General features: G+C 39.0%; 6 protein-coding genes across 6 annotated transcripts in view; 2 read left to right on the top strand and 4 right to left on the bottom strand.

The window, feature by feature from the left end:
- The window catches only part of LOC310933352 (nucleotide triphosphate diphosphatase NUDT15-like), a gene marked incomplete at both ends in the record, with an annotated part of 1407 nt that extends 320 nt beyond the window's left edge, over nt 1-1087 (bottom strand). Inside the window, 2 exons of the mRNA XM_083896823.1 lie at nt 1-83; nt 939-1087. The exon at nt 1-83 is cut by the window's left edge and continues 114 nt beyond it. Coding sequence (XP_083752949.1) covers nt 1-83; nt 939-1087 — 232 coding nt within the window. The remainder of the gene's footprint in view (nt 84-938) is intronic.
- A 2600-nt stretch (nt 1088-3687) lies between these two features.
- Nucleotides 3688-8375, top strand: cpo (carboxypeptidase O; the record flags this gene model as incomplete). Its single annotated transcript, XM_083896701.1, has 9 exons — nt 3688-3755; nt 4004-4043; nt 4127-4228; nt 4337-4447; nt 4544-4660; nt 4893-4986; nt 5315-5517; nt 5946-6030; nt 8110-8375. 9 exons carry the CDS (start codon nt 3688-3690, stop codon nt 8373-8375), a joined length of 1086 nt encoding a protein of 361 aa, XP_083752827.1.
- A 2552-nt stretch (nt 8376-10927) lies between these two features.
- On the bottom strand, nt 10928-13079 carry LOC310932913 (nucleotide triphosphate diphosphatase NUDT15-like). The gene is made up of 3 exons (XM_083896315.1): nt 12852-13079; nt 11683-11879; nt 10928-11604 (listed from the first exon to the last, which is right to left on the bottom strand). The coding sequence occupies exons 1-3, from the start codon at nt 12998-13000 to the stop codon at nt 11477-11479; spliced, it is 474 nt and encodes a 157-aa protein (XP_083752441.1). The 5' UTR covers nt 13001-13079; the 3' UTR covers nt 10928-11476.
- Nucleotides 13080-21873: 8794 nt separating this feature from the next.
- On the bottom strand, nt 21874-29087 carry gpr180 (G protein-coupled receptor 180; the record flags this gene model as incomplete). The annotated part of the gene is made up of 10 exons (XM_083893677.1): nt 21874-22029; nt 23244-23321; nt 23405-23602; nt 23725-23882; nt 23986-24035; nt 24734-24914; nt 25287-25392; nt 27466-27560; nt 27671-27814; nt 28952-29087. 10 exons carry the CDS (start codon nt 29085-29087, stop codon nt 21874-21876), a joined length of 1302 nt encoding a protein of 433 aa, XP_083749803.1.
- A 930-nt stretch (nt 29088-30017) lies between these two features.
- On the top strand, nt 30018-35794 carry tgds (TDP-glucose 4,6-dehydratase; the record flags this gene model as incomplete). The annotated part of the gene is made up of 13 exons (XM_083892225.1): nt 30018-30064; nt 30414-30480; nt 30575-30643; nt 30714-30804; nt 30894-31042; nt 33279-33377; nt 33867-33926; nt 34030-34073; nt 34166-34331; nt 34406-34455; nt 35388-35485; nt 35571-35663; nt 35760-35794. 12 exons carry the CDS (start codon nt 30018-30020, stop codon nt 35621-35623), a joined length of 993 nt encoding a protein of 330 aa, XP_083748351.1. The 3' UTR covers nt 35624-35663; nt 35760-35794.
- Nucleotides 35795-47346: 11552 nt separating this feature from the next.
- Nucleotides 47347-63349, bottom strand: LOC310936851 (ATP-dependent RNA helicase DDX3X-like; the record flags this gene model as incomplete). The annotated part of the gene is made up of 13 exons (XM_083901006.1): nt 63258-63349; nt 61249-61348; nt 60764-60899; nt 60555-60652; nt 59713-59799; nt 59461-59621; nt 59200-59344; nt 57897-58041; nt 52175-52360; nt 51930-52043; nt 51490-51643; nt 47590-47735; nt 47347-47426 (listed from the first exon to the last, which is right to left on the bottom strand). The coding sequence occupies exons 3-13, from the start codon at nt 60882-60884 to the stop codon at nt 47347-47349; spliced, it is 1437 nt and encodes a 478-aa protein (XP_083757132.1). The 5' UTR covers nt 60885-60899; nt 61249-61348; nt 63258-63349.
- Nucleotides 63350-72089: the final 8740 nt, after the last annotated feature.

Genomic DNA, 72089 nt, shown 5'->3' with positions numbered 1-72089 from the left:
CCACTGATGCAAAGCGGAGGTTCACCAAATGCACCCCAGCTTTTTCCAGGGCCTCCCTTTGAGCACATTCCTCCCAAGTCTCTCTATGGAAGACAGAGAATCATTCCGTTTCCAAAAATGTTTTGTTTTGTCCACAAACCAAATACTCAGTTTACTGTCATAGAGGATCATAGAAACATCCATCCATCCATTATCTACCACTTTATCCTCCACCAGAGGGTCACGGGGGAAGCTATGCCGCTTATTTGGCAGACAAGAAGCACCCCCCTTAATAGCAGTGGATGGATGTTACTTAAAGGTGCATTATGTAATAAATCTAAAGCAACTGGCCATAAAATCCTCCTAATATGTCACAGAGACTCAGAAATAATGTTCATATAACAAACTGAACTCACCAACAACAACAGCTAAAATATTTGCATTAAAAAATATATTTTGCAGACTGATAATCATGTTTTGGCATGTGGCGCCACCTACCGCCGTCTACCAATCATTGCAGTCAGTAGAGTCTCAGCTGCAGAGCAACCACGGGTTGAACAGTTACGTCAGAAAACGAAACCTAAAAGACTTCGTTATTTTGAATTTGAATGTAGTAACCGTTTTTGGCCACATTCATATGGCACGAATGCCTGAATTTTCCTTGAGGCGCACTGACAACATAACGTAAGACGTGTGATGGGTTCAATGACAACTGGAAACTCGGTATATGAATTTGCACAACTGTTTTGGGTTGTTTTGAACACATCATATAAAAGAAAATGAAAATACTACGGCTTGACGCCACCTATTTGCGCCGGGACTGCAGCGTGGAGCTACATATAAAACATGGTGGGCCTAGTTAGGCAACTTACAGTAAAATGTTCATGTCCTGAAAATGCACAACTCGCACCCTGCTTGTAATAGTGTGATATCACAACACTTTCCTCTTAACTATTTACCCAAACTCCAAATGACCACCGGGGAGCTGATATGTCCCTTTGCCCATGGCACTCTTCCGTTTCCCAAGGAGAACACATCCTGGGTGGAGCGAGTCTGTTACCAGAACTGCGACACCCACCCCGGGACGTTTGACAACTTTATCTGACATTTTGTACAAAGCGGGAAGCGTCCAGTAAATGTTAGCAAAGAAAGGAAATCCGAGTTAGCACAACAAACTTAGCTACACAGTTGAGAGGATTGCCCTCTGTTTACTTCCGCATTCGCCAGTCCTCCTTTCTTATTAATTGCGGGTTACAGCTTTTGTTTGCGTATACCGCCACCTACTGTACAGGAGTGTGTAAGGGGGCTGGATGTGATAGACTTGATCTCTTCTCTTTCTCAATGTTCTTGACAGCTTCACCTTATAGTAACCTTAAATTTCTGAATTTGCCTCCTTTTGTTTCTCACAGCCTCCATATGCAGCATTATGTTGACCTCCACAATTGCAACATTTCACTACATCATCTGTCCCACACTACCATACTCATGTTCTCCTCCATTTGCAGAGTTTTTATAGATTCAACAACCATTAGCCTTTACAATGCATTCAAACGTTGCAAGGCCTAAAAAATTAAGATGATTCTGCAAACATTTCCAAGCAAAGATATATTATCCTGTGATCATGATGAATTGCAAGAATGAAATCAGTGCATTTAGAGCAGCTGCACATGCCAAAGATTCTTAGTTATTCACAGGAAATGGGTGTGCAAAAAGGACAGATACGGTGGCCCGAGAATTCTACCATTGAACCACCAATGCTGCACAGAGCACAAAAATAGGTGCAGAAAGAAGTCTTTTGACATTCAGAATTAAGAACACGTATCAAATATTCTGTTTTACCTTGTAACATGAACCAATTTGAATTTATGAAACAGTCATGATGCAATGAAATTGTGTTTGTGAGATTGATGGAGTAAATATAATTTGCAAACTGTATCATTGATGATCATGTCATTTCAAGAAAAATGACATAAGTTGGATGGAAAGTGAATAATTGAATGGCGAAAATGAATAAGGAAGACGCCCAACGTGGGGCTCGAACCCACGACCCTGAGATTAAGAGTCTCATGCTCTACCGACTGAGCTAGCCGGGCCACGTGAGCTGAAAAATACAAATTAAAATATATCGTCAGTTAAGTACTTTTAGGTCATACAAATAGCATTCAAAATAGTGTGCGACTGACGTACAATAAATGACAGCGACCAGGTTATTTTCACTACAGTTAAATTCCCGGTTCGGGCCGGGGGAGACAGAAAGAGGACAGAGGCGACATGTAAAACATTGACGCAGACAACAATTGACAATGATGTCTTTGATCTATGAAAAAAAAAGTGTGGGAGGTTAGCAAAATATTTCAAAGAAAGTTAGCAAAAATGATTTCTGCTTCCTACAGCTCACGAAACTACCCTGGGAAGGGCGACCAGAACAAGTACGGCGGACAAGGTGAGTGTCTTTAAGAGGTTTTACTCTACACACAAACAGCATACAGCTTCTGATGATCAGTTACAGATGAAAAACACGAACGTACACATGCTCCATACCTGCCGGAAAGTTCTACACAACTAGCAAAACAACCAGAGTACATTAGCTTCTAAGCTACGGTAGCGTGACTTTAACCTGAGTTTAATTACGCTGTTGCTCTCAAACATTGTTTTTTTTAACATTGTTATGCATAGTAATAATTACTTAATTCATGTTAGCTTGTTACCTGATTCCAAAAATGAACATAACGTTAACGATATGTAGTGAGCATGGCAAATTATTGCTTCTTTTATCATTTGCTCGTTCCAGTCGCTCCTCTGATGTCTTGCAACCAAAGACGTCTCCGGTTAGCCTTGAAAGGAGTGCAACTCGGTATCCGGTAAAACTTCAGGCTTTTGTCTTGTTTGTTAAAACGATTAGTGCAACTGACAGCACAACAATGTTGTTGTGTTGCTCACAATAGCGCTTTCTGCACCCGGCAAGCGCAGTAGTGAGGTGGCGCGCGCGTGACGTAGGCTGCCAAGGATATCTGATGAGGAGAAAGGTGAGGTTAATGTTTAGACTAAACTGTGCAACATTATACAGAGAAGAGAAATCATACAGTTCACACAATGAGGAGCAAACACTTGTGATAAACATTCTACAATCTTTGAATTAACTTGACTTTGAAGTTGCATAGGCCAGGAATCGAACCCATCCGCCGATAGCTATAGAGGATTTTTGCATTATTTAGAGGAGCTCCAACCTTGCAGCTCAAATCCCACTTCACCCAAAAGAAGATTACATCCAGCATTTAAAATGAATCAGTGCTGCAAAAATTAATAAAACTACCTTTACATGCTGGGTTTGGCAAAGATTGAACTGAACCATATACTACAATGAAAAAGTTATTTCTGTCACATATTTCATGAATGAAGTAACACAATGTGCTAAGCCGGCAATCAAGAAAACAGGATGACATAGTTCAATATACAAATTAAATAGATAGTTTCCAAATATTATAATCTAGTTTAATTTATGATGGGCCTATATTAAGGCACAAACGTTTTTTTGTAGATATGTGTAAGTGTACATGTGTAAGTGTAATGTTGGCAAGGTACCTTATACATAAAATACATAAAAATTATAATTAATATTCTACACTACATGTTGTCAGTAACATGTAACTGTGGTCAGTTATATTTGCAGTCGTGACGAGGGAGTGGATTATCACAAACGAAGAAGCAATGCTTTACTGTGCGGCTCTGAGCTTTGTGGCGCTGCTCTGCGCAGTGGAAGCAGCGACAATAGAGAGGTGAGTTTTGTTTTGAAAATTGACACACATATGTGGCATCAGTTTCCTTTGGATAAACGTTTAGATGACAGATTTAAATACAAGTAGAAAAAAATAATCACCAAAATAGTTTTTTTTTTTATTTGATTTGTCTTTATATGGTATTCACATGTCATGTCTGGGTCTCTGTAGTATGTTGAACAAACACTTATAAACCCGTGCATCTCACATGTCTTTATTTATCCACTGTGTGTGTTTGTGTGCAACAGAGTGGAGTATGACTACTACAAATACCATCCAATGTCAGAGGTGAGAAAGCTTTAAACTTGTCAAACACTTTTTTACATGCTCTCGCACACATGTTCATTGTAATGTATACATCTGCTTCACAGATCACCAAATGGATGACTCAGATTGCAGAGAATTACTCTGATATTGCAAGCATAGTGGATTATGGAAAAACCTACGAGAAGAGGACAATCAGCTTACTCAAGGTAATCAATATCTTTAAGGGGTTATTCCAGAAATAAAAGGAAACTGGGGTGTGTTGACTTTCGATGAGTGTCCGTGCAAAGTAAAAGTAAGACGCTATAAAATTTCAGATTGGTCTGAAAGCTGATCAAAACCAGACAAAGAAAGCCATTTGGATGGACTGTGGTATACACGCCAGGGAATGGATCGCTCCGGCCTTCTGTCAGTACTTTGTCAGTCAGGTAGGGTTTGCAGGGTTACTTTACTCAGATTCAGGTCAGGATCAAACCAATTAACCCCTCGGTCCCTGAAGCTTTTCTTTGGTTTGTTTGAAACAGATTCTGCAAACATACAAAACAGATGCAAAAATGGAAGAGATGATGAAGAACATGGATTTCTACGTCACACCAGTGCTCAACATGGACGGCTACATCTTTTCCTGGAAATACAACACAGTCAGTCCCTGTATTTTGTGATATTTATGTCAGTACTGCTCTCTGGTACAAGCTCACAAACCACAGATTAATGTGATACGATAAGATGATTCAATTAGTACTATTATTGACAAAATTCAAAGGAGATCGCCATAAATGCCCCACGTGCATTAGATCGAACTTTCAAAGTATGACAAGTGAAGAGGTAATGTTGAATTTAACTCCAGCCAAATTCCTATTTGACACATTCCAGACTCGACTATGGAGGAAGAACAGAACTCCAGGACCTTCAGGCTGCGACTGTTACGGCACTGATCTCAACCGCAACTTTGATGCCAATTGGGGCAGTGAGTGTTGTCGCTCTCTCAGTTGCATCTGATCCATACAGCTCTTTAAATGCAATAGATCACAACCACACCATTTATTTTCAACATGACTTTGGCATTGGAATTAAGAACTGCAAATACATGTGCAAACTGCTGCAAAAAGACAGATATTGCCTCCAGTATGAAAAAATCTTAAGAACAGTTAATACTTAAATGGTATGATCGGGTATGTACTGCCATGATACCATGGCTGGGAAAAAGCCTAACTAGGTCAATGTAGGAGCCCTCAGGCTAAATAAACCTGAAGGTCCTTGATTTTATAATTGTATTCCTTTGGCTGCCTGCACAGGTGTTGGGGTGTCAAGAAACTGCTGCGAAAACATCTACTGCGGCAAAAACGCTGCATCTGAGCCTGAGGCTCAGGCTGTGGCTGAATATCTTGGAAGCCGGAAAAATGACTTCCTGTGTTTCCTCACCATTCACTCCTACGGTCAGCTGCTCCTGATTCCCTACGGCCATCCAAACATCTCTGCCCCCAACTATGACGAGCTGGTACTTACATCAACTGAGACTCAGCAATGCATGTGCCACACATTTCTCACAGGGAGCACACACACACCATTTTCTCCCATGATATCACATAATAATTCAGACTAAACATTGCAATGACTGTGATCATCACTGCATGAGTCTCCATTAATGAGAACTAATACAAATTAACTCATAACCATAAAAACTTTGTGACACGTTACAGAAATGTCACATTAGAGTAACTGGAAGTAACTGGAAATCTGGGCCTCAGTTTGTTCACCAGAGAATATACACAAGTTATGTAAGCAAAAATTATCCCAAAATTATAATTTTCAACAAAGCAAATGCAAATTAATTTAAAAATAAAAGGGCAACATCGGCATTAGGGTTTTCTCAGTTTCTCATTGGATTTTTCAACTCTGACTGCACAAACGTATCCTGTTTTTCAGATGGAGGTGGGTTTGGCTGCAGCAGACGCCATTAAGGAGGTGCACGGGATGGAATACGCTGTGGGAACCTCCCCGGCTATATTGTGTAAGTATACAAATACACTTTTTAAAGGTTAAAGGTTAAAGGTTAAAGGGACAATATGTAGTATTTATGGGTTTATATAACCCAAAATCCACTTTTTTATACATATTATGTGCTCCTGCATTGTCTAGTCGCTGCATAATAGTTTTTGTTTCATAGTGTTTCAAAAAGTCATGTTAAATAACATGACCGCGGACCGCGGTTGCATAGCCACTGTGAGCAGCGAGACGCCATGTTTCTACCGGAGCCTGTAAGGACAAACGCGAGAGAACAAATCAAGCGTCTCTTTACTTGTATCGGAAGTCCCGCCTCCACTCTCTCCGCTTCGTCTGCTACGGCCTCGGTAGCTCGCCCTCTCCCTCGCCTCACGAACCTCATCTGCTGACACGGAGAAAGACGACGAGGACGACATTTGACCGGCTGCGGATACCGTAGCGCTCAGGGAAGGGAGGGGGTGAGCAGAGCAGCAGGTCTTTGTTGTAAATTTCAGCCTCTCCTCTAGATGTCACTATAAACTACTTACTTCATCTTTAACTAGACGTTTGCCAGAGGAAGACTTAAGAGTCAATATTCATTACTCTGTCCCTATATGCTCGAGGGATACATTTATTATTTCAATTTAAGACAAGCGGTTCTCAAACTGTGGTACATGTACCACCAGTGGTACGTGAGCTTCCTCTGGTGGTACTTAAATCACTCACGAAACCAGGTGTGATTGGAGTGGAGCTGAGGAATTTTGACCTGAGAGTGTAGAACATGAAACAAATAACAACAAAAAATAATATATAATAATAATCTTAATCTAATTTCACTATACCAGTGTGTGAAGCATATGTGAGGAAGAGAAGGATGATGAGAAAATGATCTTATTGGGAATAACTCTGCCTCCTGTGAAAAGTCCGTAGCTGACTTTGCTCAACTTAATTGCACCACTGTATTTTAACGTTGGGGATAATGATGCTACTTCGAGAGTTCAATATTTTCTCAGATGGTACTTGGTATTAAACATTTAAGAACCACTGTTCTAAGGTATTTAACAATAACCCGAAATCAAGCAGAAAATAAGCATATACTGACACTAGGGGGTGACTCTGCTGCTTGCAAAAAAAAGAAGAAGAAGAAAGAATACATACTCTTTAGAGGAAAATAGATGATAAAGCATTGGCTCATGAGAGTGCGCTCCAGTGACTGACAGCTGGTATCGTCTAATAGGGGCTGGTTGTAGGCAACACCTGTGAACTTCGGATGCAAAGTGCCAACATGGCACCATCCAATTTGTGACTCTCAAAGTGTTCACCACTGGACATATTGATTTAAAGCTCCCTTAGAGTGGTCCTATCGCACATATGTGAGTTATGGAGGTCTACTTACATACATTAACTTGTTTTTATGGTCAAAAACCTCCTAGTTGCTGTAAATGAGCCGATAGAAATCTCTCCTCACTGAAGCTCTCGTCAGCTGCGCTGTTTCAGACTGAAATCTCACCCCCAGAAGACAGACAGTGTTGTGATTGGCCAGCCAACAAGAGCTTTTGTGATTGGCCAATAGAAGTGACGTAATTAGCACACCAGCTCTCAGAAGCGCAGCTCCCTCCTCTGTAACGGTGGATGCACTGCTACTCATTATCAAAACATTGTTTTAACAGTGTTTAAAAATAGTTTCATCATGACTCCCCACCTCAGTCCCTTTTACGCCTTTGACCCGGAGTCGGACACAGAGTCAGAAGACACTGACGCTCGTGAAACACCTCCACAACAGACGTTATTCTTCTTCTGCGGTTCAATGTACGCAACCGGATGTGCCCGGAGCAGGACGATCTGCTGTTCAGGAGAACCGCTGTTTACGTAAACATAACAGGTTTTTTCAGAGATCTCAGTGAGCCCGAGATTACAATAAAACACAGCGTTCTCAGCGGTGGCTGAACTGTTTGTTTCGAACCTTCAGGGCTTCATAAACAAGGCAATGGCGCAGTTACACACCAAAAAAACAGCGTTAATTGATACTTCCGTTCTATGGGGCCTTAAGTGGTTGTTGGATTGGTTATCTAAGACAAAAAAAATTAAATAAAAACTTTTTCTACAGACCCCATCTCTGGTTCATCCAGAGACTGGGCTTGTATGCAAGGGATCCCATTAGCTTTCACCTTCGAGCTCAGAGACAAAGGGGAATACGGATTCCTGCTCCCGGAGGATCAGATCCAGCCAGCATGCGAGGAAGCCTACAGAGGAGCTCTACACATCATTACCTACGCCCATGACAAGAATTATAATGGTGCCGTTGTAACTGCTTCTGCAACCCTGTGGACAGTGCTGTTAGCTGTGGGTATCACCAGCGCTAGCGTAATGTAAACTGCACAAGGGAAGCTGACCAAAGCTGAACAGACCTCAGTCGTCATGCATACTGATGATTATTAGGCCACAAATGTTGTATGTGTAAATAAATTATATAAATGAATAAATGAATAATGCATCTGTGTTTCAAACTAAAATTCTGTGTTCTGAAATGTCAGTGTAACATATTGCAAGACTTTCTGCTTTCACCTTGGAATATCATGACGCATATCAGTTTGCGTAGGTGTGAACGTAATCTCTGTACTTTGGTGCGCACCAAATCCAGGCAGGTCTCAGGGCACTTTCACACCTATAGTTCGACTGCTTTGGTCCGCACCAGTCAGAAAAATGTTACAATGTAGTAAACAGACGTGGGTACGGTTTGCTTTAACATATGCATAGTTCTTAACGAACCAAAATAGACCGCAAAGACATCGGCACCGGACTAACCCCTGATTTCCACCAGGTGCGTAACCAGGCACGTTAACGGAGTTATAACGCATGACGAGTTTCCATGACGACTGACCGGAAAAAGATGCGCGTAACGTCATGTTTGCGTGCCTCCCGATTGTTAAAATGAATTTTCCGTGCCGTGGCACAGGAGTCCATGCACAGTTTGCCAGTTGGCTCCATTAGCTCCTTGTGTCGTTTAGCGCGCCTACAGTCAAACTGGAGCAGTCTGTTTATTAAAGCGGAACTAGACCGGAAGTTCCTATTATCGCTGTTTTTTTTGGTGTGTATCTGCGTCATTACCTTGTTTATGAAGACTGACGGCTCGAAACAAACAGTTCAGCCATTGCTGAGAACGTTGTGTTTTATTGTAATCTCGGGGCTCAACGAGATCACTGAAAATCCCGTAATAGTTACGTAAGCAGCGGTTCTCCTGAAAAACCGATCGTCCTGCTCCGGGCGGTAGTCCGGGCACATCCGGTTGCGTACATTGAACCGCAGAAGAAGAATAACGTCCGTTGTGGAGGTGTTTCACGAGCAACAGTGTCTTCTGACTCTGGATCTGACTCCGGTTTAAAGTCATCAAATGGACTGCGGCGGGGAGTCGTGACGAAGCTATTTTTAAACACTGTTAAAACTATGTTTTGATAATGAGGAGCAGTGCATCCGCCGTTCCAGAGGGGGGCGCTGCCCTTCTGAGAACGGATGTGCTGGATAGTACTGGCCAATCACAAGACTCTGTCTTCTGGGGGTGAAAGTTCACTCTGAAATCTCGCAGCAGAATACACTGTCAGAAAAGAGGATTTCTATCAGCTAGTTTGCAGCAACTAGGAGGTTTTTGACCATAAAAACAAGTTAATATATGTAAGTAGACCTCCATAACTAACATATATGTGCAACAGGACCACTCTATGTGACCTTTAAAGGAAAAGAGCAGCGCTGCAAATAACCAGCGTACCTGTGTACTGCGTATGTGTGCGTGTTTTTAAAGTTTAGCGCTATTTTAGAGACTCATTTTAACATACTGGAGTCAAGTAAACATGACGTCACGTGCGTCTTTTCCGGATAGTTGCCATGGAACGTTAACGCTGTATAGTGCCCAGCACTATATATTATATATTTTTTGTTATCATGTAATATTCGTGAAACATTTAGGTAACCAGTAGGGCTGCAACTATGAATTAATCGATTTTAGCTAGGTTTTTTTTTGTTTGTTTTTTTAATTAATACAAGCTTTGTGATTTTGTTAGCTTCTTAAATATATATTATAATATTATCTGGGTTTTTGCTCCATTTGACAAAAAAATCATTAAAACTAGGTTAAATGTTTTTTTAAAAAATTCTGGATTAATCCAGAAAATAATTGACAGATTAATCGATTATAAAACTAAACTATATTTCATTAAACACTGAAAAGACATCTCGAGCAGTGTTTCTTTGACAACCACTTTCACTTAAAGAAGGAAATTGTGGCCATCTCTCCCAAGATGAAAGTGTCTGTGAGTAGTGAAAGAGTATTTGATGCCAGGGCCATTTTTGGTCCCAGTCCAGCCCTTCGCAGAACGTAAATGTTCGGTCACCGGAGCTGATCACTGCCGCTCTAATCAATGAGAGCATTTCCACCGGGCACACCACGGCTTCTTGTGTGAGTGCAGCAGAAATAACTTTCTGTATTTATTACTTATTCAAGTTACAAATATGATGCATTATAGATGTAACCCAGTCCATGATGGTGTTTCTTGACAAACTAACAGTTTTAAAAGTCTGTATCTGGTGGGGACAGACCTGCTCACACACCTTCAGCATGCACTGCTTCAAAAACACACCCTCAGAAAAAGACTTTGAAGCACGGGTGAATTCTTCAGCCACAATAAAGCTAGCTTTCACTGCAGCATTGTTTTTGGTTGTGGCTTTTGTGAACACATTCTGCTGCGATCACAGTCTCAAAGTTTCACTCGTCGCATGATGCATATACAATGATACACTGCGATCTAGTTGCGGGATGCCGTCACGGTCTATTGTCACGCACTCTGTCACACATCGTATTTGTAAAAAAAATATACAATACAATATACATGAACAATAATAAACTTTTACTTGAGTAAAACATTTTCGGCTACTCTACCCACTTCTGGTGGCTGCTAGGTTTCCCACAGTGACAACACACTCACCCATCAGGCAAGGTTAACATGAATCTGTATCCAGATTACCACCAATAAACTTTTTACTTTTTGAGCTATGCTGCTCACATTCAGACAGACAAACACTGGCAAAAACATAACATCCTTTGAGGAAGTAATATGATATTTCAATATATCATATTACAACTTTACTTTATTATTACGTTATATTTTTCACTAACAATCTTAATATCTGCTATTTCTTAAATAGAAAATGCATTACTCTTCTACTGTATGTGTAAACAGTTTCTTATTGCGAGGTATTATGAGGTATGAAAATACTGTGTGTGCCCCACACACCTCGAACATGGCAGACTTGCCCTCGGTAATAAAATGGCTGCCACTACACTACACTAGGAAAAACTGATTTCAATCATTTATCCTGCCAACAATGACAGCTCACCTGTACCAAAGTCTCATGGGGACAACAAAACTGTATGTTTGTTTATCCTCAGTGGAAGGATATGTTTTTCAAGGTAACATGCGGGTTCAAGGCTGATTTTCAGAGTTTTTGTCTGTTTTCGTAAATGGCTGGAAGCCCTGTTGTCTCAGACCGGCCAGTGGCAGGAAGAGTTGCTGCTCTGGAGGAAACTCATCCCAGGGTGTCCATGTCCAACCTGCAAGAGAAAGAATCACACACTCTTCGTTATTATCTGCTCAGGAGATTAATTTTTTACAAAACAAACAAAAAATACCCTCATTCTTCTCTGGCTCCAGGTTCTCTGGCTCTCCTGAGAGCTTCCTGTCCAGATTTCCTTGCATAATGATGGTGACATAGTGGTACTGCTCTTCCAGTCTGATGGAGTTTACCACTGATGCAAAGCGGAGGTTCACCAAATGCACCCCAGCTTCTTCCAGGGCCTCCCTTTGAGCACATTCCTCCCAAGTCTCTCTATGGAAGACAGAGAATCATTCAGTTTCCAAAAATGTTTTGTTTTGTCCACAAACCAAATACTCAGTTTACTGTCATAGAGGATCATAGAAACATCCATCCATCCATTATCTACCACTTTATCCTCCACCAGAGGGTCACGGGGGGTGCTATGCCTATCTCAGGTGCACCCTGGACAGTTTGATCATAGAAACAGATTATAAATTAAAGGGAAAAAAGTATTATTATTTCAGCATACTGCGTTTGAAAATATAAATAATTAGCATTTGCACCCGCTTATTTGGCAGACAAGAAGCACCCCCCTTAATAGCAGTGGATGGATGTTACTTAAAGGTGCATTATGTAATAAATCTAAAGCAACTGGCCATAAAATCCTCCTAATATGTCACAGAGACTCAGGAATAATGTTCATATAACAAACTGAACTCACCAACAACAACAGCTAAAATATTTGCATTAAAAAATATATTTTGCAGACTGATAATCATGTTTTGGCATGTGGCGCCACCTACCGCCGTCTACCAATCATTGCAGTCAGTAGAGTCTCAGCTGCAGAGCAACCACGGGTTGCCAGTTACGTCAGAAAACGAAACCTAAAAGACTTCGTTATTTTGAATTTGAATGTAGTAACCGTTTTTGGCCACATTCATATGGCACGAATGCCTGAATTTTCCTTGAGGCGCACTGACAACATAACGTAAGACGTGTGATGTGTTCAATGACAACTGGAAACTCGGTATATGAATTTGCACAACTGTTTTGGGTTGTTTTGAACACATCATATAAAAGAAAATGAAAATAATACGGCTTGACGCCACCTATTTGCGCCGGGACTGCAGCGTGGAGCTACATATAAAACATGGTGGGCCGAGTTAGGCAACTTACAGTAAAATGTTCATGTCCTGAAAATGCACAACTCGCACCCTGCTTGTAATAGTGTGATATCACAACACTTTCCTCTTAACTATTTACCCAAACTCCAAATGACCACCGGGGAGCTGATATGTCCCTTTGCCCATGGCACTCTTCCGTTTCCCAAGGAGAACACATCCCGGGTGGAGCGAGTCTGTTACCAGAACTGCGACACCCACCCCGGGACGTTTGACAACTTTATCTGACATTTTGTACAAAGCGGGAAGCGTCCAGTAAATACTAGCAAAGAAAGGAAATCCGAGTTAGCACAACAAACTTAGCTACACAGTTGAGAGGATTGCCCTCTGTTTACTTCCGCATTCGCCAGTCCTCCTTTCTTATTAATTGCGGGTTACAGCTTTTGTTTGCGTATACCGCCACCTACTGTACAGGAGTGTGTAAGGGGGCTGGATGTGATAGACTTGATCTCTTCTCTTTCTCAATGTTCTTGACAGCTTCATCTTATAGTAACCTTAAATTTCTGAATTTCCTTAGCCTCCTTTTGTTTCTCACAGCCTCCATATGCAGCATTATGTTGACCTCCACAATTGCAACATTTCACTACATCATCTGTCCCACACTACCATACTCATGTTCTCCTCCACATTTAGCACACTCATACATACACGCCTACAGACAACTTTAGAGTATTCATTTAATCCAACACCATTAAATTAACAAAACAACATTGAACAATACTGTAGATATTTCATGTGGACAAATAATTGCCATTTGCAGAGTTTTTATAGATTCAACAACCATTAGCCTTTACAATGCATTCAAACATTGCAAGGCCTAAAAAATTAAGATGATTCTGCAAACATTTCCAAGCAAAGATATATTATCCTGTGATCATGATGAATTGCAAGAATGAAATCAGTGCATTTAGAGCAGCTGCACATGCCAAAGATTCTTAGCTATTCACAGGAAATGGGTGTGCAAAAAGGACAGATACGGTGGCCCGAGAATTCTACCATTGAACCACCAATGCTGCACAGAGCACAAAAATAGGTGCAGAAAGAAGTCTTTTGACATTCAGAATTAAGAACACGTATCAAATATTCTGTTTTACCTTGTAACATGAACCAATTTGAATTTATGAAACAGTCATGATGCAATGAAATTGTGTTTGTGAGATTGATGGAGTAAATATAATTTGCAAACTGTATCATTGATGATCATGTCATTTCAAGAAAATGACATAAGTTGGATGGAAAGTGAATAATTGAATGGCGAAAAAGGAAGTCGCCCAACGTGGGGCTCGAACCCACGACCCTGAGATTAAGAGTCTCATGCTCTACCGACTGAGCTAGCCGGGCCACGTGAGCTGGAAAATACAAATTAATATATATCGGTCATAAAAATACCATTCAAAATACTGTGTGACTGACGTACAATAAATGACAGTGACCAGTTATTTTCACTATAGTTAAATACCCGGTTCGGGCCGGGGGAGACAGAAAGAGGACAGAGGCGACATGTAAAACATTGACGCAGACAACAAATGACAGTGATGTCTTTGATCTATGAAAAAAAAAGTGTGGGAGGTTAGCAAAATATTTCAAAGACAGTTGGCAAAAATGTTTTCTGCTTCCTACAGCTCACGAAACTACCCTGGGAAGGGCGACCAGAACAAGTACGGCGGACAAGGTGAGTGTCTTTAAGAGGTTTTACTCTACACACAAACAGCATACAGCTTCTGATGATCAGTTACAGATGAAAAACACGAACGTACACATGCTCCATACCTGCCGGAAAGTTCTACACAACTAGCAAAACAACCAGAGTACATTAGCTTCTAAGCTACGGTAGCGTGACTTTAACCTGAGTTTAATTACGCTGTTGCTCTCAAACATTGTTTTTTTTAACATTGTTATGCATAGTAATAATTACTTAATTCATGTTAGCTTGTTACCTGATTCCAAAAATGAACATAACGTTAACGATATGTAGTGAGCATGGCAAATTATTGCTTCTTTTATCATTTGCTCGTTCCAGTCGCTCCTCTGATGTCTTGCAACCAAAGACGTCTCCGGTTAGCCTTGAAAGGAGTGCAACTCGGTATCCGGTAAAACTTCAGGCTTTTGTCTTGTTTGTTAAAACGATTAGTGCAACTGACAGCACAACAATGTTGTTGTGTTGCTCACAATAGCGCTTTCTGCACCCGGCAAGCGCAGTAGTGAGGTGGCGCGCGCGTGACGTAGGCTGCCAAGGATATCTGATGAGGAGAAAGGTGAGGTTAATGTTTAGACTAAACTGTGCAACATTATACAGAGAAGAGAAATCATACAGTTCACACAATGAGGAGCAAACACTTGTGATAAACATTCTACAATCTTTGAATTAACTTGACTTTGAAGTTGCATAGGCCAGGAATCGAACCCATCCGCCGATAGCTATAGAGGATTTTTGCATTATTTAGAGGAGCTCCAACCTTGCAGCTCAAATCCCACTTCACCCAAAAGAAGATTACATCCAGCATTTAAAATGAATCAGTGCTGCAAAAATTAATAAAACTACCTTTACATGCTGGGTTTGGCAAAGATTCAACTGAACCATATACTACAATGGAAAAGTTATTTCTGTCACATATTTTATGAATGAAGTAACACAATGTGCTAAGCCGGCAATCAAGAAAACAGGGTGACATAGTATAATATACAAATTAAATACTTAGTTAGATAGTTTCCAAATATTATAATCTAGTTTAATTTATAATGGGCCTATATACAAACGTTTTTTTGTAGATATGTGTAAGTGTACATGTGTAAGTGTAATGTTGGCAAGGTACCTTATACATAAAATACATAAAAATTATAATTAATATATTACACTACATGTTCTGAAATGCTGGATGTGGGTGCGATGTTGCAGTTACGGTTGCTTTTACACAGAGAAAAGCAAAAACAGTCATAATAATGTGTTGATGTAACATTGATGTCTCAAGATGTAGTTGTGTCTCCATGTGTATTTTGATATGAAAAAACAGAGGAACCTTAAAATCAAATTATCAATAAATCATCTGTCTGTAGACACACCACAATGTCAAGTCGGGTATTTCAGAAGCTATTTAAATTTGTGTTGGTAGTTGCATGGTAATTCCACACCTTGCTTCTTTTAGCCACAGTCACGATGGCTGTGAAATAAAAGTAGAGCAAGAGATAGAGGCTGTTAACAGCATAGAACAAGTGTAATTCTCAGACAGGGAATTACACTTAATATGTGATGTTTGACCTTGTGTGACCCATATCTGCTGCATCTTCCATGCTGCATCAACCCTAACCCATTCATTCATTCATTCATTCATTCATTCATTCATTCACCCACAGTACCAGTCCGGAAACCATAGTAAAAGGCATGAATTTGGGGAATTAAGAGCAAGTCAACAGTAACCAACTCCAAAAATGGAGGACATAGGATGTTGACATGGAGGAGAGAAATACACAAAGTTAGAGATAAAATCAACATATTGTACAAGATGAAGCCTCAAAGTGTGTCATAGTAAACACACAGAATTGCTGAAAGACAGAAAGTTATCTGTGTTAAAGTGTGAGTTCTTCCCAGCAATATTTCAGCGTAGGATGGAGTGTGTTTAGGGAATTGAAAATGTTGCAGTGAAGCTCAAAGACAAGGATTGCCTACAGAATTATGCTAAAAAAGAAGCAAGTTCCCCTCAGATTTCAAACGTGTCCATTTCTGAGGTCTGTAGTGCATTGAAAAAATTGGACTCCAAAAAATCAGCTGGTCCTGATAGTTTGGATCCATTTTTTCTAAAGCTGGCTGCTGATTTAATTGCTGAGCCTCTGACTTGTATTTTTAACTTGAGCCTCAGCAGAAACAAACTTCCTCTAATTTGGAAATCTGCATTTGTCCTCCCATCCCATTTGAGACGAACCCTCAAACGCTTTTTTTATAGATTATAAAATTATAGACCTATTTCCAAATTATGTATTCTGGCGAAGGTTTTTGAAAAATTGGTTTGCGAGCAATTGAAGGAATTTTTGGAATCCAACAACATTCTAAACTCACTTCAGTCGGGTTTTAGGAAGACACATAGCACTGCCACTGCTACTCTAAAAGTTTTAAATGATATGTTTGAGGCATTGGACTCAAAAAAGTGTTCAGATGGCTGGAGTTAAGGCCACATTATACTTCTCCGACTGCGTAATGCGTTATCCGTCTGCGTCACCACGGAGACGCCTCGAGCCTTTATACTTCTGCGTCGTGGTGACGGACACACTCTGCAATTTCCCGCCCGATCAGTAGGGGTCGCTGCGCAAGGTTGTTGTGCTTCTGGCTACAGTGAGCAATGGTGTCCGAGAGAGAAAGAGAGAGAAAGACTGTTGTTGTTGAAACAGTTGCCGTTTCTTACTTTTCTGTGTGACGGAACGCAGTTTTAAGATCATTTGAGGCGAGAAATTGGCCATTTAGAGTCTAAACATGTGCTGTGTGTGTTAAGATATGACGTATTTATAGTTTGGCAGCGGCGTTATCGGCGGGGATCAGCTCCGCGCCTGTGGACGCTCGGTGCACACTGTGAGCCGGCACAGAGCAGCTTCGCTCAGCCTGTCCAGAGGACCAATCGTAGCTCTTGCCGTCTCCGTTGTCCCTTGACGGAGTGACGGACATTTAAAAAATATTTTGTGCAGTCGAAGACGGAGACGACGCAGAGGCTCTTCGACAGGCTCTGCGTCGACGCAGAGGACTCTGCGTAACCTACGCAGAGCACTTTACGCAGAAGTATAAATTGGGATTTAGTTCCACCTTTCTTGAGGTCACAAAAGGTGTACCTCAAGGCTCAGTCCTTGGACCCATTTTGTTTACAATTTACATTTACGATCTGTGTGCAAACTTGTCTAATGCCTCACACCATTTTTATGCTGATGATACCGTCATTTACTGCTTTTCACATTCAATTGCACAAGCATTCACATTTCTGCAATTAGCCTTTGATACAGTGCAGACAAATCTGGAGAAATTGAAACTGGTTTTAAATGCTGAAAAATCCAAAATAATGCTTTTTTCAAACTCATCTGTTCCCATGGAAAAAATCCCCTCAATTACAACTTCCCATGGCAGAGCTCTTGAGCTGGTGACCAGTTATAAGTATCTGGGATTTGTTATTGATGGGGAGCTATCTTTCAAAGAGCATGTTAGAAAACTGGTTTCTAAATTGAGGGTGAAGCTCGGCTTCTTTTATAGAAACAAGTCTTGTTTCTCCCTCAGATCTAGGAAGCTCCTGATATCTGCAACGTTCTTACCACTACTTGATTATGGCGATGTTTTGTACATGTGTGCCTCTAACAGCTGTCTACAGTCTTTGACACCAGTCTATCATTGTGCTCTGACGTTCATCACTGGCTGTAGTCGCCTCACCCATCACTGTGAACTGTATGCTAATGCTTCCATGTCTTCCCTGTCTGTAAGACGCTACACACACTGGATGACTCTGGTCTATAAGGCTCTTCTCGGCTTGGTCCCTACTTATTTAAGCACTTTTCTTCGGAGAACCAGAAGCCACTACGCCTTGCGTTCAAATGACATTTTGCACTTGTCTGCTCCACGTGTTCGGACCGAAATGGGGAAAAAAGCTTTCAGTTTCTCTGCCCCCGCTGCTTGGAATACTCTACAAACTGATCTTAAAATGCCAGCTTTTATTACATTAGGAGCTTTCCGCTCCATCTTGAAAGACAGACAACAGAAATCCTTTGAACAGTGTCTATGTTCTTAAATTGTTACTGTGATCACAACTCCTGCACTTTATGTTTATCTAGTTGCAATATTTTATATTTCGATGTTTTGTTTTGTAAATGTTGCATTTCCTGCTTCTTATTTAACTTTTGATGTGTGCTGCTGCCTTTCTTTGCCAGGTCACCCTTGTGAAAGAGATCTTGATTTTAATTGGTCTTTTTTTCTTGTTAAATAAAGGTAAAAAAAATAAATAAATAGTGACACAGTTTCACGCGATGGACTGCACATTTTAACCAGCTGTCCAAGTTGATGATGAGAATGATTAACCAACAGTTATACTCATGTGTGGCCACCAATTAGAGTTTTATATGTGGCTCCTCGTGATGATATGGTCCCAGATGTAAAGGTGACCTTTCTGGCAACATTACGGGTGTGTTTTGGACAAAGTTACCTTTAACGCTAAGACTGCGGTCAAGCCAGCCGTGGTTCGCGTTTGCCTGGTCAAATCAGCCGCACGTTTTTTTTCTGGTGCGCTAATCTACTAACGTTTACGGTAATCGTAATGAAACGGCACCGAAGAGCTGGGAGTGACTGTGAGTAGATAAAGATGTATACTGCTGGACCGCGTAGCATCCAGCCCCGGAGAGCAACAACCCGAACAACACCCCGGAGGTATGGAAGTTTATTTTTTTCGTTTTTTTAAACTGTTTACACCCCAAAACAGAGGATTCCGCCAGAAAACTCAAAGAAAAAGAACAAACGAAGAGAAAACTAGAAAATAGTGACCTAAATACTCCCCAGGCTACCTGCAAGTATACTATGAAGTACTTTTACTGTGTACCTTTTAAGTAATCCTGTCAAAATCCCTATTAGGACAAGACAAAGTCGATTTCTCCGAAATTTGTCATGGAATAAAAAGCTTATTTATCTCAGCGATACCGGTTGGTTGTCTGACACGATAAATCAGCACGTTTATGTCAATTAACCCATGTCGTTGTCACCTCTCTGGCGGACATTTTGAGGTTCTGGTTGAGCGCACCGGAAAAAAAGCAAAACATTGACAAAAACGATAACAAAAAAGCGGAGAATGGCACAGCGACGCTCTGGTGAAGGATCAAGCGGTCGATAATGGATGGATGGATGGAATAAATAATGGTTGAGAGGATTGTGCATAATGTTGTCCTCTGTTAAGGCGTTTGACAGTGGATTACTCAAAAAGTACACAGTGAAAGTGCTTGTTATTATGAATGCAGGTAGTCTAGGAAGTACTTAGTTCAGTAGTGTATGAATCTTTTACTACTTATGGAAAATAAGCTTTTTATTTCATGTTAAATTTGGGTGAAATCGACTTAATCTTGTCATCTGTTAGGGATTTTGACAGAGGATTACTCAAAAAGTACACAGTAAAAGTACTTGATATTATGAATTCATGTCGTCTAGGAAGTACTAAGTTCAATAGTGTATGAATCTTGGACTACTTATGGATAATAAGCTTTTTATTTCATCTTAAAGTTGGGCGAAATCTGTTAATCTTGTCCTCTGTTAGGTATTTTGACAGAGGATTACTCAAAAAGTACACGGTAAAAGTACTTGTTATTATGAATGCAGGTAGTCTAGGAAGTACTAAGTTCAGTAGTGTATGAATCTTGGACTACTTATGAAAATAAGCTTTTTATTTCATCTTAAAGTTGGGCGAAATCTGTTAATCTTGTCCTCTGTTAGGGATTTTGACAGAGGATTACTCAAAAAGTACAAAGTAAAAGTACTTCTTATTATGAATGCAGGTAGTCTAGGGAGTACTTACTCAGTAGAGTATGAATCTTGGACTACTTATCGGAAATAAGCTTTTTATTCCATGTTAAATTTGGGAGAAATAGACTTAATCTTGTCATCTGTTAGGGATTTTGACAGCTGATTACTCAAAAAGTACACAGTAAAAGTACTTGATGTTATTCATGCAGGCACTCTGGGAAGTACTTAGTTCAATAGTGAATGAATCCTGAACTACTTTCAGTCACTCCCAGCTCTTTAGTGCGGTTTCATTACGATTACCGTAAATGTTAGTAGATTTGAGCACTACAAAAAAACGTGCGGCTGATTTGACCAGGCAAACGTGAACCACGGCTGGCTTGACCGCAGTATGCTAAGGCACGTACTATTGGTGAAAAGGTATTACAGCCATGTTAATCAACGAAAAAAGTGAGCTTATATTTTGAATATGTAGCCGCTTGGAGGGCTAGTGTATCGCTAAATTGAATGATTTTTACCTCATATGAGACATTTTTATCTCATATTTAACATTTTCTACTAAAACAATAATGAAACACAAGTAGATGTGTGTACCTTCAGCTTGAATAAATTGGGTATATGTACATTGAAACAAACCAGTCACGGTGGCCGAGAGGTTAAGGCGTTGGACTCGAAATCCAATGGGGTTTCCCCGCACAGGTTCGAATCCTGTTCGTGACGTTTTTTCATTGCATTACCACCTTCATGAGGTTTCCAAGTCATCTGTCACCCTGTGATTGATTGTTCTTTTTAAAAAAAAATGAAGAGTGAAGTGTTTGCATTAGTTAGGACGAGAGTTGGCAGGCCAGTGCAACCCAAATAACGAGGTCATTTATTCCACTTTTACGCAGAGTACATACAACAACAAATGCTTATATTCAAGTATAATGTCATAACAGAAGTGGATTGTAACAAAATCATTTGTGTACAGAAAACATTTAATTTTACAATATATCACCAGCTCCTCTGTCCATTTAAGTGTTAGTTCGCTAACTAACATCAGTCAGTTCAAGCACATACTGATCCATCTATCCATGACATGAAAAGATGGGTTTGGTTCTGGAAACTAGACTTTACACAGGCAAAGAAGGAAACTTTGTTCTTTTCTCTTAGATCTATGGAATGATTGGTCTCTGGGAATATGATGCAAGTCTGTTTTGATGAGCTCCTCAGAGACATTGCCTTGAAAGCAGAAATAAACCTCATTAGGAACACAGCCTGCATCATTGAGGTCCAAACAACCATCACTACCTGATCATCCTCCACCATAATGTTGACGTTACTGTTCCGTCTCCATACGTCGGTCTTCAAAATGCTCCTATGGCTGTTCAGCACGTCATGTCTGCCGTGCAATAAACAACTAATTTGTCACTAGAGGTAGAGTGTTGCAATATCATCTCGTGGTCACTCCTGGTGACTTACTTACTTACTAGTGGTCATGACTTTTCTCCCAGGATTAGTTGGGAGCGAAGGAGAGCGGTCACTGTTGTGTCACAGTTTATCATTTCTTTGCATTGTCATGCTCAGGAAAGTCTCCCTCCTCGAAGGGAAGCTCTCTCCCCTCTGCCCTGAGATGAGGTTAAAGGTGTGACAGTGGATGTGGTCAGTAGCGCCCTCTTTGGTTCATCCTGGACATGGTGAGTGGCAGAGACACGGAGGATAGGGAGGAGACCTCCCAGTAGAGGGAACGAGACAGAAAGAGCTGGTAAAGGATCACCATGGAGAGTGACTGGCAGAGGATTACACCTATTGTCACCACCTGTACAGATGGAAGAAAAGATGGAGGTTTAGATACCCTCCACCGGTTGGTAGGTAAAGAAGTCCACACTATCCTAACAAGTCCAAACATCGGCCCATCTATTCGCGGGATGCTGGAACCGAACATTCAATCGGCGCCCGTCTTATTGCAATCCTAACAAGTCCTAACAACAATCCTAGAGGGAGTGAAACAGCCAATCAGATCGCTAGACGGGCCGGGGTCGGCCGTCCAATTACAGTCGCCGTGTACCGAAGCTGGCTCCGCCATCTTTGTTTACCGGTTTGCAAGTATCTGTAAATCTGTAAACCTGTACCTTTTTATGTAGTTTTTGAATTAACAACAGTGCGCTATGGAGACCAGAGTCGTCGCGTTTGCATTTCTTCTCATTTTATTTCCACTTCCTCTGTCCCAACAGGCACCAAACGTACTTGGCAGAAACTAAAGATGAAATAGTCTCTCCAAGATCAAGTCCTCCTTTGTCAAAATGGTAAAAGGAAAAGTGTAAACTTGCTTGTAAAAATGTCTCCAACTTGAGAACTTAAGTGTGAAAAACAAGGTAAAAGAGCAGTAAACATTTTTGGAACCAAAAATAAATAACTCAAAAGAAACACCACAAAACTCCACTTTTATGACTTCTTTTCAGTGACTTGCTAAACTCCAGCTCTATATGATCTTGAACATGTAAGTTCATAACGTGGGTAATACCTCAAAGCAAATGTGTGGTGGAAAACATTTTCATTCTGCAAAATTTAATGTAAGCACAAGTCATAAGACTTATTCTGTACTTGGATCAAGATATAATAAGTAAGTACTTTGTGGTAGAAAGAAGTAAAAAGTATACTTAAGTACAAGTATAAGCTTTAGTATTAAAGTATAAGTGTAAGTCTTAGTATTAATGTACTTAGTCTTAGACTTTTGTTTATATTTTTCAGTATTGCTGGGATAACTGACTCAGAGTTAAGCTGAACTGGCTTTGTGAAATCGAAAAACCGGAGTTTCCCTCATCTCAGGGTTAGCGATAGGCAAGGTCCTTTAATTGTTTGTTTTTTTTAAGTGTATAATCACTTTATAATAAAAATAGTTTGTTTTTTGAAGGATTATAACAGGGGTGACCAACTATGGAGCTGTAGCAAAAGTTTGCATTGCACATCCTAACATCACTAACTCCAATAGTTTGTCACTTTGTGATGGTGCTTTGTTTGATGTGTTCAAACCTTCTCCCTTTGGTGGTCATTGAAGATAAATGACACAAGGACAAGGACTGGGTGACAGAGGAACCAGAGGAAACATCCCTGCAAGAAACAACACATGAAGAGCAACAGGTGAGAGTTTGTCTGTCTGTAGGAAGTATGACATGGAGTGCAGTGCACTTTACCTTGGCGAAGCTGAGGTAGAAGTCTCTCTTGAGTGTGCTCCTCTCTGTAGAGATGATCTGGTAGAGGATGGAGGCTAGCAGCAGGGCCAGGCCCACTCTCAGGGCTATGAGGAGGACACCTGCCAAACTCTGCTGGGAGTGGTAGCTGTGATGTTCACTCTCTGACTCAGAGTATTGCTCCCACAGCAGCAGAACTCCCTGAAAAACAAGGATTATGGTTTATTTGTTAATATGTAAAAGTTGTACACTACAGCTTTAAATACTTATTTTATTTTATTTTATAAGAAATGACATGATAATGACAGTGTAAAGCTGCGTACCTGTGTAACAACTCCACCTACAGCGACAGCAGTGGATGCTGGAGAATGTTCCCACTGCAGAGGTCGGGACTGAGGCTTCCTGCCTCGACTCAGAGTCCAACCCATACACAGGCTCAGTAACATGTACAGCATGGACACCTGGGAAACCATATCCCAGACTGCACAGGGAAACAATACAGAATTATTCATGAACATTTTCAACATCAGATGCAGATATAAATATAGAATATGGGGGGGAAAAAAGAAGTGCTAGGGACATACACTCAGCCAGGCCACCCATCACAGGAATACCAACACCATCTCGAGAATATCTGCAGAGCACACGCACATGAGGGAACAGACACAAACCACTGCAGTATTTCATCGAAGGAAGACTAAATGTTCAGTATATCTAAAACAACTATTCTACAACAGCCATCAGGAGCAATGTGGGGTTAAGGTGTCTTGGCACATCGGCATGTAGACTAGGAATCGAACCCACAACCTTCCAGTTGAAAGAGCACTCGCTCTACCACTGAGCTACCTATGTTGTGTGTGTTCATCATGGGTCAAATTCACTATCACTACTTGGTGTGTGTGATACATAAATCACCTTTTCACCAATAGTACGTGCCTTAGCATACTGCGGTGAAACCAGCCGTGGTTCACGTTTGCCTGGTCAAATCAGCCGCATAAATAATACATTCTTCTGAATTCAGAACATAGATATCTTAGACTTTAAGCCATTTGTTAAGTGTTTTTTTTGTCCCCGCTCGCAGCCATGTTGTCAGTGAGAGTGAGCATCTGTGTCTCAGGCTGGTTCTTGGTGTCCTCATACAACCAAGCTTCAAAAGGCCGAATTGCAAGTTCAATGATTTGTGGCTGCAATTTTTCTTCATGTCTTTTGTACTTTTTTGCCAGTATGGATTTGAAATGGGTCTTAAATTGTATTCATTATGGTCTTATAATAGTCTTAAAAAGTCTTAAATGTGACTTGTTGAAACCTGCAGAGACAGTCTACAGTATGTACCTGGTCAGGTGGATGTAATTGCAGAGAGCAGAGACGCCCTGTAGTGCAAGCGCTGTGGTGAGCACTTTGAAAACAGTGTGCATGGGACCACCTTTCTTCAGAGCCTGGTGCAGAGGCTGGATGTAGATACAGCAGGCTATGAAATAGACCAGCAGCAACAGGAAGTAAAAACTGTGGAGACCTGAGGGGAGAGGAGGCATTTTCCCTTTTTATTCTTTGTCATTGTGTATTATATGTTTTGGGTAACATCTACTGCACGTCTGTGGTTCTCCCTGTTTCTACCGTTTCTACCTTTTTTCCCTGTTATAAGGGTTTTTTCCCTGGTAGTTTTCCCTTACCCTGGTCGAAGGTCTAAGGACAGAGGATGTTACCAACCCTGTGAAGTCCCGTGAGACAAACTATGTTTTGTAAACTGTGGGCTATATAAATAAAGATTGATTGATTGATTGATATCTGAAGTGAATCATGCAGCCCCATTTACAACTTTTACAAGACAGCAGACATGTTATGAAATGTGATGGTGATGATGATGGGTGAATTTAACATATCTGACCTGCTTCCTCTGCGCTGAAGTGCTCTAGAGGATTTCCAGCCGAGTCAGCATTTAACAGCATGATGGTGAAACTGAGATCAGCAAATGAAGGAATCACTGCACTTTCCTGGAGGGACAAAAAAAAGGAGACAACATGAGTCAAAATGGTGAGAAACATTTTAAAGGTTTCTTATCACATTATTTTGTGAAATGCCTGTCCAGTAGGTGGCGGTAATGTACCTATAAGCTGCTTGCCAACTCCCAATAAAGCCTGACATAAGGAGTCTAATGTGAAATGTATCACATTTCTAGAATACACTTTCTTTTCCATACTAGGATTAGGGCCACACATGGAGAAGAAAATATAGTAAACCTTTATTTGAAGGTATCTACATAAGAGTGACAGGACACTGACATGTACGTTATAAACTTGCCATAAACATTCATGACTTGACATTAAGTGTCATTCGGTTTTTGTCATAACAATTTGACATTTATCAAAGTGACATTACCAGACGTCTTTATCACAACAAGTTGAGAGTACATTTGTTTGGGATGTCTTTGTCATGACAACATGACATCTTTTTGTATTCATGAAATATTGTCATAATAATTATTATAATTAGATGTGCAAGGTAACAGGTAACATTCTAGCACTTGCTTAGATAGAGGTAAGACAGGATAGTTCATGAATAAATTCTCAGACCTCAAGTCAATTTTATAGATTAATCGAGTTTGAAGTCGACATGTCAAGATTAAACTAAAAACTTTGAGAATAAAGTTGAAATATAGCGGTAGAGCAGGGGTGTCAAACTCAAATACAGAGTGGGCCAAAATTCAAAACTGAACAAAGCCGCGGGCCAAGGTTGAACAAATTAACCTTTTAATAGGGACCCAAACAAGTTTTGCATTGAATATTGAACAAGCAAGGCTTATATAACTTTATAGTGACATGCAAAATCGAGTTTCAAATAATAATAATAATAATTAAAAAATATCAATGGCATATCAAATAAAATTTAAATAAAAATTTAATGCACCCTAAATACAGGATAAGCGGTAGATAATGGATGGATAAAAATTGAATGCCTCTTTTCTATTTGCAGCCTTCTGAGGTAAATATCAAAATAAACTTTTTCCACAGGCTAATAATACATTTGAAAATAAAATAACAATAATGAATGAATTAAACATTCAAGCCTTGAAGTAGCAAGAGAAAGTGCATGAATAAAACGTTAATTATTGCTCAGTTTGCTACACTGATTTGCTTTAACACTGAATATGGAACAAGCAACGCTTATATAACTTAATAGTGCAAAATCAACTTTCAAAAAAAAAACGAAAAACATCAATGGCATATTAAATAAAATTTAAATAAAAACTTTAATGCCTCTTTTGTATTTGCAGCCTCCTAAGGTAAATATCAACATTAACTTTTTCCACAAGCTAATAAATTTGAAAATAAAATAACAATGAATACAAAACAACAGCAGAGCATTATGGGATTTGTAGTATTAGCGGTGAATGCGGTGTTACAGCGGCGGTGCCGCTGTATAATGCCGGTATTAACCGGCGGGCCAGCTCTAATGTTAATTTGATATTGCCTCAAGGGCCAAATGAAATTACACGGTGGGCCAAATTTGGCCCGCGGGCCAGAGTTTGACACCCATGCGGTAGAGGATGGATGGTGTTGAGATTTTGGTCAACCTGTCGACTTTAATTTGGACATTTCGTGTTGACGTCTCCACAGAAAACTGCCACTGAATCTGGACAGTCAGTCTCAGATGTGGTTGGAATGTGAAGGTGAGTTTTTGACCTGCTGAAACTCTTTTCTTGACTGGAAACAGTACAATATCAATAATAATGCTGTTACCATTCGCAGTCTGAGACTGACTGAAAGACAGAACTTTTTACAGTCAGAATTGTGTATTTAGAATTGATTAAATACAGAAATCTGCCTTTGAGAAAAAAGTCTAAATTATGTCTTTCATTCTTTTCATAAATTTTTTTTCTTTGAAAAATAAAGTTCATGTGGTCCTAATCCTCTTCTGTACCTCATCTATAACACTTACATTCCAATTTAAACAGTTAAACAGGTGATGTACATGCTTGGATACCAGCGGACTATATACTGTACATACTGTCATAGTCATACAGGTGTTGACAGTGAGCATTAAGAAGTAGATGAAGTGGCTGTTACCTGACATGTAAACCTGTCAGCGTACAGCATCTGCCATGCTGTCGGGGACGACTGGTGAGGGATGGTGAGGTTGTACTCGTCTTTACTGAGAGAAACTGAAGCAGGAGGAGAAAGAGAACATTGAAACAAAAAAGAGGGGGAGTAAAAAATCCATACAGCTGCACCACCATCTATCACTTGGTGTAAGAGAGCGCTGGTGTCTTACGGGTGAAGCTGGCTCTGGAGAGCCTGTCACTGCAGCTGAGGTTGTCCAGGTCTGAGTCCATGTCCTGATACAGCAGCAGTCTGGACTCCTTCTCTGCAGCCAGAGCAGAGTTCTCCAGCCGACACACCAACAAACCATTATCACCTGCACACACACAGAAGGAGGAGGATGACATCATCATTTAAAGAGGTGCGATAGTTATCTCTGGATTACCTTTCATACAACAGACTGTTTATTCATCTCTACCACAACCACATTATTGTGATTTACACATATTATATCATATCATTATTATGATATAATAAGAGATTTTTATACACAGGCTGTAAAAAAGTCTTACAGCCTGTGTCACAAGACACACAGGCTGTGACGGACTTCACCAACATCATGGTGAAATATGTGGACTTGGATAGAGCGTAGAGCAAAACATCATATCATGCCATCCATAATGCCACTGGAAGTGAAAAATATAACTCATTGAAATTAGGGCTGCAACAGTTCTTTTCATAATCGATAAATCTGTCAGTTATTTCTTGATTCATAGATTAGTTATTGAGGTCCATAAATTGCCAGAAAACAAAGGATCGGTGTTTCCTTAACCTGGAAATGAGGATGTTATCAAAGGTTTTGTTTTGTCCACAAACCAAAATTATTCCGTTTTTTTAATCATTGTAAACGGCGCAAAGAATATTTATAGAGATTCTTTTAATTATATAAAAAAAACACTCAGACCGATTAACCAGTTCCTAAAATAGTTAATGATTAATTAATAGTTTAATAATTAATAATATAGAGACAAACAACCATTCACTCTCACACCTTCAAATCAGTAAAGGAAATATAACTTAATGTTATGCATGTTACATATACATATATACACATACACATATTATATATACACAAGTCGAAAATCTTCGCAAATCTTTTGGGACCCCCAAAAAATCTCCTTTGACCCAAATGTGGGTCCCAACCCATGGTTTGGGAACCTGAACCTGAAGGCATCATTCACACTACTGGAACTACCCAAATCAGCTGAGTGAGGCCTGGAGCAGGCTTTAAAAATAAAAACAACACTGTAATAGAGCTTTAGAAACAAACATAAAGACAGATATGGCTGTAATGATGTTAATGTGTGATACAACATCACATTATAACCTTGTATGAGTGATATGACGACACATATAACATCATTACTGCTGGAAAATGTAAACAGAAAGAGTAAAGTATGCCAACACATACACACATCAACACGAACACTTTAGTGAGCAGCAGCGTCCTTACCTTGGTACATGAATTTAGTGATGTACTGGCCTTTATGCTCCCTCGCTGCTTCGCTCTTAAAAAGTCCCGTCACGGTTTTCCCTGAAGTCCCTGAACTCAGCATCACTGCCACGAGAGTGACCAATAAACGCACCATTTTTTATCATATGCACATTAACGTTATGTGCAATATAAACGTTTGCTGATCAATTCAATGAGCCACGAAGCCAGAAGTAAACCGGCCGCTTCAAGTTAGACGAATCTACCAGGCTCAAAACCGGAAGTCGCACGTTTCTGCCTTCCAATAAAAGCACAAAAACAATATTATATAGCAGTCTTGTATTTTAAAAGTGCCGTGAAGTTTAATTTGACTGCCTGGTTAATACATTACCATTAATAGAATCCATACTGATGTTCTTGCTGGTAAAGGGTGATATTTGTACTCAATCATCTTCTACTGCTTAATTCTCCACATGAAGTGTCGCTGGTACCAATCCCAAATGACAAAGGGCTAAAGGTGTGGTAACATCCTGGACAGGTCGCCAGTCCATCACAGGACACCCACTCTCACACTCTCATCTCCGGTCAATTAGAATGTCCAATTTGCCTAATCCTACTAAAGAAAAAGCCAGACTCTTATTTTGAAAATGACTTCCGTATGCTGCATGCCACACTAAAACTCTTGACACTGCTACCCTGCCGGGTCGGCACTGTTGATAGTTTGATTGATTTAAGATTCGCCCAATCACGGAGCACTTTTTTCTCTACGTCACCCAGAACAACCAACCAGAAGGTAGAAAGAGGTGTGCATGCCCTGAATTCACCGCCCACTTTCAACGTGTCCACAGTGCCGTAAAGCAGCTCTGCCCTGTCGTACATGACGCAACGAATGGAAACAGGAAAATAGTACATCTGTGTTGCTCCTTGGTCTTTAAAGCGCATCCCCCTTCACTGAAGTGAACACGGGGTGGTGTGTGTTAATTCAAAGTTAGCCGTAGTTTGCTACATAGAGTTATCAATGTGAGCCAACGTTAGATACAACAGAGGGTCTACTTTTTAATGTAAGCTAACATTAGCGACAGAGAGGATGGACTTTACTAGGACTGTTCTGGTGACTGGAGGCTCTGGGTTTATGTGAGTTCATATAATGTCACTTCAAACACTGAACACATTCAAAAATATTATCTTATCACCATTAACACAAAATAAGCTATGTTAACTAAGCTAACAGCCTGTGTTTAATTTAAATACAGTTTGGAGTGTTCACAGGTCATAGAGAAGCACAAAATACAAATATCAAAAAGGGATTCAAGCTAATTACTCCAGTAAATCTGCAAACATTTTATTTTTAATTTGAAACATTTATATTTAAAAAAAAAATAATAATAATAATGTCATATGCAAACCTACACTCAGCCAATGGAGATATTAATACAAGTCCTTTAGTAATAGTCTTAATTCTAGTCTGTCGCTCTTCCTCCAGCGGCTCCCATCTTGTGTGCTCACTGGTGGACAGACATCCTGACTGGAGAATTATTAACCTTGATAATGTACGTCTTTCATCCTGCATGAAATGGACACATAACACATACAATTTCAACCTAAACAGTGTGAAGCAGTACTGTGTTGTCCTGTCTTTTCCAGTTAGATTACTGCTGCAGCCCCCGGAGCCTGGAGAGCATTGAAGATCGAGTGAACTACACCTTTATGAAGGTAAGACATTTCAATCTTTAGGATAATGAATAATGCACCATAAAAGCTGAACCTTTGCTTTCTTTAACAGGGAGACATGTGTAACTCGCAGTTGGTTGACCACATTTTCACCACAGAAAACATCGATGTTATTTTCCACCTGGCAGCAAAAACACACGTCGGTGAGCAGCATTTGTTCACACTGAGCTCAGGCTTGAACGTCGCTGTGTTTTGGTTTAGTTTATTCACATACACTCGTTTGTTACCTCAGAATCATCCTTTGAGTCTCCGTCTACTTTCCAATGGGTTAATGTCGAAGGGACCAGAGTTTTACTGCGAGCCGCTCATCAGGCCAGACATCAGCTGCAACGCTTCTTCTACGTCAGCACCGATGAGGTGTATGGGTCCAGTCTGCACAAGGTCAGTGGAGATGTCTTCACACTGTCTTTTTGCGTGGATTGATATGTGGAACTTAGGTGTGTTTGGGTTAACGTTCAAGACCAAAGGTGCCTTTTAAAAAAGCTTTGTAAAACAAGCATTTAAAAAAAGAAAAAATTCTAAAACAGCTATATCTATTACACCTAATATCATTTTGAATTGGTAAACAAATCATTTCCAAAATTTTATTTTATATTTTTTTAGAGATAGACTGATATGTTTTTTTCTGGGACGATACCAATTATTAGTAGTCAAGGAGGCCGATAACTGATATTTGGAGCTGATATTCATTTGCAGTAAAAGTTGAAAATATTGGCATCAAAATTTTAAATAAAACAGCAACACTTAACCTAAATGTTTACATGCCTTTAAGCATACGTTTATTAAACAGCTTTTCAGATTTACAACATGCTAAAGTTTTTTTTATCTTAGACAATAGACATCCAAGGCTCAGCAGCATGTCTTATAAAGTTAAATGAAAACTTAAACAAATAAATAGCTTCCTAAAGTTTTCTACAGCAAATAAAGTTTTCCAAAAATGTCAATATAACTGAAATGTCATTTTATCTTTCACTTTTAAGTTTTAAGTTCAAACAAAAAAGGAGCAGGAAGCTCCCAGGCTCAGAAGCATCTCTTATAAAGTTAAATGACATTTTAAATAATTAATTAAAAATTAAAATAATGATTCAAAAAGACCTATATGTGTCACAATGACGAACAGGCCGATGATCTGTCTAGCCATAATATTTTTTTTATATTTAAAATATAAACACATAAATCTTAAGTACCAAATTTGGTTAGGGACCCCCAGAAATTCTCCTGTGACTCATCTGTGGATCCCAATCCAGTCTTTGAGAACTATCGTGCTGAAACCTGTAAGTAATCTTTTTGAAACAAAATGAATCAATAATTGTACTGAATGGAAAACACTGACAAATATTCATGTTCCTGGACATATTTCATCATCATAATTATTATTATAATAGGTTATCATAATTATAATAATAATAATAATAATATCATAATATACACTATCATAATAGTTTAATAATAAACTATTATTATTGTGCACATAGGTTTTCACACATGTAAGTGTGTAAGTCTTATGGATGAAAGAATGTAAAACTTAAAAAAAAAAAAAAAAAAATGTAATTCTTGGTGAGTCAACGATTCCTAACAATTATTGTAATATTTACCGTTTTACACGAGGTTAAATGTGGCTACTCTGCAAAATTCTGCCTGCCCCCTCACTCAGTTCACCAGCTGTTGTGATGCAAATCTTAAAGGTGCCATATGTAAGAATGTGGCCAAAAGCAGTTACTACATTCAAATTCAAAATACCAAGGTCGTTTAGGGTTCGTTTCCTCCGCCATTGTAGCTCAGACGTAACTGGCAACCCATGGTTGCTCAGCAGCTGAGACTCTACTGACTGCAATGATTGGTAGCTGGCGGTAGGTGGCGCCACATGCCAAAACATGATTTCAAAACATAAACATGATTTGCAGTCTGCAAAAACATTTTTTAATTCAAATATTTTGTCTGTACTGTTGTTGTTGGTGAGTTCAGTTTGTTATATGAACATTATTCCTGAGTCTCTGTGACATATTAGTCGGATTTTATGGCCAGTTGCTTTAGATGTTAAGATGCTGTTATTACATAATGCACCTAAAAGTGTCACTACCCGATTAGTACCAGAAACCAGATTTATTCTGTGCATGTGTTAAGTGTGACGACAACATTGAAGGCGGGTTTGGCTATTTAAAATAACAATATATTTTATACGTTTAGTGGTTATTCTAATAAAATAAATGCACATTTTTATGTCTTCATTTAAGTTGTAATTCTTACAAATAAAATAGATTTTATTATCATACAAACATCTTACATGGCACCACTTTACGTTCAAACTGCTTTTCAAAATAAAAACCACTGACTTTGACTTTTGCTACTTCCTGAATAAATGAGTGCGTGACAATGGAAATGGCTCACAGTTGCTATTAAGAAAGAAAATATACCAACTTCTTAATGTTATCTTTCGTTTTTTTGTCATTTCACAACCGACAGAAAACATTAGTGTCACAGGACTTGGTCCGCACTTTGCACACACACACACAACAGATTGGGTTTACACCACTGAAACCAAAACAAACTAAAGGGAGATCACACATAGGCAGCATATGTGTTATAGTTTGTATTTTTGGATGTTTGTTCTGTGCAGGTGTTTGATGAGAGCAGCCCAGTGAGACCATCCAACCCATATTCTGCTACAAAAGCAGCAGCCGAGTTCTTGGTCAGATCTTACTGGGACAAATATAAGGTACACACTAATGCACAGAATAGTTCATTTAGTTTGACTGACTTACATTGTCTTACTATACGAGATATAGCGAGATATAAACCTGCACACAGGTTTTCTTTTGAGATGTTTGTGCTTCTCAAAGTACAGTACACTGTAAAACACTCTAAAACATCTACAGTTTATGATCTGTATTACATGCTTAAAATACAGTCATTACCTTGCATAATCAATATATAATTCATGTGATGGTTATCAATACAACAGCCTTTAAAATAATGAAAAGTCACAGGTTAAACACGAACATTACTTTTTTTTCAGTTTTCAGAACATGATTGTAAATGTGTGTGAAATTCTGTGTTTTTCCTTCATGACTTTTAAATATGTTTTTATACATTATATTTGTATAGCACTTGTTCTTAAATGTACAGTTTTGTTCAATTTGATCTTCGTGTGTTTCTTACTGCATAGTTTTTGTAAATGATATTGACTGTATGTATCTTTGATTAGTTTCCAATTATTATAACCAGGAGCAACAACATCTATGGACCCAGACAGTACACTGAGAAGGTAAAAATTTATTTTTGTTTCTGCTAAATGTAGTTCGACTTTTTCAATGTCTTTAATATATTCCTTTTCATTGAAATAATAACTTGCCACATTGGTTTTGTAGGTCATTCCACGATTTCTCACTCTCTTGCAAATAAACAAGAAATGGTAGGTTTGTTTGCTTCATGAGTTATTTTTTAAATTTTTTAATTAAAAAAAAAACAAACAAAAAAACACAATGTGAATCTTCTACGTTGCAGCACCATCCAGGGAAAGCTCCCTAAATCTCGCCATTTCCTGTTTATCGATGATGCCATCGACGCCTTCCTGCTGCTTCTGGAGAAAGGGATTGTGGGTGAAATCTACAACATGGGGACTAGTTGTGAAATTCCCATTTTGCAACTGGCCATGGAGCTCATTAGGATGGTGTGTTTTTAAAGAAAATCATCAAGAGTCAGCACCAACAACAAAATATGGCTTAAGCTCTTATTCCATTTTAGGTGAAGAATGTGCCAGAAGTGAATGACTGGCTTGAGTTTGTTCCCGACAGGTGAGTTAAGCATTTACCTATTCTAGGAAATAGCCACACCCCTTTTTAGCCACTTTTTGTGTGGTTGTGTATGTGGTACTATGAAGCCCATATCCGCCAGTGTGATGCAAAAAAGAAAAAAAAAAGATCCCATAATTCATTATAACGACTAAATATCTCAAAATAATGAGTTAGTATCGCAAAATAATGACTTAGTATTTCAAAATAATGACTTAGTATTTAAATATATTGACTTAGTATCTCAAAATAATGTCTTAGTATTTCAAAATAATGACTTAGTATTTAAATATATTGACTTAGTATCTCAAAATAATGTCTTAGTATTTCAAAATAATGACTTAGTATTTAAATATATTGACTTAGTGTCTCAAAATAATTTTGGTTTGAACCACATAACTAATGGCTCTTGTGATAAAGTGTATAATCAGCTTGTCTACTTTATCTCAACAGTACTGTTGGAAACTGTGTCGCTTTATAAATCGCATGCTTCTTGCAGTTTTACATTTGACCTACTGCTGCTTCCATTTGTAACGTGTTATCATGTGGCTTTAACGTTTGAGAAATCCCAAATTTGGATTTACTGAGTAACACAAACTGATCAAAGGAGGCGACAGTAGATGACAGTAGACCAGCAGCGCCCCTGTCTCTGCAAACTAAAAATGCTTATTTTCTCCAAGGAGTTAGGTGGAGAGAGCGAGCAGTTTAAAAACTTTAGTTTCCAGGTTAGCAACAAACAGTCATAAACTATCGTAGACTTAAGCAGGAAAGGATTTTTATCAAGTGAGTCGTTTGTTAAGTGTTTTTTTAACCTTCTGTCCCTGCTGGCAGCCAATTAAAAAAAATCTGAACTGTCCCTTTGCAACACCAACATTAATCACATGATTATGGTGCTTTATTCCCGTTATTGAACCGAATGTCCTGCTGCCCTACAGGCCGCAGGTCGACCTGCGATACCCCATCACATGTGAGAAGCTACAGCAGCTGGGCTGGAGAGCAGAGGTGACCTGGGCTGAGGGCATCAGACAGACTGGTACACACACACACACGCACACACGCGGCAATCTGTCGAAATAAAAAGATACAAGACATTACCATAAAGTCTTCTATTATTACAGTCAAATGGTACCAAGATAACCCAGACTTCTGGTCAGATACGAGTACAAATTGAAGAAGCAAATGTCTACTGTGTCATAAAGACTGACTGACAGGTTGGTTTTTTCTTCATTTACTATAAATCTGACATGTAAAGAATTGAGAGAGATTCACAGCTCAGATAACAGCTGTGATTTTATTATCTCCAACAGTCTCTGAATGATCAGCGGACCAAAAAGCAGACCTGAAGTGCCTGGAGGTGGAGCCTCTTAAACCAAAGCAAAGTTTTGCCAGGAAATCAAAGCACTTTATCTCAATATTCATCACTCATGTTTTCCATATCTCTTACTAAACGTTGGCTTGTTCATCAGCGTCTATGCTTGTGTACAGGAACAAGTTCTGTTCCAAACTGAAAAAAAAAAAATCATTTTGAACATTTCAGTAAATGGGAGTCAGCATTTAGCTCATGAAGGCAGCGACCAAATATTCCCATGGTGTGGGTGAAGAACAGTGAAGACAGTGATGCGTTTACATGCACTTCAATAACCTCTAAATCTGTGCAAAAAGGGATTTTTTTTCCTTTCGTCCAATTTTGACTGATTCATTAACTCATGTTGGCGTTAAATGCAGCTAACCTTTCATTTTGGCTCAAAGGTAGACAAACTGTAGTGAAAGAAAGCGCTGCTTTTCCTTGTGTGAAAATGTGCCTGCTTTACTGTGGAATTCGTTTGACTTAAATTAAGATTCAGCTTTAAAAAAAAAAAAAAAAAGTATTTAAGGAAGTCCAGCTCAGTGTTGCATTACAGTTCTGTAACAACATGGCAACATTTCTAAAGTTATTTCCAGGTAATAACTTATGGAGTTAGATTTGTGTCTTTATTATTCAATCGCAAAAAATTTTGTTTCAATCAAAAAAAATGTTTTCAATCAAAAAAACATTCACTTCAATTAAAAAAAACCTTTTCAATCAAAGAAAAAAATTGTTTGAATGCAAAAATATATTTGAGACTCAAAAAAATGCATTTGAACACTGTTTTTCTTTGATTGAAAATGTTTTCTTTGATCGAAGAGAAGGTTTTTTTGGTTAGAAGCTAATTTTTGATTGAAGTAATGCTGTTTTGCGTTTGGGCCATATTATGGGTAGGACATTTGTGTCTTTATAACTCAATCAAAGAAGAAGTTGCTTCAAACAAAAAAAAAATATTTTCAATTAAAAAAAATCACTTCAATCAAAAAAAATCATTTTCAATCATAGAATAAAATGTTTGATTGCAAAAAATATTTGAGACTCAAAAAATTTCATTTGAACACTTTTTTTCTTTGACTGAAAATGGTTTTTTTGATTGAAGTGAAAAAAGTTTTGAAGTGTTTTTTTTTAGAATAGAATAATGAAGACACAAATCTAACTCCATAATAACTTGGTAAAACTTAGAGACAATATTATAGCAATTCTGTGTTGTTTTTTAGTAATATAGTATTAGCTTATTGAAGGCTAAAAACAGTGTTATTCAGTTACACGTTTCCAGATAACTGCTAAACTTGTAGGTCTGGTTATCGCACAGAAACTACTACAGGTTTTTCAGGAAAATTCCCCCACATTAAAATGTACCGTGTGTAAAATTCACCTCACCCTTACAAGTGTCTTGTTGAACCTATGTAGTTTCCAGTTATCACCAAAACTCAAAAGATGTTTAGTTTGTCCCTTATAGGCTACTGTTACAAAAACATGGTGGTCCAAAATGGCCACCTCTGTAGCACTGAATGGGCTCCTGATTTTTTAATTTTTTTTTTAGAATTCTGGGTCATACAACCGGTTGGTTTTTACAATTTTAGAATTTTTTTTTTTTAAGTAAAAGTACAATTACTAAATCTTCAAATGTACACACTGGACTTTTAAATGTGATGTGAACACATTTCCTTTGAAATTTAAATAATGTATTTATTATTAGAAGGATAAATTTCACTGCTTTCAAGTTCCTTGTGTTTTCAAGTGATAATATTATCTGGTATTATTTAGTGTTTATAACACCAATACATTATTACCAAGCCATTACATGGATAGCAGTAGAAATTAGCTGATTCTAGCACATTAACAGGATCACCGTGTTATTTCTGAACTGCTAATTTTTGCCCACTGGTTTCCCGCTGCATTGTATCAGCTGAACTGCAGCAACAACTTCATTCATGCTTTTATGTCACTGTGATCAGTCTACTGATGCTTCTGTAAAACAGGAAATACAGGTTGAGAAGGGAAATGCAGCTAATGTGGAATCCACACATCTCAGTGCGTTTTATACTGTGCTATACACGTTCATGTTTCTTGATGAAGCTGATGAATGTATTGAAGTTCAAATAAAATAAATATTTAATCATGTTAAATTGTTTTTTTCCCTCAAGCCTCTGCCCTCACACATGAAAGACAAAAAACGATCATGACGCATATAACATTTGCAAATCCAAACCTTTATTTGTGGTAAAATCAGAACAGATGCACATTTTTTTTCTTCTTCTGCTTCTTCTTCATCGTGCAGTGCATCTCTTCGTGCACATACAACTGCTAAACTAATACATAAAGCAAATGCTAACTACCAGGCTGGTGCCGCTGTGTGTCCACATGAAGAAGTCTGACCAATCAGTGAGGACAACCGAAACAACACTGGGCTTCATTTCACTTCGGTCTCTTTACAAAAAACTAAAAAATATCCTAAACACGACTACACACGTTTCAAATTTTAGACCACTTTGTAAAGACACTCAAACTTAAAAGTGAATTAAAGCCACAGAGTGTTTGTATTTTTGTGAATTTAACTCATCTGGACGAGTCACCAGAAGAGTTATGATTTTTTTTTCCCCATCAAGTTTGCATTTGAGCACACAAAAGGCAGTAAAATATGATAAATAACCTGTGTGTCACATGATTTATCAGTGATAAAGGCTTTTCTTTAGCCCTGTTGCATTCTGGACTGATGCTACGGTTCATTTGTACCAAAATAACTGCAGAGAATTATTATTTTAATGCAAATATAAATGAGTCACATATCAGCTGCAGGTTGCAAAAAATGTCAAACTAGTGTAAAAGACAACAGGATGGATCCTCATTTCTGATTGGCCAGAAGCTCCACAGCGACAACATCAACGCAACGCCTGAAAATATGCAAATCACAACAACAATAGAACCACAGTTTATTCTGTGTTATGAAGACTTTAAAGGTCGCCACTTGTCAGAAAGTCACATAAAGGGTCTCAACGGGAAGGAAAAGTGTAAAGACTCAAAATAAAAAAGAGAAAAAGAAAAAAAAACGACTTGAGAGAATCTGGACACTCGTTTTTTGTACGGAGTATTTTTTTTATTTTTTAACAAAAACCTCTTTGTTCGTAATATTTTGTTTAATTATTATTTTTAATCCAAACCTTGGCATACATGGTGGTATTGTCTCAAATTTTGTTCGCCAATTAAAAAGAAAAAAAAAAGGCTGCTCACGGATGATCATCATTGTTGGCAAATGGAGCCCGTCGCATGAGACAGGTCTGTGGATCTGATACCGAGTCAAATGTGACTTTAAAGGTAACCCGTAGATGTTCCTCTTGGTGTGTCACGCTCACATTGACCGTCAGCGCGTTGTGACGCCACGTGCACATCTTCACATACTGGTGTAAAATAAAGAAGGGAATTGTGATGACATCGCCTCAGTTCACTGATCAAAATGTGCATCGACACGGACCATTTAGGAAATAATTACATGTTGGAAAGTAAAAACTAGAATTCAATCAGTGGGCAACATGACGGTAAACGGTCAAGAGATTTGTGATAAATAAAATGGCTGCCGTGCAAAGAGCCTATTGTATCAAACTTGATCAATCTCAAGGCTGGGTGATGTCAAAGATGTGCACATGGTGTACTGACATTTCCAGTGACAGTAATGTTGTTACGCTTCACATTTGTATAATTAAAGTTTGTTACCGTGACAATTCCAAAGAGAAATCCCTACGCGCTGCATCTTTAAACATTAAAAAGCTCACACTACCCCAGAAAAATAGAAATTTTCACTCATACCAATGACATTCAACATTCAAGTGTTTTTGTTTTTCTCGTCTTTTGGTCAAGTCACTTTGTAAAATATCAACTTTTGTATTAGGCTTATAAAAATAAATATTTCTCAGAAATGCTCGATAAATTACACAAACTAGCAGCGGAAAGTAGATTCGAGGACTGTGTGCAAACAGCTAAATTCTACACTTGCTGTCAACTAGAACTCCACCTGGTCCCGGAAAATAAGAATTAAAAAAACAAACAAAAAAACGTTTTATATCTGGAAGAACCTTTCCACACACACACACTCTCTCACACTCTCTCACACACAGTACTGTACTGTAGAGAAACCTCTTTTTCTAACACTGTGAAACTCTCACTCACACATACATACTCAGAGGTTCTGAAGGACGTGTGCTACAGGCGACTTTAGCTTAACGTTAAACTCAGTAAAACTTGTTGGTGTTTTCAGTCTTCCTACAACAGAGCGGCCTGTGTGCCACAGTAATGGGAGCATAGCACCAATATGGTTACCGTAGTGATGCGGAATCCTTTGCTGTGGTATCAACAGCTGTTCATCTGTTGCCATGGTTATGACCGTATGCTGCGTAGCCAACTACACTAAAAGCTTCATTAGGGCTGGGTATCAGCCTTGAATTTTTAAGGCATCAAAAAGGTTTTGGAAACTTTTCAAAAACCCGGAAATAAAGTGCTTTTTATTTATTTATTTTGTGTGTGTATGTGTGTGTGTGTTTAATTCCAGCTCCAAGCTCACGTTAAAGGGGTCACGAGGAATCTTCCGCAAATCAGACACACTTCAACACAAGTGCCCGAGGCTCTATCCATGGAAACGGAACGAAACATGAACAATGTTTGTTACGTAAACACAGCATTGTGTCAATAAATGACTTCATCCACATGACAAATGACTCTAAATGCTGTAGTGCATATGCCAGGCCTGCTACACCAAAATCGAGCGAGAGTCACGATAACAGAATTTAAGCGAGGACGACTATCGAATCATGCCATAAAGACCATAAAGAGTAAGGCTGCGACAGATAATTGACAGCTAATGCAAGTGCAAGAGAGAAGTGGGGCTCGGTTCGTTGTTTTCCCAAAGTACAGTAGTGGTGGTCTACAAGAAGCTATTGCCATGTGGATTAAAAAATAAATAAATAATAATAATAAAAAAAACCTTTTATTGTTCAACAAGACTAATATTCATGTGGACAGCCCCTAACACTTACTTGTACACGTTATCTTTAATGACAAAAAAGGAACTTTTTTTAGCCTTGGTTACTCGGTTAAACCTTCTACCTGAGATGTTTTTGTTAAGACGACGTTCGATGCCATGCAGTTATGTTTTTATTTGGGCTAAACAATCTTTTTTTTAATTATCGAAATCGCAATGGATTAAACATACATTTCAATGTAATTTTAACTTTAACTTCAAATCCTCGCATTATGTGGTAATGCACCATCTTATTTATCAGTAATTATTGAACTAACACTTGACTTTGAGATCACAAATGAAATCGCAATTTATGTCACAATGAGATATTTGACTCAAATTGTTTAGCCTCAGTTTTTTTACTACGTTTAGCTATAATTTTGCACGTGTCTGGTTGACTTTTGTTAAAGTAATCGTCTGGTATTTGCTGACTAATACCCAGCCCTAATAAAATGTATCAGTCTTGAGTGAATCAGTAATTTCAAGGCACCGTGCACATACTTCAGACTTCAGGCTCTTTTGTGCTTTAATCCAAATGGAGCACGCACAGAAAACAGCCTGAAAGAAATGAATGAGTTTTGGTGATGGCAAAGTGAAGTCTAGTGCCCCTTGTGGGCATTGTGAAGAAGGGGCACAGTGGTATTTGAAGTACTGCGCCAATGCAAATCAAAGGTAATTACAGCTAGATAAATATAATCTAAATACATTGCATATTTATGTGCGTACTCTGAACACTAACATGACACGATTGCTCTACACACAAGATAAAAAGTGAGGTAAACAGAACTTTGATCTTCGTAAAATTCCCTGTTGTATATCTCAAAAAGTCCCATCTACACTTCTAGCGGTCATTAAGCTAGGTATGATGCATCCCATTATAGTCTGAACTCCGAGGGCCTGGGGAGGTCCTTACACAGGAACTCCCCGATTGGGGATTTCCAACTCGGAAACTCGGAACAACCTCACAACCCTGACAGTTTCAAAGATGGCTGCCACCATAAAAACCCTGCTACTTTTACCGTTATTAGCACAGTAAATCAGTCTTACACATAGTACTGTTCAACTTTTAGCCATAGACACGTTGTTATGCTGAGTGTGTGCGCAAAATAACTACGCATCCACGTTTTTTTTCTGACTCGGGGGGTGACGTCACTCCCATTTCCGAGTTCTGATCTAAATGGAACACAGCATCATACATGCATTTCTTCTCCGTGATTGTATATGCCCCCTAGTGGTTGTTAGAAGGCACAGCAACGTCTAGACACAACCAGAGTCATTCTAGTGCTTTGCTCCTCGAAACGTTTCTCTTATATTTTGAACAGAAGAGAGCCAACGCTAGCTGCATGCTCATTTTGTGGTCGTGGATTCAAGTAACAGACGATCCTTCTCGCATGTGGCTTCTATAACGGTGTCGGCTGGCTAATCAATCAAGTGCTAAAAACACATTATTCAGTCAGTATTTAAAAGGTAGACTCTACCTTTTAGATTTTGCATCGAGTTTGGTAGTTTCTACAATAATGTCCCGACTTTAAACTGTTCCTAAACAACTTCAATAAGGAGATTAAGGGTCATTACTGTATAATGTAACAGAACTGGAGCAACTATAGCGCCGGTCTTCTCCATTTTGGATGTGCATGTTTAAAAACCGACAGTTATAAAATAACTGCCCATGAGACAGCTGGTCAAGAATAGCTCTACATTTCAGTGTCCCCCAAGACTATTACAAGTTTTAAACTACAAGTTTTAAGCAAATCAAATCCTTCCTGTATGATTGTCATTTGCAGTACTAGCTCCTAACATATATTTTCTATCTTCCTGCTGCTGATTCCTCTATCTTCCACAGCTGCAGGAGAAAATTAAAAGTGTGTCATGAGAAAAAAAGTCTCCTATTGGTTAAAAGGACCTAAATTAATGACTGGGACATCTCAAAACACAGTTCTGGTCAACAGTTGGATCACCATTTTTAAAAAGTGATCACTATAAGTCTATATCAGGCTATGAGTCGAACAATAGTGAGAAAATAATGTTTATGCTACAATAACGGTTAATCTGACAGTTACGCCAGTTTAGAGTTATTGAGAATAGTTGAATGAAGCCAACTTCTTGTTTTTGGTTCTTCAGGAAGGTTGATATGTTAAGAGTTGGTTGATTTTTATAAAACAAAGGGACTGATATGCATCTGTAAATAAAACACTAACACAAAAACGTAACTGTTCTAGAGGTACATTTTTTGATTTGAAGATTAACCCGACTTCACGACAAAGTGGTGTAAAAATAATAAAAAGATGCTATAAAATTTAACTAAAGCCCGCTGTAGAATTGTGTTTGGCATTTTTATCTCCTTGACCAAAAAACAACAACACTTGCATATGTTTTTGTTGTCTTGGTCCAGCCTTGTCATTTGACAAAGCCAGTGGGCAATTTGAGTAAAGTAAATATTGGTCTGTGTGTAATAACACACATTTTGAAAATACATATAGTAAGCTTGTCCAAATTGCCCACTGAACTCAGTTTAGCAGACACTGCATGGCCCAAAGTTGAGTGATTACAGATCTTCCACACCTCAAGTGTTATTTCACTTCAAAATTCACATTCACTGGAGATTCTTCTCGTTCCGTTTTGAACTATTTACACTTAATCTACATTTTCGTGTCACTAAAGTTATTGATGTAAACAAAACAAATTAATACTCTGAAAAAAAAGTTATTTTTAACAATTTTTACCCACCACGTGGCAGCAGAGGATTTTCTTTCAGCTGCTGGTTGTGGAGAGATTGAACTTCTACCACTGAAGCATCCAAATGTACAGTGGAGTTTCTCCTTTTTACTTTCATGGGACTAAATTTGGACGCCAGTCTTGGGTGCAGGTCAACTGCCCCCATGTGGCCCGGTTTCATGGCAGAGCAGAGTGGGGCTAACCAGGTGTACAGCCTTAAATCATGTGACCTTAAAGATCTAGCACATTTTTAATCTGTTTTACATCATGCTGTGCTATGCTGGGCTAAAATGGGACAGTGGAGGTGGAAGTAGCAGTCGAGGCACAGCACTTTGGTGCGAGCTTGTGCCACACTGAGAAGTTCAGTGCTTTCATTGTCGGCCGATATCGTCCATGAGAAAAGCAGAGAGGGAAAAAAAAGCTGAGCTGAGTAGATTGGGTGTATTTAGAGGTGTTAAGTCATAGCACAGTAAGATATGGCATGATTAAAATGTGCTTTAGAGGTAAGGCGTTACCCAAAAAAACAAAAACAAAACACAAGCCCCAGCTGTGGCTGCTGTGAAAGGGATTAGGCCAGCTAGTCCAGTTCTTCACATTAATCCCTGATCTCAACAGATCTTTAAGACCTAACAAATAAACTGGAATGACTTATTTTAGAGAAGACTCTTCATTTAACTTCCAGGATAGAGTGAGCAAGTAAAATTTGAACTATTATAGCTTTTTTTTGTTGTGTTTTCCCTTGAAAGAAGCTTTTGGCAAACAAGGGTTGTAATGTTTGTGGTGGAAGCTGAGCTGGATTTCCCCAAGATCATAGTGGCACTAAGAGTCAGCAGAACAACCACAGCCACTGGTTAAAGTTGTGTCGTTTTCAGCAGCAGTTGTGTTGCTTGTTTTTTTTATTTTTGAACTCCCAAATTAAGGCTGAGCAATATGGATAAAAAACCGTATGACACACTTTTTTGTACATCTTTCAAAATTGATATAAATCATAATATAAATCCAATCAATTATCTGTCAGGCATAAATGTAAGGCTGTAAATAATATCTAGCTATTCTATGCTATATCCCAATATATAAGATATATCTGATTATAAAGCAGAACACGTGTTATTTTTCTGTGACAATACACTGTAAATGCACTCTCGATTTAAATACCTACTGTTTATGATCTGCATTACATGTTTAAAATAGATTTATTAGCTTTCATTTCAGTTTGATGAAGGATATTTACGTGTGTTAGAATTTTGGCCATTACATGTTTTTTTTACCTATAAATGTGATGATTAGCAGTGCAACAGCCTTTACAACCAGGAAAACATCACAAATACCTTATCACCATGCGACAATATCCAAATCTAAGACCATATCTTATGTCTCATATCACAATATAGATATAATATCAATATATTGCCCAGCCCTAATTGTTGTAGCATTGCTTTGGTATCACTGGAGGATGTGGTGATGAATCTAAAACATTGACAACTAGAGTGATATTATTGCAAAAGATTTGGAACGTTTCAATCAAACATCTATCTAAAAAAGTTGCAGAAGATTTATCCTCCTCATTACATTTATTCCAAACGCGTATGTAAAACTGAAAGTGAATCACATCATAAGCTGCTGCTGCACAGCTACACCAAAGACTCTGTCAGTGGCTCTCTGACCCAATCATTAGTGACAAGATGGTTTTGAGAAACCCAAACTCCAGCTCAAACTAGAGCTATAGATGTGTCATACAGGTCAAAATGCTGTTGGGAACCAGCTTGTCAGTGACCTTCTGATGAATTTGAACTCCAATAGACTGATAAGGAACAACATTGAGGTTCCTCATCACAGTTTTTCTGTTGTTGTTTTTTTTGTTTTTTTTTGCCAAGGTTTGATTTAGTTCAAGCCTAGTTTGTTTCCTTCCAAAAAGAAATAAAGAAAACATGTCTGAATCCATACATGACATTAAATACACTTTTTTAGTCACAGTTGGCCTGATACATATGGCCAGTTATGCATTATGGCAATAAAAACAAAGGGAATACGAAACAAAGTTCAACTGCTGAAAGGCACGGTACAGAAACAAATGATCCTCCATTTTGTTTTGTTCCAAACATAGAAATGCCATTTGTGGTCGCGATATTATCAACTACAAGTCCTGTGACTCTTGTTTGATGGCATCAAATGACTGCCATCACTGCAGCTCCTAGACTTGGTCTGACATCTTTATCAGACATTAGTAAATCAATACGTCAGTACATGTTTTGGAAAGGTGAAAAAGACATTTAGCTTCGTCTGTGGAGCCTCTTAAAGAATCTGCCATGTCAGCACAGGAGACGGTTTCCATTTTCAAATTTATATGCAGACAGATTTGTGACACCTTCCTCATGTCTGCACTATATTTTAGAGACTTCTCTTAGCTGCTGATTTACATGGCCATCTGTTACATAAATATGATGTGAAGGAACACAGTTTTAGGGAGAATACAGACAAAAACACAATGAAGACAAAATTTTAAATAAAAATGGATATCCCCTAGTACTTCGCACATACAATGTACTGTAAATCATATGTGTATATCTCTCTTGGGGATTAAAATAAGTTTAATTTAAGTGGTTATTTTTCTTCAGCCATATCTCAGAGGGCAAACATAGGGACGCTGCTAACCAGAAGTAAACCTGTGGCTGGGTGTAAAGAAAAATAATCCACTAAAATATAAGGATCTTTTCAATTTGTGGCCAGTTTTTTAAGAGGTGAGATTAAACAGCAACTAAGAAATAAAAAGAAAGAGATGGACAGCTGTACAAATGAAGGTGAAGGTGGAAAGGACCACACAAATCTTAGGAGGAACTAAAATATCTTAGTACAGAAGGATGGAAGGAGGGCTATATAAACGAGTATAAATAGTTCAATAACATGCATGTGGATATTTGAGGGTTTGAAGGGGGAGTGGACTAGGGATGGGCATGATTTTCCAACATTCAAAACAGTCGCTGGATTACGAAAGAATCCATAGGTTAATGCCACTAGCAGCCATTTTGTTCAGTTGTTTCCCAACATGCAGTGCTGCTCTACAGCTGAGGAGAAACATGCAGAGTCAGAGACTACAGCAGGTTAAAAAAAAAAAAAAAAGTTTCTATGTGCAACTGTTTTCATAAGTTATGCATAGAGCAGAGTGTTCCAGGGAGAGAGAAGTCACAGAACGCATCAAATTTCTTGAGACTAATCTGCTCTTTAAGTGAGAAAATACAGAAAAAAAACCTCAAAATTGAGCGCACAAGGTTGAATGCAACATCTGGCGAAAAGGTCTAAATAAACAAAGGACTGCTATATACAGTTTACTAAAATGGTGTGAAATATATGGTGTTAGATACATAATCTCCTCCCATCTTTGATAAATTATTGACTAGTTCCAAATTGGCTGCAAATACTAATTGATTAATCAAATGAATCGATTAAATCAACAGTTTTAATAACCGATTTATCGGTTTGTATGATTTTCCAGCTTCAGCAGCTCGTCGGATTTTCTGTTTTTTTCATCATTAAAACTGAAACATTTTGACAAGACATTTGAGAACATCATTACTTTGAAGTTTCTGACATTTAATGGACTGAACAACTAATGGAATTAATCAATAAATTACCAACAGCTTAATAATTTATGAAAATAATAGTTGCAGCCCTAGTTCCAAGTAATTATCGATTAGTCCATTAATTTGAAATGCCCATCCCTAGTGTGGACAAATGGAGTGCAGACAATACTGTGTGGGGAAAGGAAGGAGTACAAGTGAGAAGAAAAAAGATGAATGAGTGAAAGAGGGATAGAGGGAGGAGGAACCTAGTTGCCCCACCAGTCAACTTGAGAATGTGAGTAGTTGCCTCCATAGCCGTCACTGGTGTAGAAGTTGCCAAAACCACCTGAGAGGCAAGAAATGGGGTAACATTTTAAAAAGTAAATAAAAGTAATGTTTCTGTCAACTTTCAGAGTAGTTGTTGCACTTTTCTATGACCTTTAAAGCTAAAATATCATTTTATCTGGTACAATAATGATGAAATATTAGGTATTAAATCATTAAACTACTAAATACAATTGGATGTTCACCTCCTCCAAAGCCACGGGTTCCTCCATGTCCTGTCTGGTTGCGACCTCCGCGTCCACCAAATCCTCCAGCGCTGGATCCGGCAGCTGTTTGACGGTAATCGCGTGCTCCAAAACCTCCAGCAAACCTGGTGGTAAAATCATAAACATTATTTGTTAATGTGGATCACCATGAGTTGCAACTCTTCTTTCTCAGGTCAAAAAGTGGTTTTCAAATGGTCTCTCCTAACCCAAAATTTCGTCACATAACTGGAAAACAAAGTTTATACTGGCATAGTTTGATGTTGCCTTCTGCAGTTCCTTCTCTGCCTCACAACAAAACTCTCAAAAATAGTGCATAACTTTTCACATTTCTCTGCTGCTAATTTCAAATCAGACTTTTAAGGTCATTATTATGTATTATTATTCAGAAGTGGAGAAGACGGTGAGGCATAGGGTCGCAGTGGCTCTCACATCTGCAAAGTATGTCCCCAGCTATCTAGTCCAACTAGACATTAGAGTTTTATGGAAATCTTTACATCCGGAACATAATGACAACATAACATAATGATCATATCCAACACCTGCGTCTGCATCTCCAGATCCCCAATGCAGCAGTACAGCTAGCAGGCTGTAGACTTAGGGTAAGAGCAAGAGAAGCAGACTGTGCATCTGTGTACATAATGGTTGGTACAATAACGCCACAATCATTAACAGTCACTGCTCACTGGAGCTAGTGGTCTTTACAGCTGTTTACATTCCACCAAATCCATCATTGATGTGTAAAAATTAGATGAACAAGTACTTCGATGCCTTGGGTTTACTGGCAGATGAATATGAAGGAATTTGTGGGCTGATTGAAGCTGCTGCGCAGTTCAGAGTGTTGGGTGTAGATGAGTTTCAATTAGAGAGGATGCCTTGATTTGTAACCTTGCATTTATTGCCTATTGTATTTGATGCATTTGATTTGTTTTATTTATGTATGTATTTATTTATTTATTTAACAAAGCCTTTAACAAATCAAAGATTTTATTTTTGATAAAAGAGAGGTGAAATGCAATTTGATGTTCCCTTTGAGATAATGTTTTATGTGTGTATAAGTATATTGGAAAGCTTTGAAAAAAAACCAAACAAAACATTCCACCGAATGCTAATACTAGCATAGCGCTCGGCCTGCTGCAAGACGCCTTAACAAACAATGGACCTATCCGGACAGCGACCTCATCAAAGCCGGGGACTTTAATAAAACAGACCTAAAACAGTCTAACCACACCTATCACAGCATGTAAAGTGTCTGACCAGAGGGAGTAAGACGAAAGTATTAGTAAAAGTATTGCCTGGGGATTCAATGTCTCAGCTCCACGACTGCTTTGCATGGACTGACTGGGATGTATGTGAAGACCAAGACTTGTCTGCACACACTGGGACCATACTCTCTTACCCCGGATTTCCACTGGACGCGTTACAGCCGTGGCACATCAGCGGTGCGTTGCAAATAGCTTCCATTCTAATCAATGAGAGCATTTCCACCGAGCGTGCTGTGGAACGTCTCAGCAGCGTCCCTGAAGCGTAAATTTCAACAGCAGATCGCACCAGACAGGAAGACAGACTCAAAGTAAATATTTCCGAACCCCTTTCAAAATAAAACAATACGCAGGTCATATAGCCTGTCACAACTTCTCATCAACATTACTCCGTGACCGGTGCTGCCAGGTCAACAGTCAATTAATCAGAGCGTCTCGGAGTCATAATGTTCGACAAGAGACTTATTGTGACTGAAGTGGAGAAACATAAAATAATTTATGACACCAGAGCAACAGTTCTTCCACGAGAATGAAAGAAGCTGTGTTGTTGTTATTTCCTTTACACAGTCTATCGCAGGATCTCGTGAACTCGCATCCGTTCGAGATTATCGCATGATCTTCCGTGAATACCGCTGGCTCCCAAGGCACCGTGCCACTGCTGTAATGTGCCCGGTAGGGATTGCCGCTGGGCAGAGGACGAAGCAGAACCGCGCCGCTGACGTGCAGAGGCTGTAACCCGTCCAGTGGAAATCCGGGGTTAACCTCCTCTTCCCTGACCGTCTTTTTGGAGTCCCTGCTCGAAAATGACATGCCCAAACTAAATAGAGTAAATCTCTGCAGTTACAAGCTCTATGTAGGTTATCGTGATATCAAAATAAAGATAACACTTGTGAGATTCCACCAGAGGTGTAAGTTTCTGCAACATGTTCAGATATATAGCGCCATAGCTCTGGCTTACCTTGGTCAACTTCGGTTTAGATAGAATCAGGCCCAGTCTCCAAATGCGTGTGAATCACTTCATTAGCGAGTCAAAAGGACATAAATGTGTATGATGCATTTGTGTGAACATTTGCACTTCTCTATTCAGAACGATCTAATTAAGCTCTGTAATGATCAATCAGACTGGGATTTGTCCCCAAAGCATGCTGGGAAGTGTAGTTCTTCATTCAAATCGGTTTTGTTCTGGTGGAAATAACTTGTTTTGATAAACAGCAAAGGTAAGACAACATTTCTGGTTGTATTTTTTTGAAAGTCTGTTTTGCTCTTATTTTGGGGCTGGATCCATAAATCTTGGTCATAGAGTGATAAAAAGGATACCATTGAAATCTGTGGATTCTCCGCCATCCAACCAACACTTTTTTTGTTTACATAATCACGCTGATGCTCTGGTGCCGCTTTTCAATTCGTGTGCTGTAACAGTGTTTTCCGCTCCTGCTGGTTTGATCCACCGGTGTTTTAACTGTGTTTCGTGAACATAAGAATGGTTTATGAGCTTTTAGCTGATTTTCTGACCTTTCTGTGGGTATGCAGCATGTCTGTGTTTATTGAAGTTAGACATGGATTTATGACTTTTTTCCACTGCATGTGACACTGCCCCCGGTACCAGGGGAAACAGAGAAGAAGAGGTTAACTAGTACTAAAGTATTGAATGGACAATGCCACCATCGAAAAAAAAAATCAGAATCCGTCCGCATGCGCCTCGGAGATGCTGCCTTCAGGTCTGGAGCTAGATCTCTGTACAGTACAGCCAGAGCCAACTTAAAGAGGGGAATAAAAGATGCAAAGAGGAGCTACAAGAGAAATATTGAATATTGAGGATTACTTCTGACAGCAGCCCATGTCAGGTATGGCAGGTCTTCCAGCATCTCAAACTACAGAGACAGCAGCATGTCTGTAAACAGCTCTGCATCACTTAAACTCATAGTTTCAGTTACTATACAAGCACAAAAATAAGCCGCTGAAGGTTTTAATGTGAATGCAGACATTAATTGAGTGCAGCTTCTGCTCTGGTATAGACTGTGCTCTGTGTGTCACAGACACACCGATCCTGCAAGCTTTGAACTCACAGTGATGCAGAAAAGACATTTAACCAAGTCTATCCACAGTTAACACATCACAGATGAAAACATTATAATCACTAGTTGTACTTAAATGGGCTTTATGCAACCTTTAAAATATAAGGAAGCTTTGTTACTTCCAGTCGGTTGGAATTTTAAAAGGTTCCATTAGCAATTAAGACACCTGATATAGATAAAAAAACAAAACATTTAGTTGATTCAGTAGTTGTTACAATAGTTAAATATGTAGTCAATATGGCCTAAAACAAAAAAGTCAATCAAATGTCAACGTCACAAGGGGACAAAAGTGGAGCACGACAGCCACCAATAAATTCTATAATTTGTCACTTAACACTCCTAAAGATAGCAGGATATGCATTTTGGGCCACATTATCCAGCTTTGGCATGAAGGCCTTTGTGTATTACTGCACTATTATTTTGAAATAAACTACAGTGATTCAAAAATTCAGGTTGTGACTTTATGCCAGGCTGTCCCTGTGTCATGTTTGTTGAACTTTTCTGGAGATGTGCAGTGTGTTTACCTCTTAGAGCGCCCTCTGTTGCTGCTCTTGTGCTGATGTTCATAGGCTAGACTCTCGAGCCATGAGGGAACTTCCTGTTTGGCCTCAACCAGAATATCCAGCAGGTCTTTAGTGATGTTCCCATTCTTATCGTTGAAGAACGATGTGGCCAGTCCTGCGGTTAAAAAAGTTGCACAAAAAGCATCTGCACTTTAGATAGTGTAACAGACTTATTCTCTTTTTTACTTATAACAATTATAGTCCACAAATCCCCCTTTTAAATGTATTTTATTATTTTATGACATACAGAAAATATTTAAGTCCTTCCTCAGATAACGCGAAATATCTGTTTTTACCCACTTCTTATTAATGGATTTCTTGCCTGCTACACTTAAAATCTGATATAAAATATCTGAAGAAAGATGTATAATTCTAGTGACTTTGTTTAGTTGTATACTTACCCAGGTTTCCGACTCGTCCAGTACGTCCTATGCGGTGGACATACTCCTCGATGTCACTGGGAAGGTCAAAGTTAATAACATGCTTTACATTGGAGATGTCCAGACCTCGTGCAGCTACCTGAGCACACAAGAAGAAGGTGGACAAAATATCACCATTCAATCAATATTCTGTGCAGATATTTTATAAATATATACACAATTTCAGGATGACACATCAGTGATAATATAGAGCAGTTTGTGATTACTGACCGCTGTGGCCACCAGAATGGGACATTTTCCTGATCTGAACTGGCTGAGGGCCTCCTCTCTGTCTCGCTGGGAGCGGTCACCATGGATACTGGTACAGGCGTAGCCCTCCCGGTACAGGAAGTCCTCCAAGGCATCAGCGCCCTTTTTGGTCTCCACGAAAACCAGAGTCAGCGAGTCCTTACCTGATGAAGCCGAGAGAAAGACAACGGAGGTTAATAATTAATGGGGAGTAGAGAATCATGGCTGTACCACCACAGACAGATATAAATAGTATCCGTAAAGGCCAGAGGGATTAATGACATTTTTCCTAGGGATGCACCGATACCACAAGTATGATTACTTAATGAGTACTTGCTGATACTGATTAAAAACTGGAGCAAAAGTAAGGAAATAACTGCTGTTTAAACATTTATTGTCTCCTCCAAAAGTATTGGATGTGTGAGGACTGTTCCTTTAATTAAGATCAGTACTTCCGCTTTTATTTGCAGGTATTTACATAGAGATATGTTAACGTAGAAGCCGGCCTCAGTGGAAAAACCTTTGCGTTGATTCTTTAGATGTTTTATCAAATGACTAGTGTTGGAGGAGCTACCTTTTTCTCCTCCTCTTGACAGCCTAACAGAGCACAGGTTGCTCTACTTTTGCCGTCATCGCTCATCTTAAAGTATTTCCAAACTGCTGACATTGTGACACATCCACTTACTGCCACACACCTGAAGATATACGCAAAGCGGCATCAGGTGCAGCAGTATCGAAGCAGGTTTACAAATACGAGCATCACACATGATACTAGTATTGGTATGGGTGCATTCCTAATTGTAAACTAATAAAAGTGACAAATGAATTTTTTTTCAAGTTAAACATGAACACTGATCTTGTATTATTGAGTTATCTTGCTCTAAAGGTAAGAGTTCAACACAGGAGCCTACAGTCCTCAGAGCCCCGAAGATATCAGTCAATAAAACAACCTCACTTGAAACAACAACCTCTCATTGTTCTTTCAGGTCCTGCTGGCAGATTACATGTCTACCACTGAGGCTGTTTCAGTCAGTGACATGATTAGGGTTGCAAAATTGAAGGAATTTTCAAAATTGTAAACTTTCCATAGGAAATCGAAGGGTCGGTAGGGAAGGTAACTATAGTTGGTAGATAATATATTGTAGCATAATCTTGTATTAAACAATCAGATTTGATGCAAATACAGTTGAATAGCACTGCTATTCCTCGATCACGGGCACATAGCACACCCCCTACCTACACTGCACATTCCTCCATCACATGACATCACAAATGATTTCTAGAAACCTGAACTACTGAAGCTACACTATAAGCCCAAGGACATTATCAAATCAAATATATTTATATAGCCCACAATTACAAAACACAGTTTGTCTCATGGGGCTTATAAAGTCTGTGAGGAATATTTTACTTAACATTCATGTTTTTGTTTAATGACAGAATTGATTGGTCAATTAAATAATTCATCATTGATAAAGTTCTACTCACAAATTAATCTGTGTGATGTATTTGTAATTGTATCATTTGTATGCTTGCTTATGCCAAAACTAAGTGTTTATATACATGTATGGCAGTTTCTTTAAATTATCCCAAATGTCCAGTTATAAGTGTCCATTCATTCCCAAGGAAAGTTTCCAATTTTGAATATTTCCAAATTTCCTGAACTAGAGTTCCCATGGAAACCTTCTGGAAACCCTAGATGTGATACATAAACTGTAGTAACATGCACCATGAGAAGTAAATTATCACAACACAATGTTCTTATGTGAAACAAAAGAGTGCAACAGGCAGCAGTGGGTGCAGGGTGATTCAAAAATAAATGGCTACCACAATCAGGAGCCACTGATGGAAAGAGTTTAGTCAGAATTATACACTCAGGTGAGATTGTCATGTGATAAGGTTTGTGTCTACTTGTTAGCTATTGACCAGACTCTCTCCATCAAGGTCTGACATGAAGACATCACGGCAACATACTGTACAAAGAAATGCCGCGGCCACCCCCCACCCACACACACCAAAAGTCTTGAAAACACACAACAGGCATGTAGACCCATGAAATGCTACACAGAACAAAAGTAAAAAGTAAAAATAACACGATAAACATGGGATTCTTCGCCTAAAGAGGAAAGAAAATAAATGCAGGCAAAATTATTTCAAAAATATGGAATGAAAAATACAGGTTTCTTGATTGAGGATCTTACCAGGTTTCTCTATGTTGTCTCCAGCATTGTCCTGTACCTCGCTGGGGATAACTTGGGATAAAACCACCAACATGTAAACTCACTCACTCAGTCACCAATGTAATACCAGCTCTGTGTGTTTTATGTTTGCTTCATTTAACAAAAGCTGTCCTACAAGGTTATTATCCAGACTGAAAATGTTTTTTTAAATGGGTTTAAACTGAAATAACAGGAAATATTTGTTGCGTCTGTTGTGGTACAAATACCTTCTTTCTCCCCTCTGACCAAGCTTACACGTACTTAAATGAAATGACATTCATAAAAACGGTTAGCAAGTGTGTTGCTAATCCTCTGCAAGACAAGTAGATGTTATTTGGGCCGGTAGTTTAGTTTTTGAATCTACAATAATGATACCTCCTTTAAATTAGGGCATACTTTATCTTTAGACGAACATATGTCAATAGAGCTCTCGAAGTCATGTGACTCAGTTTCTACGAACAGCCAAAGATGCAGCAAAAATTAACAGAACCAGTGCTGGATTCAACCTGTATAATTTCACTGCAATCCACGGAGATCGTCCAATATATATCGCAAAACTTGACAAACTGAATATATCTGATCATTATAATGCTCCGGATGTGTTTGGAAAGCGCCGGAGAGGCTATTATTATTACTATATGTTATTCCAGACCTTCAGTATCCCAACATCTTCAACTTGCTGTTTGCAGTTATTACTCTACATAAATGTATTATTTATTTTAAATGTCATTTAATTTACTAAAACCATAACTGTGGAAACTGATCTAAATATCCTTTCCCTGGTATATGGTGAGGGTCGCATCAGTGCATTTCAGCACCTTATTGCTCCTTCACGGAGGGGGTTTCATATTTAGATTTCCCCAGGGAGCCGATCAGGTCACTGTCACTTTCCACCTTTTTGATTAATAAATAAAATATATATTATAGCTAATTTTGGAGAGTTAGCCAACACAAATACCACTATTGACATTAACAATGTGAATGGAATGTTAGACAAAGCCCGGGGAAAAATAATTGTAGTGTGGCACGAAATCTCCGGCGGTCAGTATGACCGTGCACAGCCAATTAGGTAAGACTAATAATAATTATCATCATATTCTGATTGCCTTTTGTATAATTAATATGAAAAACATGTTTAAATGAATACACATAGGCCTACACTTTGGGAAAAGTCTGTCAACCTGCGCTCCCTACAGCTGATGGGGACGCTGTCAGATCAGCAACTTCCATCTTCAGATCCCCAAAAGAAATAGCAGGGATTCATGACAGGTGAGATTCAATCAGGGCACACTGAAGTTAAATTACCCTATAAAATCAATTATACAACTAATTTAGAAATGCATTCGGCACCATGCCATGAATTGACAAATGAATTTGTTTTAGTAGGCTAGCTTTAGGAAGTTGGTTATTTGTAAAGATCTCTATACCGTCAGAAAGCCTACGCAGTCAACAAAAGAGCTACAAGTGGCTCTTGAGCCATAAGTTCCCGACCCCTGGGCTACAGTATTTAAAATAGCATGCATATACATTAGTTATATTCTCGATTTAATTTTTGTGAGAAGGATGATCGCCAATTTGGCAGTATTGTGGTTTTAAATATGGAGAAACTACTTTCTTACAGTCTAAGTATTTAGACTGTATGTCGCTTTTTCCACAACAGCATGAGGTGTCCCCCACTGATCTGCTAACTTAAAAGTTATGATGCCATTTCACATAATGGAAAAAACTTAATTCAAGGACATGATTGAAATGCTGGATTGCCAATACAAAGTGCCCAGCAGACAAACATTTTACCAATATGGCCTACCCCAACATGTTCAATAAAGAGTGGACAGCAAAGATTTTCTTACTCGCATCAGATTTATGGTCTAGCGTTGACATTTCTCACAGTAGTAGCCTACTAATACACAGCAATAAACCAATATTACTGTTGTTACATGCCTGTGACCTCACCTTCCTTACAGTATGCAAAAATTAAATGTGTTGTATGAATATGAAAGCAAATGGTTATGTATTGAAGCTTAAGAATTTACTAGATGCATCATTTTGGGAATTTTGACAATTATGTCTATTTATCTGTTTTCAATACACTTTGACCATTGAACTTTTAACCTCTGTAGTGCAGAACGCAAACAACTGCGCACTGAGAAGGTCGCACATTAAGCTTATAACGTGAAATGCGTTCTGTCGATGTTGCTTTCAAATGAATTTGTCTTATTTCAATTGATGCGGTTGTTACAGCTTAATAAAACGGATGAAAACGCAGCATTTCTGTGCAAGCTATATTTAGTCACATGGGGAAAATGTATTTAGTTAACTTAGTAAGTTAGAAATTTAGTATAATTATTTTGCATATTTTGAGATCCTAATCAAGTTATTTTGTATATAATTGCATGTATATAACTGTTGTGTGGGACAGGTGCCGCTTAACTTTGTGCCATGTGAGGTGGGTGGAGGAAAATGTTTGAACTGGCTATTTCAACAACTTTTCTATGATTTCATATCATGTGGATTTGTTTCATTTAGGTAGTTCATGAAGTTAATTAAGAAAGCAGTTTCAATCATGTTTGAATTGATTAAATAACAATAAAGATTGTTTTAATTGATGAAGTGACAAGTTTTAAGTGACCGAACGATATGCATTCAGTAGCCCTGTCTTGTAAACGTCTGTTTTGTTGTTTGTTTTAAAATATCTCTACAAACAGTAAAGCTGATCGTATAATAGCCGATCAACTAATTTTCACAAGATTATTGAGCAAGACCCATCAATCGGGCACTTTCTCGTGGAGGATTAATTGTAACATTAACATGCTTGAGGTTATGGCACAAAATGCAACCAAATTACAAACATTTAAAACATTTCTTCTTAAATGTAAAATATAAGGCAATAACTTCCTATTTTTTTCAATTCAATTGAATAGGTCCTGTTCTTATACTATTTTTACAAGTGTTGTATACAGATAAAAATTAAAGAAGGGAACAACATCTTATCAGTCCTGGGAAGGTGTTACACAAATTTCACGATAATGTTGTCTATCACGGCATTTCGATGATATTAAATTTTGGATATCACCCAAGGCTACTGGAATATACAGAATAAACAGTATTTCTGATTTTCCTCCAAGTACAACCAGCGTAAGCTCACATACCACAGTTTGAGAACCTTGGGTCGAGTATACACTATATGTCTATATAGGTAAACAGCATCGTTTTCTGACAGGACCTGCCCTTGGTAGCGTGGCGTCAGCTATGGGAGCTCTAGACCCAATGTTCTGAGCTCCTTCAAAATGGCTGACAGACAAGGTTTGGTGATGGACATTACGCTGAGCTAAACATGAGACAGCAATGTGCTAGCTGAGATGTGAGGACAACAGAATGTTAATGGTAAACAGAAAGTGAAAATAAAAACTGCACTGTGTATGTATATGTGTGTTTTCATCATACAGGCTTTTAAAGGGTTATTACTACGAGTTTGTCTCACCTGTAGCACTGAGCAGGTCCAGGAGGAAAGACCTCTTATCACTCTCTTCCACCCACACCACTTTCTGAGTGATGTTCTCTGAGGTGGAACCTACTCTGCCTACTGCCAGGAAGATGTACTCCTCAAGGAAATCCCTGGCCAGTATCTGCAAGAGGAAAACAGATTTCTAGCAGTGCAACAATTTTACAATATTCAATTTACTTTTTATTGATCCTGTGATGTTTTACAGAGTAAACCGTTTCTTTTACCGACTGTACTTTTTAACCAAAATCTCAGTCGGCGGAAAGTCGGAAGACTGCAACAATGTTGCAGCCTGCTGCTCTCGCATTGCTTGCCGCTCGAGCTCAACTGAAACAAGATGGGGATACTGTCGCCAAAGATCTGCTGACACTGTGCTGTGTTGCTTTACTCTAGATACGATGTTGCGCTGCCTGAAGCCTAAAAAAGACTGAAAAGACGGCCAAAAACTTTTATCACCGAAACAAGACCAGTGAAACGATGTTGTGATGACGCATGCAAAAACTGCGGCCAGATTATGAACACACCGTGACACAACATCTATTCTCGCCCCCTTTGAGCAGTTAACTAAAGAGATCAGCTGACTCGATGCATCCGTAATTCCCTTAATTGCAGCACTAAATCGTTTTATACACGGCGGTTGAGACCACGGAGTGAAAATAATGCAGTGTGCTCTGCTCACCACGTTTTACTAAAATCTACTCAGATCCCCTGCACCTCATCGCGACTGAACTCGATCCTCGAAAAAAGGCCCATCTGTCTGTACCAGATGAGAGGCACACTATGATATAATGTTCTATAATTGCAATGCCTTGACTTCAGTAAGTAATGTACACACAGTCCCAGCCATGACAACACAATTAGATTAAAAAAACAATGGTACAGAATTGGCATTCATTTATAATTTAATAAAGTTTTGGTTTCGGCCAAGTTTTTATTTTGGTGCATCCCCAGTTATATTGTTCTTGCCAATAAAGATGTTTCTTGTTCATTCTTGTTGCCCTATTATTACCTCAAATTTTCAAATGCTCTGCATGGCTTGCAATTTTCAACATGGGGGGAGAAGGGGGACACACCCTCTAAAAAAATCCTAGCTAAAAGCCTGCTAAAGAGCGTACCCAGCTCCACAGTTCTGTGACTGGTTGTGTTGGTTGTCATCTACATTATATTTTTTATTATCAACATAATGTATTGTGTTTTTATTATATTATCAGTAAGTAACAACTCAAAATGTGGTGGTGAAAAAAGTTTGTTGTTGTTGTTTTAACCCCTGCTGCAAACAAACCTGGATCTCTTTAGGAAAGGTAGCACTGAACATCATGGTTTGACGAATGCCTTTATGTGGCATAGTGTCTTGTTCCACGATGCGTCTTATCTGTGGCTCAAACCCCATGTCCAACATACGATCTGCCTCATCCAGGACCAGGTAGCTGCATTAAAAAGGGTGAATAGAAAATTCAAATAAAAAGACAAAACATTCATCTTTTTGCATAAAATATATATCATCACAAAAAGGATTTCATCCATTATTCTGTCCATGTCTTACTTGCAGTAGTCCAGTCCAATCTTGCCTCTCTCCATCATGTCCACCAGTCTTCCTGGTGTAGCCACCAGCAGGTGGCAGCCTCTCTCAAGGTCTCTGATCTGCTGGCCAATATCTGCTCCTCCATACACAACACAGGGACGTACTCTGGACCTGTAGGAAAACTATAGATAGAACAAAAAGAATGAGAAAATGGACTAGCAAATAAATGTGTTTGTTTTTTAAATGTATAAATTGTTGAAAAGTCAAGTTCACCTTCCTGGCTTCATCATATATTTGTAATGCCAGCTCTCTGGTTGGAGCCAGTACCAGAGAGATTGGATACTGTTTACGTCGCCCGTACTTTCCAATCTCCTGTGACAGCACCACAAAGGAAAAGGAGATATCACTCATAGGTTATTTAACTGTTTCAAGATTTGGGACAAAACAATCCATTAATCGGGAAAATAATTGACAGATTAATCGATTATGAAAATTGTAAGTTACAGCCCTCATTCCTCTGTCAGTAAGCTTTGGAAAAATGTGAACCCTCTACAATTTTTTCAAAAACCATTACTGACCACAGTAAAAACATTTTAAAGTGAAAAAAAAAAAGAATCTTAAATAAAATCATTATAAACCACTAGGTCCTAGAATTAGGGCTGGGCAATATGGATATTCTATCTACTGAGACTGAAGGAATTGCTTTTGATTTTCCATGGTTTTAAAGGCTGTTGCATTGATAACCATCTTATTTACTATATTAAACTTGTGATATAAGCTAAATATATACATTTCTTTAATCATACTAATTCATTAATTGATTCCACAAAATAATCGATTATGAAAATAATTGTTTGTTGAAGCACTAAGCACTAGCACTGATGCATAGTGCTTGCTCATTGTGTGTCTAATTGTGAAGTTTCTGACTTACTGTGTAAAGATAATGCATGTTGGGATTTGGCACTACACAAATACAGTTTGATGTGATACAGAGCACATGCTGATAAAGCGCCATCACAAGCACAATTTTATTTCATTTATTTTTCCTGATGGATTACAGATAAATATAAAGGCTTTTGTCCATGTAGGAGAGGGACTGAGGTGGCTTTACTCACCTGTCCAGAGGCTTTAGCTGCATTAAGAGCTTCCCCTGGTCCATCAGTGTAGATCTGGCTCAGAATTGGCAGCAGGAATGCTGCAGTCTTCCCAGAGCCTACAGGCATACAACCAATGTCTTACATCCACATTTATTCATTTTTTAAAATGTCATCACCTTAAAAATGTGATACACTGTTTTGCACTGCATGTTTATGTGTGTTCTAACCTGTCTGTGCGCAGGCCATGAGGTCTCTCTTTGACTTGATAATAGGAATGGCATGTTTCTGGACAGGGGTGGGTCTGGTGTATCGACTCAGAGCGATGTTTCCTATGATAATCTCACCCATATCCACATCTTGAAACTACACAGCATTAAACATACAAATGTTAAGTCTCAGTGTATAATAAGATTCTCAGAGTTCAAGTTCAGTTGTTCCCAAACACTGGGTCAGGATCCTCTGATGGGTCACGGGAGATTTCTTTTGGGTACCCAAATTCGGAATGTCCACAACATTTTATTTCAGATGTATGTGTATATATTTTCCATAACATGCATAAAATATAGTTGTAACTCATTTATCATTGACATCTCTTGACAGGATTGGTTTACCAATTCAAAATATTAGGTGTCAGATACAGCTGTAAATAGTCACAAATGAGTAAAAATTGGGAAAGTTGGGAAATACTGTTTAATAAACAAGAGTCGCTTACAATCTCAATGTGGTGAGGGCAGTTCTGCCCCGTGGCTTCAACAGGAATGTCGTCATATTTCTCAAAGTTAATGCCAGTGTTACTGCCAGAGAACAGCTCACTGTGGAGGAGCAAAGGAGAAACAGAGCAGGTGCGTTTATTTAAGCCAAACTTGCACAAGTATCCTGGGTATAAACTGAAAAAGTGATATGAGCATATGCCATACCTTGGCTCACTTGTAATCATAAAACTGAAGGCATTATTTTCCACTGTGCTGTAATTGTGCAGGTCTTTTGAATAGGGATGGGAATCGAGAACCGTTCCAACTGACCGATTCCATCGGAATTGTATGCCTCCAACGGTATCGAAGCAGCAGGAATACTGCAACGGACAACGAGCCCCACGCGAGTATAAACAAGTCTTTAATGTTTCTGGTCAAAGCTCCACTGCGACCTCCGTTGACGACGGTATCGTAACTACTCATTTTCATATTCAATATCCTGCATTAGCACACCGTCGCCTTGCAACTCCAAGCAGCATACATAGTTATAGGCACAGACAGACTGACGATGACACAGATCGCTCTCAGGCAGCTGGTCCCTCGACATCGGCTCAAGTTAAAAGGTGAAGTAAGTAGTTTATAGTGACATCTAGAGGAGAGGCTGAAATTTACAACAACCAACTGCACCTCTGCTCACCCCCTCCCTTCCCTGAGCGCTACGGTATCCTCAACCGGTCAAATGTCGTCCTCGTCGTCTTTCTCTGTGACAGCAGATGAGGTTCTAGTATTTATTCAGACAACGAGAGGGAGGGGGAGAGGACGAGGACGAGGGACAGCTCTTCATGGCCGCGGTAGAGCTGTCAGAAGCCGGCGAGGGAGAGGGCGAGCTCCTGCGGCCGTAGCAGATGAAGCGAGAGAGAGTGGAGGCGGGACTTCCGCTACAAGTAAAAAGAGACGCTTGATTTGTTCCTTCGCGTTTGTCTATACAGGCTCCAGTAGAAACATGGCGTCTCGCTGCTAACAGTTGCAATGCAACAGCGGCCCGTGACCATGTTATTTTACATGACTTTTTGAAACACTACGAAAATGAAACAAAAACTATTATACAGCGACTAGACAATGCAGGAGCACATAATATGTATAAAAAAGTGGATTTTGGGTCATATAAACCCATAAATACTACGCAGTGTCCCTTCAAAGCTTGCAGTAAGTTACATGAACAATGTTATTGTGGCATACATGACTATTTTTCTAAAGAGGACTGTCCACTGTTACTTAATTTACAATATCCCTTTTAAGAAAAGGAGCATTAATCTGTAATTTAGCATGCAGGCATTTAGCAAGTATTACATTATAACATATTGTCAAGGTGTTGTTCAGTATGTTCACAGTCTTGTGCAAACATACTTCCATTCGATTACTACTCAGGAATCGATAAGAGAATTGATAAGGAATTGGATTGATAGGCAGAATCGACAATGGCATTGATAGTGATAAAAACTTATCAATTCCCACCACTACTTTTGAAACATGAAACAAGCTATGCCAATCAAACTGAAGCAATGTTATTAAAAAAACGTTGAGGTTTTGAACCGATTTAAAATCTATGCCGATATGAGTCATGATTTTTAACATCTCCAATTTTTTCCCTCATCAAACTGCAGACAACATTTAGTCTCTGTTGCAGTGAAATTCATGTTTTTTCATACCCAGATGCAAAAACATTGTACAAAATAAATACAAAATAATAATTTAAGAGGGCTCAAGCATAGAAGTCTTTCTGCTCAAGTCATTAGTAAGTGTTTGCCAATATCCGATAATACATTATACATTCCCTAAATCCCAAAATACAATACTTGCTCTTGGTATCATCACCAAGCTAGCTACTAAAAAGCAGTAAACTCAACTCATCTTTGGTCATTTAATGTTATTCCTTACCAGAAAACCATCATCCCGATGTTGTTATTTAAATTATCGAACTTTCACTGTGTGGACTATGCCTTTCATGACCGGATAAACCCTGACTCACTGTTCAAGGCGCTCGTTCCGTGGTGTCGGTTTGGACCAGTCTCCCTCCTCTCGAGACTCCTCCACCCAGCGGCTGTTTCCTCCTCCTCCTCCTCCTCCTCCACCACCACCACCACCGCCACCGCCAAACCCACCATGATCAAACCTGAGTGTGATACAAATGTAGATGTAATGGTGCTGGTTTTCCAGAATTCCGAAAAATGTATTTTCAAGTTAATTTAGTATATTAAAATAATTCATCGTGTGTCCTTACCTCCCTCTATTGGTGTTGCCTCTGTCATTGAAGAATGCTGATTTCCCTCGGTTGTTGCCAAAGCTGTTATAGGCTTCCTTAGCTGTGTTCCAACCACCAGCATCTAAGGAGACAAAGAAAACTATAGTGCAAGTACACAGATTGTACACAATCAGGAAGTGGATGTACTGTATCAAATCTACAAAGAACCATCAGTCTGCGGGTGTGTTTCACTTAGTGGTCATGAAAAATGTAATTTGTTTTTTCAGCTGGTTTAGTTCATATTCACAAAGGCAAATTTCAAAAGCCTTATAAACTGTAAACAAAAGTCGTCAAAAACACCACTCAATTATTAGTCAGATATGCAAATCCATCCAACTGTCACATCTGTTGCAATGTCTACATCATGGAGCTTCAGCCGGTTCATGTTGATCTGCCCTGCAGTACTGGTGATGAGCAGCACCTCCCTAATGGCTGGTGGGTGGTCAGTGGGTGGTCAGTAGGCAGGTGTGAAGGAACAGCTCCAGCTTTGGTGTTCTCATTCATATTACCCAGTCAGACACTGGAAAAACTGGGAGAACAACGTCCATCCCGCAGGTATGTGAGGCCCCAACTCTTCCTCCAGAGATAAAAAAAACTATGCTTCCAGTGAAAGGTGCAGATAGTTCACATCAGTGATGCATCGCTCCAGATTTCAATTGCAAGAGGTCTAAGACAAATTCTTTCAAGCAGACCAATGTTATGTTACTTGGTAAATGGTCTATATTTATATAGCGCCTGTGAGTGATAAAAAAATGCCCTGCACATCTCACACGCTGGCAGCACAGCCTTCAGGAGCAAAGTGGGGTTAAGTGTCTTGCCCAATGACACATCGGCATGTAGACTAGCGGAGCTGGTCTGCATCAGAGGTTTTGAACTACATTCATATTGACCCAAACAAACCATACTAAGGGGATTTGATTTAACTGCATTAAACAAGGCAGGTGCGAACACACCCTCATTTTAAAGGAGTCATATTATACCCTATTTCACCAAGTTAACCGAGTTCCCTGGTGTCCTAATGAACATGTCTGTGACATGCTTTAGTCAAAATACCAAAAGGATGAAGCACCACAGCAGCTCTTAACCACCCTGCCAAAACAGCTCCGTTTTTTTAAACAGCAATAATTTACTATATAATGTGGTTTAATTGTACTAAATATTAAATATTTTCTTTTAGGATAGAAAAACCTTGATTGGATGTGACAATGCTAAGGCCCACCTTTATTTTCATAGCCACCAAATCCCAATGGTTGTGTTGGGTTGATTGGGTTGAAAGCTCCTCCCCGGTTACCACGGTAACCGCCTCCCCCAGCACCACCTCGGCCTCGCTCCAAGCGAGGCGGGCCCCGAGTGAAGGTGTTAGCGGTCATCCGGTTGTCATGGTAGCCGTTGACAAAGTTGTTGCGCGCTCCATCCCAACCATCTGCAGAGGGAGAAATGACAATAAGTTACCCCAGTGTCAGACTGGTATAAATAATCAGTACAGATGCAAGAGTGAAAGTGCACTTTCAGTTCTTGTCGATTGTATTGTTTGTCAGGGCATTCACTGCAAGCTCACCTGAGTAAGACAACTGTATTGTGAATGTTGAAAAGTTGGTAGAAGTTGAAAGAGGAACTTACAGTTGGCTGGAGGCGCCATAGTGAAGACACCTTGTCGACCAGCAGCAAAGGCATTTCCTGCTGGATAGTAAGAAAGTGCTTCAGTTTTGACTTTTTATCAGTCACAGGTACAGTTAATAAAGGTGCCTTGTGGAGTTTTTGACCACTGCTAACATTCCACTGCAATAGTTAAACAATGTTATGGCCAAGTCTTTGCTCTCATCTTGCCATGGTTTCACAGTGCAGTGGCAGTTATGTCGAAAGAAAACTGCAACCAATGCACAACAATAACGACACAGGAGAAGAAAAATGGGATAGAACAGTGTACTATTTCAAATATCCACAAAAGCCTCCTTTGTTCAAGTTGTTTTGTGGAGGGAAATATCAGTATTCACACAACCAGTTTTGGTGAATAAAACTAAAATTGAACATTTCTTTAAAACTCCGCAGGACAGCTATAAAGGGATAGTTTGGTTTTTTTTGACGTGTGGGTTGTATGAGGTATTGACACATTATCAACAGTGAGGTTCACTGGATCCCAGGATGCACTCTTTGCTATGGAGGCTAAAACATTACATATCTATCAATAAATTAGTAAATAAAATAATTCAAGAGGAACTCCACTCAGATTTTTGAAGCCGACTCCGCCCAAAGCCTGAATTAGAAAATTTTCAAAAAGTGGGCAGGGAGTTATCAGTGAGTGGGGAGGGGAAGGAGGAGGGGTGAGTGAGCACCACTGGGGGAGTGATCGCAAATTTGCACGGAGGAGCATGCTGAGCTCACAAGGACTCTTTCTGTGATGTAGTAAGGTGAAATTCGATGTTGTGTCAACACGCGAGATTTATTCTGAAAAGTAACCTGGATGTTTATTTTCCACTTCCTCTCTCGCTCGTGCTGAATTCCGCTGAATTAATGCGGCTCTGCCTGGAATAGAAGCGCTGTACTGTACACACTCGCCCCCACCCCCCAACACACACACTGCTGTGTCGCTGGGGGGGTGGCTCGAGGAGGACGGTTGGTGACATAGAACCGAGAAAAGATGATGACACAGTAAGAGGCAGCTAATAGGAACATTCAAATGTAATGGGAGGTGTTTATCCAGGGAAGGCAGTACAGACACCCACAAAATGCAATTTGGATATTACCAAGAGTTGGACCTGGATCCGTGAATAATAAACGAGATAAACACATACACTAGTTTTAACCTGAAAAAAGTGGCTTAAGGGTTTAGTTACTCTTTAATAAATAATGCAATAAAAGGTAACGATTCATACTGCGTACTTGGCTAGGTCAGTGTTGGCAATCGATACCTTATGAAACCCACACTAAAAAAAAACCTGAACTATCCCTTTAACTGGACCCCACTCACCATTTTTGGAAGCATCATTGTTCCTTAAATGTGGAGGAATGTATCGCCCTGTAGACAGAGACAACACCAGTAACTGAGTTTCCTTCCATGGAGGTCTCAGAATCTAAATGCGCCTTATCATGTCCCCACAAAATAACACTAATCCCCACTGTGATAAGTGCAGGTTGTGAAACTACAAAATAAAAGCATACAGTAGGGGTTCAGTGCTTCCCAAAGCATACCATTAAAAATAAATTTAAAAAAAGATGAGATGCACTGTGAGCATTCATTTTTAGTTTAGTTGCCTTGTTCTGCATTTTAATTTGAAATGACAAAAAAAACTTTTAAAAAGATTGTTTATCTTAAGGACTTGTGATCCTCGGTCTCATATCGATTATTAATCGATTGCTATTTTGATAATCCACTATTTTCCGCTTCTTAAATGTGAATATTTTGTGGGGTTTTTGTTCATGTATGTTCATGTACTGATTTTTGAGCCCCATTGTCATCATCTATTCAGGACACATCAGTGTCCTCCTTACTCCTCACAGTAACAACAGACAATTCCATCTCTAAATGGCAGCTCTCAACCCCCCAGAAAACAGAGCCACATCAACAAACACTGTAATAACAACAGCTTGAGAGCCATTTACTTTGTAGCCTATATATTTACAGCCTTGACTGTAAAGTTCTCCTTTTGTAAATCACATTTTACGGTTGGAAATGTGATTTTAAGTAACTCCTTGGCTTCAGCATATTCCTTTTTCGGTTACAGTTTCTTTATAATTTTGTTGTAAGCAAATGTTGACTGTAAGTCTGTGGTAATATTTGCCGATCAATTGCACATAATTTAAATATTTTAAATAGTAACCGAAATAAAACTATTCATTCATTCATTCATTCATAAAGCAACAGGCCATAAAATCCTCCTAATATATCACAGAGACTCAGGAATAATATTCATATAACATAATGAACTCACCAACAACAACAGTACAGCCAAAATGTTTGCATAAAAAAAAATATTTTGCAGGTTGCAAATCATGTTTATGTTTTGAAATCATGTTTTGGCATGAAGCGCCACCTACCGCCTTCTACCAATCATTCCAGTCAGTAGAGTCTCAGCTGCCGAGCAACCACGGGTTGAACCAGTTACGTCAAAAAACGAAACCAAAAAGACCTCGGTATTTTGAATTTGAATGTAGTAACCGTTTTTGGCCACATTCTTACATTTAGCGCCTTTAAAGTATTGTCACTCTTCTTTGAGATGTGCAAACATTTCAAAAGAAAAATATTCATGAGCCCAGTGAAACAATGTGTGCAACTGTATACGATTTATCTTGTATATTGAGATATATCCGAAAACAAATTTGATATTATTTATAAGCCATATTGACAAGCCTTAAATAAATGTTGATTTTATTAATATTGTGATAGACCAAGTGTGATATATCAATATCAAATTATCCAAAATGTTTAGCATATATTAAAAGGTATATATTTTTCCCCATCACCCAGCCCTACTTTAAATGGTTTTGAGCAAAAACGGAACTTGGGATACATTTTCTTTAAAGAATTTCCACTGGTCAGGTGTGCAAGTGAACAAAAACATTTCGGCTTCTTACTGTTAGGGCCTCCACCTTGTCCGTCTGCTGCACTCAAGTCTAGGACAGCGAGCTGAAGAAACAGAGATATAAAAAGCAGTTTTCAGACATGCAATGAACTCTGGGCATTCTATGGAGACTGTTAAGGAAGAGAGGCTGTATTTGTCATTCTCATGCTAGCTCCATGGAATAAACACCATTGAATGTCCAAGTAAAATATTCCCCATTGCTATTGTCATGTGAACATAAATGAAAAAAACTTTGTTACATTTTTCTTACAGGACAAACCACATAGTCATTCTTAACAGCATCACTTTCTTTCTTTTTTCCATAAATGTTTTAGGGTTTCTTTTATTTTCTCCAATTCTGTGTTGCTTTTTAAGGTAAGATAATATAGTCCTTTACAAGTCCCACAGTGGGGAAATTTACATTATCTTTAGTCTTTGGTGCTGTGAAAATGTGCTGTGACAAAGGTAATAAATAATAAATATGCATGTTAAAGTATAATATCGAAAAAAAATTAAGACTATAAAAAGTTAAAATAGAATGTACATTATAGACATTAAGTTACCAGGATATATACAGTATGAGCTTGATGTTTACAGTATAAACAGGACTGAACATGTGATATTGTAAATAGGTGAAAACACAACTAATGTGAATTCATATCAAAGCTCAATGAAAATGGATGGATGGATGTTGAAAATGGCATACAAGCAACCAGCCTTTACTTAAGGCCATGCTAGTTTCCCATGTTGGAGGCTTCAGCAAAATGTGTTTATATGTATTAGCCATTAGGAGTTAACATTAACTAAATAGAATTTAAAATCTTACACAGAAAAGACACTGAAATATTCGTGCTTTATTTATTTGATGATTGAACTCAGTAAATTAAAAAAAGAAAACTTGATGGCAAAAATGACAAGCTAAAAATGTGATGAGTCTAAATACCGGTGAGGAAATATACTGTGCTTTATTTTATTTAGCTTGTTTATTTGCATTATAACTAAGACAGGGGATGTTCGTCTAACTGCACCGAACTCCACCGTAGACATCTTGTACTTTTTAGCTGCTATACAACTATCTGACAAATCAGACACGCATGCACTGTTGCTGGTGACGCAGTTATATATTTTTAAGGAGACGCAGTCACAACAAACATTTAAACAGTGTAGCGCTTCCTTTTAATAAAGAGTCGCAGGGCTAATGTACCAAACGCCGCATTGTTTTTGTATCAAGTCCCGCTAGCTCCATCCCCGCATACCTCCATTTTATTATTGTGTCAAGCTGCACGACAAACGCAGAGAAGTTAAGTTGATAGTGCGTTTCATATGCTCACAAGGCTGCACCGACGGAACCAATAAGTGTCGTTTGTTATTTTACCACAGAATCAACTTGCTATCACCTATGTAAGTAACATTGCATACTTGTAACTGTACGTGGCCAATTATAAGTTATAATACCCAATTTCGTTCTCATAAACTACTAGAACACTAAAATGTAAACCAATACATCTTTCTCGTCTTATTTTACTACCCCCGCCCCGCAGCCACCTTTATATCTGTGGGTGTAGAATTCGAATGCACCCGACACCAGCTAGCATGATAGCATCCCGTTAGCAGTATCTTTAAGCTAGCCGGCAAGCTAATATTAATCCCAGCCCGTTATAACACTTTTTATCAACTGAAGATGCTAAACATATTAAACCGACGCGGCTTACCTGCTGCTCTAGACCGTGGGCATTTTCGACGGCCACATGACTCATAACTATGGAATACGGAGGAAAAATGTTGTCGTTGAAAAAGGACCTCTTTGTTTGCCGGGTTTGATGTAATGTAATAGTTCTCTCCTGCCTTTGTTCTGACTGCCGTAACAACCGATGACAGCTACTGCATTGGTCTACAGCGGTTAAATATAACTTTATAAACTGCTATTGTTGAATTGAACGTCGTGATAAATTCCTCAATTTTAGCTGCAAGGATGGCACTTCGTGCAAACTCAGCTGTTATCGGTTTGCTATTCAGGTACCAGTCAAGTCAAACTCAGTAAAATGCATAGGTACTTCCGGTAAAGACAAAAAGGGTTCCCCAGTAAGCACAAATGAAAGCAACCCCGTGATATAAATCTATTTAATAAACACTGTAGCCTGTCCATAAACACATGTTGAACATTTCACATTGACTATAAGCTATAAACATATTTTACATTATATATAGACGCTAAACAAGGAACCCAATCCCTAGACTTCCGGGCAGATGCTGGGTAACACTTGTCAACTTGATTGAGTCATAATTAATCCAGAAACCGCGAGATTTTCTTTTCTTTTCATCGCGAGATCACAATAAACCAGAAAAATATATTTCATTTCGGTGGAGCAGAGTTTATTTTCATTTTTCTTTATTACGAATTACTAATAATTAAATACAAAACAATAATGCACAAATGTGTAGTGTCATTTGTATATTTTGTTGAAACTGATATTGAACACATCATATTGTAAATCCCATTTAAACATGCTCTACATACAACGGGTGGATTTGTGAAAAATAATAAATAAATCAAGCAGGAGGATCCCACCAAGAGAAAACTGAACCAAGGTTGTGTGAGATTTTATAGCAGAACTGTGAAAATGTTTGAACATTCCAGGTAGTGATGAGAAGTATCTCAACAAACAGAAAAGCAATTCTCTGTTTGCAAAAAGATTTTTGTGTAAACCAGGTGACCCCCAAAAGAATACGACAAACCGGTTATAAAAACATAGGTACTATTTTATTCTATAATTCACCCAAAAGAAAAGGGGGTGAATTATTTATGGACTATATTATAGTCCATAAATGCCATACATATTACTGTAATTCATACAAAAACTGAAAATCTCCCCACAATAGTAACTGCACTGTTGGTTTTCATAGTTTTGTTCATTTATCTATAGGTTTACTATTATATTATCGGTTGCTCCTGCTCCGTTGTCTTTCTCTCTCTGTCCCAGCAGGGGGCGTGGTTGACCCACATTCTGGAGAATGACGCCAGTGATCACCACCACCTGCTCAGTTCCGCCCAGCTGTTCCTGATCAGCGATCATGTGGGCTTATAAGGCGGGATTTCGCGATTCTCTGGCATCAGTTCCTTGTTTTCGTTCAGCTGGTAAAGACTTACTTACTTACTTCGCTCCTAGAAACTCTGACTTTTAAAGACTGTTACTTACCTTAGCTTCTGTGCTCAGGTCACCACGTCTCCTGCTCCTGGGAGAGACACGGAGTCGCTGCGGATTCCAACTCCTCCGGAATTGCTGCCACCTGTGACTCACCAGACCCGTCTCCTCCTTCCATAGCAACGAAGACGCCGCTTCTCGCCGCGATCCCCGTGGACATCAGTACTCTGCTACACCTGCCAGTGAGTCCGTTCCTCTGGAACAAATGAACAAACACTGTTGCCACGAAGGAGCCGCTGTGGAGAGCTGGCCCAGCTGCATTCCGTTCCCGTGTACTTTCGTGTCGTACATTCTCCTGTTAGCACTTGTCCACCTGGTAGTGAATAAAATCATTATTTTACTTACTTACCGTTGTCCTGTCTGCATCCGGGTCCTCCTCCTTAAACATCTTGGTTTTCCTCTAAAGGAAAACCGTGACAGTAGAAACTGACCAACAATGGACCCGGCAGACAGAAGCTATTAGCCGCCACAAGGACCTGCTAACTCAAATAGCATCCTCCGTTAAACAGCTAACAGCTAGCCTCGGGCCGCTACTTCCCTCCGCGTCACCTGTTTCTCCACCAGCCCAGTTACCTCCGGCATCTTCGTCACCATCCCTCGTTATACCCACTCGTGAGCCATTTGTTCCGACCCCCGAACGATTTTCGGGGGAGCTGAACAAATGTGCTAGCTTCCTTTTTCAATGCTCTCTGGTGTTCGATTTACAGCCGGCTACTTACCCGTCAGACCATGCTAAGATAGCATTCGTGGCAAATTTGCTAACTGGTAGAGCGGCTCAGTGGGCTGGGGCTACGCTC

The sequence above is a fragment of the Microchirus variegatus genome (assembly GCF_963457635.1).
Source record: "Microchirus variegatus genome assembly, chromosome: 1".
NCBI lineage: Eukaryota > Metazoa > Chordata > Actinopteri > Pleuronectiformes > Soleidae > Microchirus > Microchirus variegatus.
Note: the sequence above shows the minus strand (reverse complement) of the source record. Positions and strands in the feature narration are given on the sequence as shown.

Excerpts from the sequence above, each read along its gene's own strand:
- LOC310932913 (XM_083896315.1), bottom strand. The coding sequence starts at position 13,000 with ATGTCAGATAAAGTTGTCAAACGTCCCGGGGTGGGTGTCGCAGTTCTG. Across the intron at positions 11,880-12,851 it reads GGTGGTCATTTGGAGTTTGG|AGAGACTTGGGAGGAATGTG; the intron begins GTAAATAGTTAA and ends TGTCTTCCATAG. Across the intron at positions 11,605-11,682 it reads GGAGCCAGAGAAGAATGAGG|GTTGGACATGGACACCCTGG; the intron begins GTATTTTTTGTT and ends TTTCTCTTGCAG.